Source organism: Haliotis rufescens, unplaced genomic scaffold (assembly GCF_023055435.1).
Source record: "Haliotis rufescens isolate VD_foot unplaced genomic scaffold, xgHalRufe1.0.p SCAF_81, whole genome shotgun sequence".
NCBI classification, from domain to species: Eukaryota; Metazoa; Mollusca; class Gastropoda; order Lepetellida; family Haliotidae; genus Haliotis; species Haliotis rufescens.
This window is the reverse complement of record NW_025964374.1, coordinates 1,272,392-1,333,339: the sequence shown is the minus strand read 5'-3', so window position 1 is coordinate 1,333,339 and position 60,948 is coordinate 1,272,392. Positions and strand designations below refer to the sequence as shown.

General features: G+C 43.5%; 1 protein-coding gene across 1 annotated transcript; it reads right to left on the bottom strand.

The window, feature by feature from the left end:
* Positions 1–8,938: 8,938 nt before the first annotated feature.
* Positions 8,939–34,281, bottom strand: LOC124142040 (kinesin-like protein KIF11-A). Its single transcript, XM_046510286.2, has 24 exons — positions 34,156–34,281; positions 32,493–32,720; positions 31,708–31,849; positions 29,900–30,019; positions 29,190–29,314; positions 28,642–28,732; positions 28,037–28,103; positions 27,602–27,680; positions 26,794–26,890; positions 25,633–25,817; positions 24,817–24,904; positions 23,971–24,180; positions 23,427–23,634; positions 22,861–23,033; positions 22,488–22,616; positions 21,407–21,652; positions 19,708–19,769; positions 19,218–19,317; positions 18,414–18,497; positions 17,360–17,455; positions 16,600–16,822; positions 15,560–15,738; positions 12,273–12,371; positions 8,939–11,829 (listed from the first exon to the last, which is right to left on the bottom strand). Exons 1-24 carry the CDS (start codon positions 34,218–34,220, stop codon positions 11,680–11,682), a joined length of 3,246 nt encoding a protein of 1,081 aa, XP_046366242.2. The 5' UTR covers positions 34,221–34,281; the 3' UTR covers positions 8,939–11,679.
* Positions 34,282–60,948: the final 26,667 nt, after the last annotated feature.

Below are 60,948 nucleotides of genomic sequence, written 5' to 3'. Positions count from 1 at the left end.
TATGGTTTTACGCCGCTTTTAGCAATATTCCAGCAATATCACGTCGGGGGACACCAGAAATGGGCTTCACACGTTGTACCCATGTCGGGAATCGAACCCGGGTGTTCGGCGTGACGAGCGAACGCTTTAACCACTAGGCTACCCCGCCGCCCCTCTTAAGATATTGCTACACTTGTAGCGACACACGTGCGGCGTTAAACGAAAAACAAACATTAATCGTCCATCTTTTTTTTGTAAAAAAATATATTAACTTTTGGCATAGGTGTTGTTGTAGTGGGGCCTAACGTGTATATGTTCCATATTTTGCGATGTTAGGAATTTTGAATGGGGACATGCTTTGGCTGAACTAGCAGAATCTTTTCAAAAACATTTATTGTTTTACCCGCTTTTCAAATTGATTTGTTTTATGACTGTTGTTGAACAGTCTTTTTCTTATCATGACTATTTCATGTTCGTGTGCGTTAAAAGAAGGAATTATGATGGGAAAAAAATTGTCAAACCATTCGTGACCAACTCGTGTTATTCCGGGACAAGCTTCTTGCAGGTTACGGAAAGGGGCGAGTGGTGACGAATGTTGTCAAACGTGTCATTGCAGTAAAGACAAAAATGCGGATCCATCTTGTTTTACTTGCCTGCAAAAGAAACACACTATTAGGAGATAAATATTTCGTTTTGTAAGATTTGCGTGATGTTATGCTGAATGGATGTACAGATCAGAGAAATACCTACTTTTATGTTACAATGCTTATTAAAACAGTTTATAAAAAGGATGGTAAAACTTGTGGAAAGAGTACGACCAATGCATGGGGAGATTACACCGCGGGTAAACCTACTGTTGTGGTAAGTGTACACCTTATACTCGAGGGTATAAGTATCTTTCAACGAAACGTATGTAAACCTACACCTCTTTAAAAGAAGATTTTAAGTTAAGGGATTAATGTTTAACGATGCTATGTTTATCATTAATCATAACAAATAATTGCACACAATAATCATCTGCTATTACTACCAAATAATTTTAGCTGAAGTTGGAACTCAAGCTTTTCCATGTGTCTCTCTTTATATCTTTGAATTTACAGCATTGAAAAGGTTTTGACAGAAATGCTTACAACTCCAGAAACACAAGAAAAATGCTACACTGAAACGATGCTTGCAAATGTAGCTCTCGCGGAGGAAAACGTTCACTTCCCTTGTGCATGGAAAGACCGCCTGCCGTACACGATCAATAGGGTGGTTGGGTCCGCTATCTATAAATAGATGTGCTTATTATGCGTACAGAGGTGAGGGCTTGGGGTGCGGGTGATACATAAGCGGGGAATGAAGGGAAGCGACACAAAGTAATTTCATCATGGTTGAAAACACTCCTCAACCTAATTGTATTCTTAAAGGGGCACTGATCTAACGCAATTCCCCGGAATGGTTGTTGCCTTTGTTATTGTTTTTTTTTCCCGTGAGTACCCGGATGACAGCAAATAACCCGTACAGGGGCAATAACATCGTCGCAGAGTGGGGGTATTTTTATCGCTGCTACTCCTTCTCACGGATACAGAAAGTTTTTTTAACGGGTCAATGAGTGCATTTTATATACGGTACCTTACGTGGATGTACTTTATTACGTTGTATTCACATAGATTATAAACGGTACCTTACGTGGATGAATGTACTTTAACACGTTTAATTCACATAGATTATAAACGGTACCTTACGTGGATGCACTTTATTACGTTGTATTCACATAGATTATAAACGGTACCTTACGTGGATGAATGTACTTTAACACGTTTAATTCACATAGATTATAAACGGTACCTTACGTGGATGCACTTTATTACGTTGTATTCACATAGATTATAAACGGTACCTTACGTGGATGAATGTACTTTAACACGTTTAATTCACATAGCTTATAAACGGTACCTTACGTGGATGCACTTTATTACGTTGTATTCACATAGATTATAAACGGTACCTTACGTGGATGAATGTACTTTAACACGTTTAATTCACATAGATTATAAACGGTACCTTACGTGGATGCACTTTATTACGTTGTATTCACATAGATTATAAACGGTACCTTACGTGGATGAATGTACTTTAACACGTTTAATTCACATAGCTTATAAACGGTACCTTACGTGGATGCACTTTATAACGTTGTATTCACATAGATTATAAACGGTACCTTACGTGGATGAATGTACTTTAACACGTTTAATTCACATAGATTATAAACGGTACCTTACGTGGATGCACTTTATTACGTTGTATTCACATAGATTATAAACGGTACCTTACGTGGATGAATGTACTTTAATACGTTTTATCGCGTAGATTACAAATGAAACCACTCTCTCACAAGTCAACCTCTTGATCCCCTTATAGAACATCCCAGTGGGAGACATCGTTTAACAAGATCGAAGCAGTTACAAGGTTAGCGCCCAAGTCATGTTTTAAAAAAGCTTTACATTTACAGAACAAAATAGCTTGATCTTTTTTAGTTACATCGATAATTATGCCATGAAACATGAAAACTATTTAACATATAAGCGCATTATTTTTTGTTTACAATACTTGTTGTACGCTTCCACGCGCTAACAAAGATTATATAAGTGAGGTGAAATGGAGTCTCCATGCGTATTTGTACGCAAAGATCTCAAAATTAATTGGGTGGTAACGATTTATTTTGCGCGTTTAGCGTATCACTGGGGTATACCGTTCAAACAAATATCATCCAAGAGATGTACATCCCTGCCCAATCCTACCTGTTCATTACAAGGGCAGCGAATTTTCACTCCTGTACCAAGTTCTACATATATACATGGAATTTTTCGCAGTATTAGACTTCAGTATGCATTACAACACACAATATTAGCAGTTCAAGAAGCAACACTACACACCTAGATTATCGGTAAGCGTTCACCGGCAAAACTTGTTCCGTTGTGGACAGAGTTTGATACGTGGAGTGGACGCGTTCAATGGTTTGTTTAGGGTGATGGTCTTTCAGCGCCAATAATTAAAACCGTTAAATATTGAAGCTTCATACTTCGTAAAAACATTCTTTAATGAATTATGTAAAAGTCTTATAGACTTTGAATGCTAAAAGCCACGGTTTGTATAACATGGCGAATAATCTAATTCATTCTATAGCTTCTCAGACATACTTTTCTTCCGACTAATCTGACGGCTATCAATAGTATTGCCAGTAAGGGCTGATAGTCCACGACAAAGCTTTTTTAGGTCTTTGCTTTTACAGCATTGAAAAGGTTTTGACCTAAATGCTTAGAACTCGAGAAATGTAGGAAAATGCCGCTCTGAAACGATATTTTCAAACTTACTTCTCGCAGAGAAAAGCGTTCACTTCCATTGTGGTAAGCCCGTCTGCGGTACAACGGTAGGGTTAACAACCCCAAAATATTTTTCCTTTCCCCTTCTTTTTTTTTTCCATGTGGTCACGTAATATTACATATTTTATAAAGAATTTTATTTTATCATAAATTTTCAAACTTCTATTTTTCGGTATGTACTATGATAATAATACTTAGATTGATTGAGTATGTATATTCGCGGAGCGATTAAGTGTGTTAGTGAACGAGGTTTTACGCCGCTTTTAGCAATATTCCAGCAATATCACGGCGGGGTACACCAGAAATGGGCTTCAAACATTGTACCCATGTGGGGAATCGAACCCGGGTTTTCGGCGTGACGAAATCGGTTAATCTTCGTTAATCTGTTCCGAGTGAATGTATTGCGTATTGTGTAGGTCCCGAGTCCTTATCGCCGGAAATATCTCGAGACTTTTGCGAGGGACTTACAACATTTGATCAGATAATCCGAAATTCCGAGTTTCGAGTATAGGTCATTCTAAACTGAGGGGCAAAAGAAAGTATACCGAGTTTGTTTTTTATGTAATTGAAAATTGAAAGAACTGTTAGTAGATTCGATTATGTCCATTTAACTATGCACGAACAACAGTCTGTAAAAAAGTATTCTGTGAGTGGGTACTTTTTGTGAAAAAACATATTTGTTCAATGGAGACTGGGGTGAGAGATCAATTTGCAACCACCACACCCCTACCATGTTTGAAATATTTGTGCCGAAAAAACGCAAATTTATTGATTTTCAAAGATAAGAACTCTAAGATATCCACCACCAGCTGTGAATAATGTGAATATTTGTTTTGAATTTTTTTTAAAGTTTTAAAGCTCCACCACAGCGTGACACAGCTGCACCTGGGGCGGTGGGGTAGCCTAGTGGTTAAAGCGTTCGCTCATCACGCCGAAGACCCTGGTTCGATTCCCCACATGGGTACAATGCCGTAAGCCCGTTTCTGGTGATATTGCTGGAATATTATTAAAAGCGACGTAAACCTCACTCATCACAGCAGCATATTGATAATGATTAGGGACGGAAATTTACTAAGACAATCATTCCTGTAATTTTGGATATTTTTAATTAGTGCAAAATCAGTTCAGACGACCAGTCCAAAATTGAGGTTGATGGTCATTCAAACAACTGTTGTAAGCATACATCCAGCCTTATTGCCTCAACAGATATTCCAGAAACTGTCAGCTGCATTTAGCCTCAAGGAATGAAATACTGCGTTATAAATGTTGCCACAACACACGTTTCCTGACATTGATCAAGACAATTGAGTATTGCCTATATCAAACACGGATGTAATCTGACATCTGGAAGCCGAGACGGACATCCGCGTATAAGTGGGAATTTCGGTCAATGTGATTAATCATAAATATCCCCCCTGTTCTGCCCGGATCCGCAGATGGTCGCGTACAAGATTATTGCACTTATATATACACGTGCATGCACGTGTGTGTGGCAGCTTGCACTAGTCCGGACTTATGCCGATTTATAGTGCTAGCACATTGAGATACCATGCCGCAGTTTAAAATGAATACCCCACTCAGACACAGTATACTGACTCCGAGCCGACAAGTCCTTGTTTTAGCCCCTTAATGCCGAGCGCCAGACAGGGTAACAACAAGTACCATCTTTTAACGTCTTTTGGTATGTGGCGGCGGGGATCGAACCCCGGACCTTCCGCTCTCCGGGCGGACGCTCTACCACTAGACCACGGAGGCGGTCAACGCCGTTTTGAACAATATTTCAGCTACATTAGCTATATTGGGAGGAAACCCCAAGTGATGCAGGTCTTAGACGTTACTGAATTTATACACTGGCAAGCCCGGGTATTGTGCTGTAAAGCCTAGAAACATAATCAGCGCGAATATGGGATTTGAACCCTCGTTCTAATGGCACGCGTAATGGGCCCAACACTGTAAAGCGGATAACTGCGTTTTAGACGCCTGGGCCTACCCTGGATTCGATCCAAGACTCCTCGGTATGTCAACACAGAATTCATGTCCTCGGGGTGCATTAAAAGCGTTGAAAGTCTACATTCTTTGCACATGAAGCTGAAGTATATATAAGGTGAGGTGAGGTGAAATTGGGTTTAACGTCGCGTCCAAGATAATTGCACTTATATAGCGACGTGGAAGTATATATAAAGAATATCACCAGGTGTCTTAATATCACATATATCATCACGAGTCAAGCCTCGGAGGTTTATCGACGAGTGTTGAGATAGTTGATACCAAAAGACACTGGGGTGAGATTCTATTTATCATCCAACGTCATTCTTCCAACTTTTTCAGCTTTTAAATACGGTGGCCCATAAGGGACATGGAGTCCGTTTTACAATATTTTGATATTTCACTTACTTTTATCGTAACCTTTTGCAAACTAACACAGTTTGTTATCATGTATGAAAACAACAGAAAACATGGTAAATGTACTTTCAAGTACCCATTGAATCGCTGAAACGTGAAGCGAAAATGTCAAAAACTAAAATGGAAATGTCAAAAACAAAAACGAAAATGTCAAAGACAAAAACGAAAATGTCAAAAACTAAAATAATAATACAGAAAACTATTTTCAACGCGGTGGAAATAGTTTTCTGTATTTTCATTTTCAATAGTCCAACTGGCAAGTAAGAAGTGCTTCAAATCGATCAATACATTCAGAATGTCTTGCAGGCAAGCATTGCAGTCAAAGGGAGATAATTTCAAATTCGTTCCCTGAATGAAGCTGTGCGGTTCCAGCATGGGTTAGAAAGGTGAAACTTTGTGGGAATGATAACATTTGTTTGTTGTTGGCTGCATGTAGTGCTAGCCCCCGTGAAATACCATGCTACAGTTTAACAAGGAAACCCCGCTCAGACACATTGCACTGGTTCCGAGCACACCGATCATTGTTGTATTCCTATGTGTGTGTTTGTTGTTTAACGCCGAACTAAGCAATATTCCAACTATATGACGGCGGTCTGTAAATAATCGAGTCTGGACCAGGCTATCCAGTGATTGACATCATGGGTATCGATCTACGCATTTGGGATACGATAACATGCATCAACCAAGTCGATTATTCGTAGATTCAATTTTAAACTGCATCGCGATCGGTAATCAGATATGGGTGTGGTAGAATGTATTGAAAAATATGTGTTCTCGGAATCTGTAGTATAATTTTGTTTGTTTGTTTGTTGTTTAACGCCGCACTCAGCAATATTCCAGCTATATGACGGCGGTCTGTAAATAATCGAGTCTAGACCAGACAATCCAGTGATTGACATCATGCGCACCAATCCACGCAATTGGGATTGATGACATGCATCGACCAAGTCAGCGAGCCCGACCACCTGATTTCGTAAGTCGCCTCGTAAGACAAGCATAGTTGCCTTTTACGGCAAGCATGGGTTGCTGAAGACCTATTCTACCCTGCATCATCACGGGTTTAAAATTACAAGACATGACATGTTGAGACAGGTTAGAATACGTCCCAGCACTGTGTTGTTGTTGTTGGTGGTGGTGGTGGTGGTAATTGGCGAATGCGGACCGGGTGTGTACAGAGCTCCAGAAAAGCTGCGTATCTGCGTGAAATGCGCATCAGAAATGCAGAAATACGCAGTAAAATCAAATCCAAGCGTATCAAATACGCAACGAACATTACAGATACGCTACAAAAATAATACTTGTTCGTATCATCAAAATATTGTGAAGTAACCCTGCGTATTCGATTAGCAAATCAGCAACTTATTTTGAAATTATAAACGGGCATTCCGTCAACCTTGCCAAACTCCACGACGACAGTTACATCATGATCATTTGCCATCCCACTTTCTTGTGGAAGTATCGTGGTATTTTTGAGTCCTATAAAGCTCTCGAACCCAAACGACAGCAGTTTGCAGGGACTTGATGAATAGTGTTTTTAAATATTTAACCTAAATACCCACATGTGTAAAACTAGTGGGTAACAGAAATTTGAATACCCAGATAGAATTACTGATACCCAATGATTTTAAAATGCATGGGTAAAATACCCACAACACCAAAAGCTTATCTGGAGCTATGTGTGTATACTTCGCGATTTGACCAATGGATTTTTATCGTGCGCCGAAGGCTTAGTTCGTTGCACGTTTTCGGTTACTGGTGTGTGCCTGGTCAAGAATCCATTGTTTACAGGCTGCAGTATTGGTGACTGCGGCGTTTAACAACATTCTTTCACGTTTTTCTACCAAGGAAGTCAAAACTATTCAGAGTTATTTTAGTAGGTCCATGTGGTTCTGAGACAGGTTCCTGGGGATGTGTGTTATGTTATAAATGTACGCTCATCTATGCTAGGCATATTTACAGACCTTGCGTCATTGACCTACTGCACAGTTGGACAATAGTCTCTTGCTTCCTGTTACAGATACGGCAGTTCCGTGACCATAGTCAACGTAGTGTCCCTTCTCCTGATGGAAATCTACGCCTTTCAACAGCCACAGGATCTCCACACGAATAGTTGGATGTGGACACGTGGAGAATAACACTGATACAAGCAACGGGATGGGGCAGCGTGACATTAAAACAATCCGTTTTGCTGTTCCATTCATACATGCTAGTTCCACGATAAAATGTAAAGGTTCTCTTCAGTCTGAGTGTGTATGGTTTTACACAGCTTTTAGGTGAGGTGAGGTGAAATTGGGTTTAACGTCGCGTGCATGCACGTGTATGTGTGTGTATGGCTGCTTGTACAGGTCCGGACTGATGCCGATTTATAGTGCTAGCTCACTGAGATACCATGACGCAGTTTAACATGAATACCCCACTCAGACACAGTATACTGACTCCGAGCCGACCAGTCCTTGTTTTAGCCCCTTAATGCCGAGCGCCAGACAGGGTAACAACAAATACCATCTTTAAACGTATTTTGGTATGACGCGGCCGGGGATCGAAACCCCGGACCTTCCGCTCTCCGGGCGGACGCTCTACCACTAGACCACAGAGGCGGTCACAGCTTTTAGCAATATCCTAGCGAGATCACGTGGGGGGACACCACAAATGGGCTTCACACATTGTACCCATGTGAGGAACCAGAGGGGTCTTCCCCGAGGTGTGGAGGCTTTAACCACTAGGTTCTGGTGTATGAATTGTACCTTTCACACTGCTGTCAGGCTCCATGTAGCAGTCTTGTTAGAAACTGGACATTAAAACCATACTTTACTTTATAATTACAAAAACATGTCTCAATACCAACAGGGCAATGACATCTACCTTCACAGCAAATGTGATGCCATGTCTCTGTTTTAGTGAGTGCTTTTAGCAATATCACAGCAATATCACTTAAAATAACTTATCATGCTCAGTCTTTCAATTTCTGAATTCTCTAGTAACAATAAATACCATTCATATAATTCCCATTGTTTAAACAGAGCCACCTTTCAAACAACTGCCAATTTGGCCTATCCACTTGTAGGCATTTTGCAATCTCTTAAAAGATGCTGAAACAGTTTCGCTGAAATAGAACCGTATTAATCACCTCCACCATATCTCTGGTGCTCTCAAAAGCATTATAACAGGCAATAAACAAGAAAAACAAATAGAATATATATGTTGTTTAATAAGATTCATCATAACAAATTAGTTCATTTTGACATGACATTACTGAAAATGATCTCAGGTCAGCTTTATACTATTCCTTAGTGTGATAAATTAACAATATGAGTACCGTAAATGCTTCCAGCATTTATGCAGCGTATCACAACGAGACCGACCGAGCCTGGCTTGATGTGTCCTAGAGATAATTTCAATATTAATGTTGTGCCATCATTATCAAGGTCATCACCTTTTGATGAATCATGTTCTTTGGCAAGGTCATTTTAATACACACATTTGGTTTTATACAAACATGGACACATTGTTTGGTAATCTGCTACTCTGATGCAGCAGTCCGTCTATATTTAGATCACCTGCTCCACTAAATATGTAAGCATGTCAGAACAAGTCTCTATCATGGTGTGTCAATCAAGGGACACAACTCTTGTCTGTTAGGCTCAAACCCAGACAGTATAGATAGGATCAAACGCTGCTGCTTTTATCCTTTAGTTTCAGCCTTACGTTTAAATTAAGTACCTTAGGTTAAAAATAAATAGTCTTGGTTCCCAGGCATCGCCTGCATCATCACTTTTTGTTTTTATTTCCATTTTAAGAATAATAATAAATCTTTAAATATTCTGCGTCTCGAAGAACACACAACCCCAGCAGTGAAATACTTCAATGCTTAGGAACAACAAAATTCGCCAAAATTATTGTAAACAAAATTTGGTAACATTCTAGTTTGAACAACAAAAAAACACTGCCCGCTCGCACAATATTTTTAAAAGCCATTGCCTGAGAACCAATTCTTTAATTTTTTTCAGCCTAACTGGTCTCTGACTTAACCATTTCATGTTGTTTATGTACATTTCCCATTCAACACTCCCATACAAATTAATCACTTTGACTTTACATTGATCATGCAATTAGCCAAAAGTTAAGAATAGAGACACAAATCACATTTACTTAAAATTCTACATGATAGCATAAAAAAACAAGCTTATAATAAAAATGTCTTAATACAAATAAATTGAATTAAAAGAGTAAACTGAGCTTACATCTAAAATATAGTAAACAAAATGGATAATATTTGATGACCAGTAAATCCATCGACGGAATTTGACCTACATCTGCACACCAAGTTGACACAAGGTCGGCATGAAACTTAAGTATGGCCATATTCAAGACAACCAGTTCAAGCTGTCTCCTTTATTTTAATACATTTTCATAATTATCTATTACATGCATCAACAGATTAATAAAGAACTGGAACAGGGTGCCATTGTACAAGGCGATCTTAGCACTAAGGTGATCGTAACTCCCATACCTTAACCACTTACGACAGTCGTAGGGCTAAGGCTGTTTTGTACAACGGCACCCAGGTCTTAACTAACCCTGCTTCCAGCCGACTACGATGAGCAATGGTGATATTTACAGGACCTTATAGGAGACATATAAATAATGGCAATGCATGCACGATATGCTTTATACAATATGATACAGAGTAATAGAGCTGAAGTAGGAAGGGATAGGAAGACAGGAGTTGAACAGATAGGTATTGGAGTGAGTGAGTGAGTGAGTATGGTTTTACGCCGCTTTTAGCAATATTCCAGCAATATCACGGCGGGGGACACGATAGGTATTGGACAAAGCATAGCTAATACTTCACAGGCTTGTATACACTTCCTTGCTCCATGTGGAGGAGGAAAATAGTGTGTACCAGCAGGGATGTATTGATGACAAAGTAGTCCTGTGTCCATTCCACATAGCGATCTTAGCGGTATGACTATCGTAAGACTATGTTAAGGTATGAGAGTTTTGATTGATGCTGCGCTAAGACCGCTTTTAGGAATGGAACCCAGGGCCCTGTTTCACAAAGCAATCGTAACTCTATGATTGTCGTAATTCTATGTTAAAGTATAGGAATTGTGATAGTCGTAGCTCTAAGACCACTTTTAGGAATGGAACCCGGGGCCCTGTTTCACAAAGCAATCGTAACTCTATGATTGTCGTAATTCTATGTTAAAGTATAGGAATTGTGATAGTAGTAGCGCTAAGACCACTTTTAGGAATGGAACCCGGGGCCCTGTTTCACAAAGCAATCGTAACTCTATGATTGTCGTAATTCTATGTTAAAGTATAGGAATTGTGATAATCGTAGCGCTAAGACCACTTTTAAGAATGGAACGGGGCCCTGTTTCACAAAGCAATCGTAACTCTATAATTGTCGTTATTCTATGTTAAAGTATAGGAATTGTGATAATCGTAGCGCTAAGACCACTTTTAAGAATGGAACCCGGGGCCCTGTTTCACAAAGCAATCGTAACTCTAGGACTGTCGTAATTCTATGTTAAAGTATAGGAATTGTGATAATCGTAGCGCTAAGATCGCTTTGTGCAGTTGGGCCCTGGCATCACAATCTTAACAGAATACCTCAGAAAAGACATCAGGAAAGATTCAAAGTTCTTTTGATGTGGATGCAATCTTAGGCCAAGAGTTTTGTGACTGTGGATGTCATCGTGTTTCAACATTTTGTGCAGTCATGTCAAATGAGGCTTGAAAACAGAAACCTTCACGGTCTGACCAATGTTGTCCCTGGTGGGGTGTATGCTGTAGTTCAGGGTCATAACTCCACCATGTGCACATCACTTGCTGATAAGACTTGATAAGACTTGAATCGCATGTAAAGATAGCTAGAAGATGCATAAACGTTCTTAAACAATGAGACGACAGAAGATGTTTGTGTTTATGAGGTGGGAGTGTTGCCCTGCCTCAGGGGTAGCTTGGTCTTGTTCTGGGGGGTGAGGGTTTTGTTGGGGGTCCGTGTTGTGATGTTCTTCTTCACTCTGGACGAGCTCGGTGGCTTCATTCGCTGCTTGTTTTCTTTGTTCGAAACCTAGAAAGATAATGTATTGTGAACATTATGGGTCATAAATTGTTTTAATATTTCAACTTAAAAAACAAGTGTGTTTAGAAAAAGAAAGTTCAATCAAAAAAATAAATATAATGAAGACATTTTAAGGACAAAGGTCACTAAATAGCCTTCCACTTACCAAACAGTAAGTTCATATAAATTTGTGATTTTGTGATCATCCTAAAGTTCGCCGCATGTTTCGTTTTTATTTTCATTTAAAAACAAAACAAAAAAATCCTTGTATATTCCAAGGCCAAATATTATATTTTTTTAAGCCATAATAATCCACAGACTCGTGAAATATCAGATTTGCTGCCTGTAATATGGCAGTAATTTCATAACGTGTAAGTGAACATCTCAACCAACATGCTAGTATAAAACACTGTCCTGCAAGTTCTCCACATAGCAGCCTCATGTCTACATACCCGACTCTTGTCACTGAGCGTGGAGATGCCGGATGTGTTGGAGTTGGTGGAGAGGTCGCTGCCGGCATCACTCAGGCTGTCAGATATGTCCTTCACATCCTGAAAGACAGGTGCTTATTTCACAACACATTCACACAGGTAACATGGATCCAAATGACCAAAGATGCTCCTTTTCAAACAAATCAGTGAAATAGTGATATAATCATTTCTATATCTCTATTCAGAGTCTAATAAAAAGTTTTTGATGAAAAATGTTTTTTTCTTGCCCCCAAAAACACCACAGTTTTTTTCAAAGTGAAGTAATAAGGCAATATTTAGGGCTGGCTATCGATATAGATTATACAGACATGAGAACAGCATAATTTGTTTTTGGAGGAACATTGCCAATCTAGGGGGGTTTGTAGTCATGCCCCCCACATGAAAATTTTAAAAGCAAGGATTAAAATATGTGCAATTTACATCATTCTAAGAGGAAAAAATTCCCAGAATTCCGGGAATCTGAGGTAAATTCTCATGTCTAGATTATACAGATCGATAATCGCTAAATAACGATCAATTACCGATAAATATCGGAGAAGTAACTTTAAGCAAATGTGAAAGAAAGTCCCAAAAGAAATCAACATATTTCACTCCACTGGTGAGCAGTGAGACATACAGTCAAGTCCCGTTAATCCGACACTGTTGGTTGCATATGATTATGTCGGATTAACGAGTATGACGGATAAACGAAATTAGGTATTATCAACGTTCGTGATCGAAAATTGGACAACTACACGATAGATAACGATTCAAACATGTTGTAATAAAAAAAGGAAAAAGGAAATATTCATATTGTTGTGTTACATTGTTCGCGGAATATGTTTTCTAATCATGCAACCTCTAAAGTTTAACACAAAACACAAAGTTTATCTCTGCAGCCGTTTAAATATGCAGCTACTCGCTGACTCGTCTCGCATCAAAACACAGGGCTATGTACTCGCGGGCAGATGACCATGGAGTACGCTGATCACCGTGTCGGATTAACGAGACTGATTAATGAGTGATTTCAGCAAATCGTTGCAATTTAGGTGTGTTGGAGTCGGAGTGCGAGACTGTCGGATTAACGGGTCTAAACAGCACTGATTTAATCGATTCCCATCATTTGTGTTGGATAAAGCCGATTGTCGGATTAACGAGTGTCGGATAAACGAGACTTGACTGTATATGCCTGGATATCTTTGTGAACATTTGAGATACATGTATAACAAAAACAGTTGCTTTCTCTCTTCGACAATTGACAATAACAAGTCTGTTTCAGGGAATCGGAACTTTATTTAATCACAATAGTTTATGTAAGTTATTATCGATGACCATGATGACAACAATTCAATATCAATAACCATATCAATAATATTTCTCCCCATCGTCGATAATTTCGATTATCGATCTTTTTAGCTGGCCCTAATGATATTTATGTGCAATATCAATGTGTGAGTCTGTGAGCAGGTCACAAACACACCCGACACTGACAAATCACAAATGTGATGTTAATTCAGGCTCATGACAATAATGGAGTAGAAGATTAACTTGTCGCTCATGGCCTCAAGTGAGGCAGCATCTGGTGGATAGTGAACACTAAGTGAACTTGACCCACCCAGTCAAAATGAAGAATGCATGGATTTCAGAGACAATCAGATATTAGCTTTCTTGGAAATTTGGGTTTTATCAAAAGAAAACCATGAAATGTTCTCCGGATTGTTCAACATTTTTGGTCCAGATGCAATGGTGATCAGAAACGACAGGTGTAAAGTATTCTAAACATACTGCAAATCGTGAAATAAATGCGTCTCCAAAAAATTGCGACCGCTGGCCCCTAGCCCAAAATGCGACACAAAATGCATGCGACACCCCCCCCCCCCCCTGCCCTCTCAAGCATCAGTGGATTTATATCTTAAGAAAATGTCCTCTGTCTGGTTTACAAATAGCACCGCTTATTAGAGCTGAGTAGAGTAGTTCTGCTAAAACAAAACATGCGCGCTGGCTTGTGTCGGCCTTTGACGCAGTCGCAAAGAACAAAGACACCGGGTTGCGTGGGTGGCGTCTGCCTGGCCTTGCAGGTGTGATCAGTGATGACCTAAGCGAGTAGAACGCTTGTCTTGACCCCAGCAGTGACAATTCACAGGATGTAATTAGTGTTTGAATGACATTGTTTATATACTTGTTACAAGTGCTGTTCAATAAACAGTGATGTGGAATACATAGTTGTTTGTTTTCAGCGTATGTCTAAGTTGGTATTCCAGTTATCCAAAATGTCTTATTGTTGATATAAATGCGATGTTTAATTGTGCGAGCAAAGACCACTCACAATTTTCGCATTGAATTCACACTCGCGTTAATTTCAAGATTTACAGCAGTACAGCCATTATTTCTCTCTATTCGGGTATTGACATTCGAGTGAAATTAGGCTCAGAATGCTTGTTGTCCGAGGATATTAACAAGCCTCCACACTACATGGTATCTTAGATAGTTCACCTGATAATGTGTCTGTCAGATCTTGATAGAGTGAGGTGAGGTGAGGTGAGGTGAGGTGAGGTGAGGTGAGGTGAGGTGAGGTGAGGTGAGGTTTAACATCGCGTTCAAGATTATTGCACTTATATAGTGACATGCATGCGTCTGCTTGTACTAATCCGGTTGGTTGGTTGGTTTGTTGTTTAACACCGCACTCAGCAATATTCCAGCTATATGACGGCAGTCTGTACATAATCGAGTCTGGACCAGACAATCCAGTGATCGATGTCCTGATCATCAATCCACGCAATTGGGATCGATAACATGCGTCAAGTCAGCGAGCCTGACCACCCGATCCCGTTAGTCGCCTTTTACGACAAGCATAATCACCTTTTATGGCAAGCATGGGTTGCTGAAGACCTATTCCACCCCGGCTCTTCACTTCCAGATTAAAGGCAGTTTTATTGACGTATCCCACTGAGATACCATGCCGCAGAGTGACATGGATATCCCACTGAGACAAAGTCGTCTGAGTCCTTGTTTTAATCCCCTTAATGCCAAGCGCCAGACAGGGTAACAGCAAGTAGTATCTTGTAACTTCTTTCTGTATGATACGGCTAGGGACTGAACCATCGATATACCACTAACCAGACAGATGGTCTACCCACTGGAACAAGGAGGCGGTCAACAGAAAGAAATATCAAGTGGGAGTAACACCTCTGATTTGATTGACATAGTAATATCTGTAAATCTTTGACATCATGACGTCAAGACAAGAGTCCACGCCGCTGATGACCTACCTCAGGTTCTGGTGAGCTGATCATCTTGTCATCCTCGGCTGCTGCAAGGGCATCGGACAGACTGACCGCGAGGGGGTCAGGTTGTTGATTGTCTCGGAACTCTTTGAGCAAGGCATCATGGGGGTCAGTCTTACTAAGGGCCCGGGGGTAGCTGAAGTCTCGCCTCTGGGGGGTTTGACCTGAGGGAAAAATAACACGATGTCGTCAAAGTGAGTGGCTCTTCACACAATGGTGATGGAAGTGTCAAGCAAACTAATTCAAGGGAGGCAACTCCGTCAGACATGCATTTGAGGAAATGTTAATACGTACTAAGACCATTCAAAACGTGTTTCCATTCAGTTATTTCAGCACCACTTAAAAATGCCGGTTCGTTCAATATTTTGGACCAATAAGGGTAAATTTTACTGGTACATGGCCTATTTTACCAGTAAATTACTGGCAATTACCGGTCAACAGGAAGACTGAAATAATTCCCTCATGTATTTACAGGAACATAAATTATATTGTCATATAGCTGTTAACATGTCAAATGAATCATATTGCTATGTTATAACAGTCATCAAGCACAAGCTATTAAACGGTCTTGAATTTTCACATAATGTTTACTGATCATGCTGATACCATCATATGGGGCAACACCTGCCAAGTTCATTTCTTTCAATATCAATATTAGTGTATTCAATCCAATACCTGTACATAATTTCAATTATTGAAAACATTTGTTTGTTTATTGTTTAATGCCGCACCCAGCAATTTTCCAGCTATATGACGGCGGTCTGTTAATAATCCAGTCTGGACCAGACAATCCAGTGATTGACATCATGAGCATTGCTCCACACAATTGGGATACGATGACATGCATCAACCAAGTCAGCGAGCCTGAACACTCGATCCCGTTAGTTGCCTCTTACGACATAGTATTGACAACAGCTTCTTCTTCGACAGACAATCATCCAAGTCACAAAGCTTGACCATATGATCCATTAAAGTCGCCTCTCACGACCAGCATACGTTGCTGGGAGCAACAGGGAAGCACTCACCTGTAGGAATGTCTTTGTGGATCTCCTCCGCGAGGAACTTGTTCACATCACCCAGCCTGGCCTGCAGCTCATCCGTGTGGGTCTGACTGAACGTCGTCGTCCCTGTGTGTTGCTCGTCCACACACGTCCTCTGCTGACCTAGCTCGGACACTTCTCTCTCTAGATTCTCCCCGACACATGTAGACACCCGACTTGTCACCTCCGTCACTGCTGCAGCCAGGGACTGAAACAGATACATGGCAGTCAGCATTTCCGTGCTGGTATAGAAATTAACCCTGAAGGTCAGCCAACCCAAATAGTGATTACTTACAGGAAAAACTAAACAGCCTGATTAGCTGATACCCAATGATTTTAAAATGCATGGGTAAAACACCCACAACACCAAAAGCTTATCTGGAGCTATGTTGGGCTAGTGCTAAAAAAAAGATTTCCCTGCCAAATCTATCAAGTGATGAAAACAGCTTATCACAGCTATCACTGTTATATTTAATATTTGATGGACCCTGTTTGTTTCTTTGTTCTTTAACGCCACTCAGCAATATTCCAGCTATATCACAGTCTGTACATCATCGTGTCTGGACCAGACAATCCAGTGTTTGACATCATGAGCATCGATCTACACACCTGGGATACGATGACATGCAAGTAAGCGAGTCTGGCACCCAATCCCGTTCGTGGCCCCTTGCAACAAGCATGGGTTGCTGAGGACCAATTTTAACCCAGATCTTCACGGGGTCTGCACCCTGTGGTGACGCCTTACCTGTGTGTTGTTGAGATGTTGTTTCAGGTTCTCCTGCTGTGTTGTTCTGTGCTTGTCTAGCGTTGCAGTTGTCTCACCGCTGTGGTTTTCCCAGGCCTAAACGCAACAGCAAACAATGTAATCCCTTGTTTTATAGCCGCACTATAGAAATCTTTTGTTTAATTTCCTTCCTTGTTTTGTTTGGCTTCTATCCACTTATAAAGCTACAAACAAGATGAGTGAGTATGGTTTAACGCCGCTTTTAGCAATATTCCAGCAATACCACGGCGGGGGACACCAGAAATGGGCTTCACACATTGTACCCATGTCGGGAATCGAACCCGGGTCTTCGGCGTGACGAGCGAACGCTTTAACCACTAGGTTACCCGACCGCCCGGCTTCAAATAAGATGGATAGCAACGATGCTTGTATCGATCAGCTGTAATACATAATGAAGCAGAGACTATTTTCTTGTTATATTTCAGATTTGACAGTGGTGTATATCAATGAAATATATTTCAATTCAAAATCAAACAGGCCACATATGAGTTATGCCTTACCATGCTTACAGCAATTATCCTCACAGCAAAAGTGAAAAGTTAGAAACTGAGGTAAATACCTAAAGTGTGGATTTGGCACTACCATAGAATGCAGAGACTTATTTTTCTACGGATAGTTATATTGAATCATTCACAATCGAAAAAGACCAATCTATGAGCAAGTTAAATACTATTTGAGTAGGACTGCAAACAACCCTAACCACCATGTCCACATGTTATAACACAGTAACTAACAGCCTTCGAAATTCGTGCTAGTCTGCTGGGCTGAGACTACTAAACTGTGCTGAGGACAAGTAAAAACCTAACGATGGTCGTCCTCGTTAACTAGCAGCATTTGATGGCTATAATTCTGAACCAGTTCTGAATGCTTCAGTTTTGCAGCAAACTGGAGTAGAATACAACTGATAGAATTGTAACTATAGTAAACATTTTTCTCTCATTCAAGCAGGACTAGCTACAAACCCTGAGGAAGGTTTCCTAGTCTAAAAATCTAATGTCTCTAAGACTGGACTGACCTGACATCTCTGCTTCAGGTTGTCTGTAATATCTGTCTGTAGTTTCTCGGCTTTCTTTTCATTTTCTTCTAGGTTAGAACACATCTGCAAACAGCATGAAGTCAGTTGCACCAGTGAGACATTTAACGGTGAGGACATGAAAACTTGTCACAGCCATTATTCAAGTTAAAGCTCCCAAGTTTCAGCCAATTGACAATATCAATATAATGAATGGCATAATATTTTTGTAGTCCAGTGTCCAAATAAAAGAAACAATAAATAGGTTGTGCAGGGCTTGTTATACAGAATGAGTCTTTATGACATTCCTTTAGCAGGAACATTAATGTATATATGACAGTTAGCAACTATATCACAAAGGCCTGTCAGAAATCACAGCAGTAATTTTGTGTGTGTGTGTGTGTGCCTTGCAATATTTCAGCTATATGACAGTTGTCTGTAAAAATAATTGTGTCTGGACAAGAGAACCCAGTGATTGATATCATGAGCATCGATTCCATATTGCCAAACAAGTCGACCCAATCTCCATTACGTCGCCTCTTACAACACTCTTGCTGAGGACCAACTGCAACCTGGTATCTCCAAGGGGGGGGGGGGGAGAGAGAGAAAATGATTGCAGCATGGTCAATAACTAGTTTCAATTACAAGGGGATGATTTTTTTACAAAATTTGTCATACAATCTTCTTCAGCCTGGCGAATTTGGTTCAAACTATCATAATAATTCCCCCCAATTGTAATCGTTGTCATCTCTGTAACAAGGCGTAGTGGGGTGTACAAATGTTGATTTTCAAATTGTGTAGGCTGACCTTGTCAATCTGTTCCCATGTTGACTTCTCACAGCTGAGCAGCTGACTCTGTAGATTGTCTGCACTGGCGGAGGAGGCTGTGGTGGCCCCATCTACAGCACTGCAACACACACATGCATTAAATATAACACACAGACAAAAGAGCCACTAGGCAGAACAAGGGAGACAACTCTAATACACCTCAGCTGTGCAAAGTGACATTTGCCATTTGTAGTTGGGCCATTGTTTACAGTGTTAAATATCAATGCCCCAAACCAAAGAGGGATCTTTCAAATGTATATTGTCGTCATGTCTGACCAGGCCCCGTTCCACAATGCTATCTTAGCATAAGTATTTTTGTCATAAGTCTATGTTAAGGAATGGGAGTTATGATCATTTAACACTAAGATGGCATTGTGGAATGGGGGCAAGGCATCTGAAAAAAACACTATATAACAGCATTATAGATGTGTGGGTAAGGCAGCCATGTCAAGTGTCAACATGGACCTACCTCTGTACACTGGTGGACAACTCAGTCACATCTTCCTGTCTGCATCCCAACGCCTCTGTCACCTGCGGATGATAAACAATATTACAATACACTTTGACTTTAGACCCTGCTTCATCAACAAAATCTTGAAAAGTATTTAATAAGCCTTCAAGTAAGAGGCATAGTAGCACTCATTAAAATAACTCAAGTCTTACTAGCCCCAGATAAAACTGTTGAAGTTCTTCAGTCTTACAGATTTGTGGCCATGGCAGATCAGTACATTTCAGCGAGCCCGGCAGCTATGCAGCACACAGCTCTTACACCAGTTCAACAATACCAGACCTATCAAAGTAAGACCACATGTCTAGAACTCTGGGTGTTGACTAAACAAGACCATGTCGAGAACCTAGGGTGTTGACCTGACAAGACCATGTTGAGAACCTAGGGTGTTGACCTGACAAGACCATGTCGAGAACCCAGGGTGTTGACCATGTCGAGAACCTAGGGTGTTGACCATGTCAAGAACCTAGGGTGTTGACCTGACAAGACCATGTTGAGAACCTAGGGTGTTGACATGACAAGACCATGTCGAGAACCTAGGGTGTTGACCATGTCGAGAACCTAGGGTGTTGACCTGACAAGACCATGTCGAGAACCTAGGGTGTTGACATGACAAGACCATGTCGAGAACCTAGGGTGTTGACCTGACAAGACCATGTCGAGAACCTAGGGTGTTGACATGACAAGACCATGTCGAGAACCTAGGGTGTTGACCTGACAAGACCATGTCGAGAACCTAGGGTGTTGACCATGTCGAGAACCTAGGGTGTTGACATGACAAGACCATGTCGAGAACCTAGGGTGTTGACATGACAAGACCATGTCGAGAACCTAGGGTGTTGACCTGACAAGACCATGTCGAGAACCTAGGGTGTTGACCATGTCGAGAACCTAGGGTGTTGACCTGACAAGACCATGTTGAGAACCTAGGGTGTTGACCTGACAAGACCATGTCAAGAACCTAGGGTGTTGACCATGTCGAGAACCTAGGGTGTTGACCAGACAAGACCATGTCGAGAACCTAGGGTGTTGACCATGTCGAGAACCTAGGGTGTTGACCATGTCGAGAACCTAGGGTGTTGACCTGACAAGACCATGTCGAGAACCCTGAGTGTTGACCTGACAAGCAAGACTACATTGAAAACCCTGAGTGTTGACCTGACAAGCAAGACTACATTGAAAACCCTGAGTGTTGACCTGACAAGACCATGTCGAGAACCTAGGGTGTTGACCATGTCGAGAACCTAGGATGTTGACCACATCGAGAACCCTGTGTGTTGACCTGACAAGCAAGACCATATTTCAAAAACCATGGGTGTTGACCTGACAAGCAAGACCTCATCGAGAACCCGTTGTGTTGACCTGAGAAGCAAGACCACATCGAGAACCTAGGATGTTGACCTGACAAGCAAGACCATGTTGAGAACCTTGTGTGTTGACCTGACAAGCAAGACCACATTTCAAAAACCATGGGTGTTGACCTGAAAAGCAAGACCTCGTCGAGAACCCGTTGTGTTGACCTGACAAGCAAGACCACATCGAAGAACACTGAGTGTTGACCTGACAAGCAAGACCACATTTCAAGAACCATGGGTATTTGTTGTGTGTCAGGTCAGTCACATATAACCACAGGTCAGTCACATATAACTACTGGTCCTACCTGTGTGTTGTACTGGGCAACGTGTGTGTGCTTGTTGTGTATGAGGTCAGTCAGCTCCTTCAGTTTCTTCTCTATGTCATGCTGTAGAGTGTCGTGAGAGGCCACATTATGGTGAGATTGTGTTTGGAGTGCCACAATCTTCTCTTGCTGGCTCTTCTCATAACTCCTCACAGTGTCTGTGATGGCACTCAGGTCTGTGTGGAGCTTCTGTGTGTGAGCCTTGATCAGCTCAGCCTGACTCTCTCGCTGTAAGAACAGTTTACAGTAAATAAAAAAACAGTACAATATTTGGAAATAAGAAGCACAAAAAGTGGAATATATTGTAAGAAAACAATATAATCTCAAATACTATGGTTCTTATTGCACTGTTTCAAAATCAGGTAAACATAAAAGTCAAAGGATCCTGTCATAAAAGTTTGATAAAATACTTTGATAAAACAACTGAGGGAGTCGGTAGAAGTATTAAAACCTAAAAGACCTCAGGACCCCTCTCGAAAACAGATCGGATCGAATGCTTGCATTAATAGTCTACATATACCCAGCGGTAGAAACTAACCGTTTCAGTCCACTAGCCCTTATAATGATAACATATAGCAAAACCTTTAAAAATGGAAAATGTCTACTAGTCCTTCAGATACCTTTACTATTGGGCAGTTTGGCAAGGACTACAGGACTAGTGCCAATTTCTAACCCTGTATACCACAGTCACCTATCACAGGCGGATCCAGAGATGGGGATCCAGACAGACAGACAGACAGACAGAGTAAAATTAGGCAGTAAAATTATCTGAGAGAGGATTTTGATATTTTGAACCCTTCCCTTTTAAAAATGGTGGATCCACCCTTGCCTTTTTTGAACACTGACTTGAAAGAGTAACAAACTGCATTAGGTTTTAACATAAAAAATGTATCTAAGGTCTGACCATAGTTTACTTTATCCTTAACAGTGTTGACAGAAAAGCCTTGAACTCGCTTAGATTCACCTTAACTGCAAACTAACCCATAACATTGTTACACTCTTCCGCATATTGAAGATTTTATTAATAGTGGTGCAATGTATAAGAAAAGCGGGCGACACTGACCTGTTGCTGCACAAACTCGGCCAGTGAGCTGAGAGATGAGCTGAGTTGTTTCATGTCGTTCTGCAGCTCGGTGAGTGAGGACACAACCACAGTCTGCGCCAGAGAACCCAGAGCTGACACCTCTGCTGTCTGCCAGGAGAAAGAGGGCGGGTGAGCTCAACCAGAAACATTATCAAAGTCATCACCATAATTATAGAAAATATATGAATAAATATCTGTGACATCTCTTGCATTCTGATTCTTGTATGATATTTGCCTCTCTCACATTATTGGTAAGTATGGAGAAAATGTCTTACACACTTTCGTTCAAAAAGCATTTCAGTGACACGTGTGCCTTAATCATAAACCAATGACCGATAAACTGAAGACCTACCTTGGAGGACTGTACTGCCTCCTGGATGTGGGAGAGGGTACTGAGGCTGTCCTCGTGACCCTGCTGAGTATGGGCGTCGACTGTCTTCACATGTGTACCCAGTAGGGACACCAGACCGGTCATTTGGGACGTCAAACTGTCTGCCTGGGATTTGCCTCGGCTCAACATCGTTTCTGGAAAGAAATTATTGAAGCTTTTTGATAATAAAGTCAGCCATTGCATAAAAAAAAAAATGGGTAATGGTGACATGCTGCTTACAAAATTGGTAAACGCGGGTAAATAATTAAGTTTGGACCAGACAGTGAGCAACAATCCACACCAATGGGGTAAGATGACACGCTTTCAACAAAGTCACCGACCACCCAAACTATTAACTTGCCTCTTACAACCAGCACAGGTTGCTAGAGACCAGTTCTAACCCGGAATCCCCAAAGGTTCTCAATTTAGGTGCCTCTTACGACAAGCAATGGTGTGCAAGGAACACATTCTATCCCAGGTCAACACGGGTCACAACAAGAAGGAAACCTAACACTGTGTAGGTGACTAGGTGACTGTCCTGTACACACCTATGTTGCTGAGTGCCCTGGCCTTGAAGGAGTCCTGCTGGGAGAGGAAGGTGTTTACAGAGTTGCGCATGTTGCTGATGTCGTTACAGAACCGATCCTGGAAGGTCAGCTGACTCTCCTCGTTGTGGGCTTCCACTGCCCGCTTCCTGTCCAGCTTGGCATGTAGACCGCTCACGTCGGACGTCGACGACTCGGCCGTGGTCAGCAGCTGAATATGCACAAACATCAGACTTCAGTGTGACATGGGTTACCATGGTTACATTCTGCTAAAAGTAAAATTGCACCTGAGCTTAGGCAAAACCCAAAATATACTTGGTGCCTATGGAATTAATGAGGTAACAAGTCAGAAAGTTTAACAGTTTCTCATTAATGATTTTGTTAGAAAGTCATCAATCAACTTCATGCTTTCAGCAGACATTTAAAAATTTAACACATCATCAAATTTCAACCTGTACCACTCCAAATATTTGACAGTGATTATAATCCCCCCCCACCACCACCACCGCTCTCTCCACCTGACAGCCCCCACTTCAATCAGGCCTACCTGTGTGGCCTCAGTGTACAGATTGTCTTCTGTCTTCACGTGCTCTCCCACCAGGAACTGCTGCTCGTCACGGTCCTGCGTCGTGTGTTTCAGGGTCACCTGCGTCTCCTGCAGTGTTGTTGTCGTCTCCTCCAGGTTCTTGGTTGTCACAGTCAGCTGCTCCGATGTCTCCTCCAACTCCTTCTTCGTGTCCGTGAACAGCTCCGACAACTACATTCATTTATATGAAGTCTTTAATGATACTGTTGATCTAACAAAAAGATTATGATTTTGTTGTACATTTACCCTAATTTTTCATAAACAATTATACTTATCTCTTCTTAAACACAATTACATCCAAATGTATGCACTATTGCTTGAGTGAATATGTTCTACTCCCACTTATTATATATAATATTCCAGCATTGTCACAATGGTCAATATTTAATGAGCCTGGCCAAGGTTAACAAATGGCGGACGGCCGACAACAAATGCTTAACCACTAGGCTACACACAACCGTAACTGGCTTGCAACAGTTGACAGGGTCAAGTTTCTTGGGCTTCGGTCAGGCCCCACACTGAAATACATGTGACATGAGGTGTCTCCTTAGGCAATTGCCTTGGTTTGAAATACACCTGTTAAAACAGCAGTGAATGGGTACCCGGTAGGATGAGATGGTAATATGACCATTAACCTTCTAGCACATCATTGGCAGCATGGGTTGCATACTCTGAGCTGAGAATGAAATTCAAGCACTAATCTATTGACTGGGGTGATAACAGTGTGCTTCGAGCATGATATCCAGCATGGAAAAGCGCAACACAAAGTGACTATTGTCATAATATATAGCCTAAGCCTGTACATACCGTCGTCATCTCCTCTGTGAGAGCTGTGATTTTCTCTTCAAACTCCTGGATAGCGTCTTCCTGCTGACTGATTTTGTTCTGCATAGCACTGAAATACACATACTTAGCCATGAAGCACAAAGAAACAGATTTCAAAAAGAAAAATATCAAACCAATGTTCATCATAACATCATGTCGAAACTTTCTTTATCAAATTGATTCTAATGACTGGAGCATGATGATAGTGCTATTGTTGAACATACAGATTTCGAGACAACAGGGTCTCATTTCACAAAGACAGTTGTAAGTCTATTAAAAGTATGCGAGTTACGATCACCTTAGCACTATCATGGCTTTGTGGAACGGACCTCGGAATCAGAATGGAATTTGAAGGTCACTGATAACATTCCAAGGTTCATAGAGATATGGAACACTAACATTCAAGGCCTTTTCAATGCTTTCAACTGTCAATTTTCAAGGTTTTTAAAGTTGCATTACTAGCCTGAGTCGGTCAATATCTTTTTAAACCCAGCATACTCTATCATGTCTATAGCAGTTCTAAAATGCAGTATGAATATCACAAATTTTCCAACAGGATTTATTTTCACAACCAATGAATATTATAGTCTGTCATGAATTTTTCATGGTGTTTGACCCACAAATCTATGTCACTCTGAACAAATTCAAGGCTTGACACTAAAAATCTTTTCAAGAGGGACCTTAAAATTCAAGACCTTTTGAAGCCCGTATGAACCCTGTATTCTGACAGTGAGTGCTTGTTTAACTGTTACAGCTTCATCAACAGGTCTGTATAACATTCCTCAACCTCAAACTCACACATAGTTTTCTTCGGCCAGGTAGATTCCGTTCTTCTCTCGGACTGCCTGGAGATCCCGACGCAGACGCTCGATCTCCTCGTTATACTCCTTGAGGAGAGCCTTCTTGGTCAGTTTCTGGTTGACCTCCGGTCTGTTGGTGATGTTCTTGGCACGATGAGCATAGTCCAGGGTACTCAATGTTTCCTGCAATAGAACACAAATCACACTAAATAACTAGGTCCTGATAAAAGTAAGTGAGTATGGTTTAACGCCGCTTTTAGCAATATTCCAGCAATATCACGGTGGGGGACACCAGAAATGGGCTTTACACATTGTACCTATGTTGGGAATCGAACCTGGGTCTTCAGCGTGATGAGCGAACGCTTTTAACCACTAGGCTACCCGACCACTCCGGTCCTGGCAATGAATCAACCAAGTGTAATCAATCTTTGCCCAGACAAACATATGGTCAATGGGATGAGCTTCAGTCCTAGTTTGAAAACCTGCATACAGAAACCCTTATCATGAATACAGTTCTATTTTGTGTGATTAAACCCTGCTTCATAAAATAACACTGGAGGTGAACATTTTAGGATCCTTTCCTCTTTGATGATGACAGCCAACAATTAATTCAGCCTGGACCAGACAGCCCAGTGGTCGATATTATGAGCATCAGTTCACGCAACAAGGTATGATGACACGCTATCAACAAAGACGAGTCTGACACCCTGTCCATTTGTTTGTTTGTTATTTAAAGCCATACTCAGCAATATTCCAGCTATATGACGGCGGTCTGTAAATAATTGAGTCTGGACCAGACAATCCAGTGATTGACATCATGAGCATCAATCAAATCAATTGGGATACGATGACATGCATGACATGCATGAAACAAGTCAGCGAGTTTCAGTTAGTCGCCACTGATGACTAGCACAGTTGCCTTTTAGGCAAAACATGGGTTGCTGAAGACCTATTCTACCCTGGATCTTCACGGATCCTATCCATTTGGTGACCTCACATGACAACCAAAGGTAGCTTGAGACCAATTCTCAAATGGAATCCCCATGGAGCTAATCTTCAAGTATCAAATCAGGTTTAACAGATATGAATGTGGCAATCTTTTCATTGGCCATCTTGTGAAGTTACATGTTATGATACTTTAACTAGCACCACTGCGTACCTCCAGGTTACAGGAGGCGGGGGAGATGGTGGCAATGATGGACGTCTTGGTGCGACCTCCTAGAGAGTCTTGTAGGAGACGGGTCAGCTTACTCTCTCTGCAAATAAAAACTCATAATTACAAAGTGGGCTATACTAAATTTCAAACACACTGATATACAAATATTCATTAAGATTTACTTCTCGCAGTTTTTAACTAAATATTCAGTGCATACTTTTCCTGTTGAAAAGAAGTTATACTGTAAAGCTCATATGACATATAGTTTTTCTTTTGGACAGGAGGCTACAAACTACATGACTAGCCAACTAAACTAACATTTCTCCCAGGAATGGAATACTGATTAATTATTCAATATAACTTATAAGCCATAGTGAACTGACTAGGACTTTCATTCTCACTAAAATCAGATCACATGTAATCAGGGAGTTCCGAATGCAAAAAACATAAGAGCTATTATATTGTTGTGGATATTTCATGCAGCCTGTCATTCTGAACACCATGGCATCTGCAATCAAAAGGGTTTACAGTTGCGGGCATCTTAATGTTCCATGGCAGTTTTATTCACTAAAGAAATAAATCTGAATCATTTTAGAAAGCTGACATCTGATAGGGTCAAGAACCCTTTATTAAGATTGGGCGGCCATAGTTCACTTAAGGTTTGTCTGACCTCAACCGATACAGGTGTCTTCAGATCTTCACGCAGAGAGGTAATGGATCAGAGTAAAAGATCAGATTTTAATGTAATTGCAATGTCAGAGTTATCTACACCTGGACCAGGCAGCCAGATGGTTGATCGTGCAGTACCTACCTGTAGGGTACATGAGGTGCATGTTCCACCAGTGCGGTGATGACACGTCCTAGCGTCAGCAGACTCTGGTTGATGTTACCTACCAAACAGAAGGAAGAACATTACAAGCTGGAGACACTTTTCACATCTCTACAGCCTTCAAAATTCCCTACTAAATTGAGGACCATTGAAAAATCCAGTGATGGCAGTCCTTGTTGTCTGGTAGCATTAGAAGGCTATAATTTTGAACCAGTTCTCAAGGCTTCAATATTGGGTACTTTTTGCAACGTAAAGAGTGAGTGAGTGAGTGAGTATGGTTTCACACTGCTTTTTGGCAATGTTCCAGCAATATTGCGGCGAGGGACAGCAGAAATGGGCTTCTGCAACTTAAAGATTGCATTTGCAGGCAGAAAAAAGATATTTAAAGTCTTAATAAGAAGTGTAATGATTACTTACCCGCTTCACGAGCACGCTTGTCAACTGCTCCCGATCGGCCAATGTTCTCACTTCCTGCTAAGTCAACCTGGCACAGAGTGTGTAATGTTCTTCAGAACCATTGCAACAAGACATGGAAGACCCCAATCTCTCTAACACAATGCTACAACCCTTGCAGAAACATCAGCAGCCGATTATCCTTTTATCATCAGTGTTTCACTTTTAACTGGAAAAGAGGTATTCCTGAGAACTAAGAGGTGGTAGTCCTTCAGTCATGAGACTCCACGTGTATTTGCAACAGCGCATAAAAGTTGAATAGAAGACTTGTGATATTGCTACTTGCTCCAACCCCAAAAGAACAAAAGTAATTTGACTTGATGTCTATTTTGAGAGCTGTGTAATTCAGACTGGACTCAAGTTTATCGAGACATGATTCAGGTGATAATTGAGGTGGTTTACGCATCACCTCATACTGTCACAGTGTGAGAAGGGAATATGGTGGTCAAGTACTTTGACAATGGTCAAGAATGCTTATTTAATTGCAGCAGTACCGATGTGGGATGATCTGTCATAGTATTCCTGCCCCCAAACTGTTGCCTACAATGACATTAACAAAATTTACTTACCAGGTACAGCTTCCCGGTCTTGAGAAGTTCTTCCCCGTCTACTGTGTTCTCCTTGATGTGGATCGTCACAGAGAAAACCGAGTGGGAGCGACTAGACAGAACATGTCAGATACACCTTGTATTACAACCAATTAAGGAGACAATTTTTATACAAGAACAAATATGACCTAATTCTATCAAACAATCTTGACAATGGTAAAGCCTGTCAAAGAGAAATTTCTCCTACAAAACAACTGTAAGTGACTGATCATAGGAAACACACAAGATGCATGTCCAGACAGATTACGACTTGTCATCCTTCTTGAGATGAAATGTGGATACACCACACTCAACAATATTCCACTTAAAAGACAGCAGTCTGTAAATAATCAAGTCTGGACCAGACATTCCAGTGATTGATATTGTGAGCAACAATCCATACCATCGGAGTACGGTGACATGCAATCAACCATTTAATAGAGCCCGTCCACCGATCCATTTGGTCGCCTCTTACAACAAGCATGGGTGGCCATTTCTAATCAGGAATGTGATGAAACACCACTACTTACCTGGATGTAGCATTCATCAGTGTTGCGGCAGTCTGGCGCCGGCGGGCTCCACGCTCCAAGATGGCATATACCTCATCCTTGCTGCGGACAACCACATCCTCTAGGCCAGAGATAATCACAGAACCCTGGGTACAACAAGTAACAATAAGCATGACAACTTATCATAAATCATAATCAATCATATACATCATAATCATATACATTAGAGCCGAGTATCTCCTGATATCTTGTGCTTCATACATTTCACAACTTTATTTCAGTTTGAGGACTAATTTCAAACCTAAATTATTCCAAACTGAAGACTTAAATGCAGCATCCAGAATTATCACCACATCCTGATGTTCTCCCATGCTTACAGGTGGCGCTATTCCACATCCCTCATTCGGGGAGGTAACTCCATCAGTTCCTGTTCTATTTATAGCATATCAAAATCTCACAAACTGACGATTCAACTTCAAGTATTGTCTATACCTACTTATTGATGACACCTTGCATATTAAACTACTGATGAGTCGTTGCAGCCCTTATATATATATCATATGGTCAGTTTAAGGTCAGTGATTTCAGTGGACAGTTTAAACACATACTGGACCTCAAATGTCTCCAAGTACACGATATGTACATGTACAGCATCACTGATGCAGAATTTCACAAAAGCAATTGGGTATCAAATTGATGCATATTCATAAAAGGCATCTATGTAAGCATACCTTTTTTGTGCTGTCCTCGTAGATGCGGAGCCGCAGTGGATCCTCAGAGGATCCCAACAGGTCAAACAGCTCCTCATTGTACAGCTCTAGGAAGGACACTCGCACTGAGAATTCAACTTCCTGGAAAATAGCATGAGTGAGTGAGTTAGTATTTAACGTCACATCGGCAATATTTCAGCCATATCGTGACAAGTCCTGGAAAATAGGGATATTGCATGGAGTCCAGAGCTCCAGATAAGCTGCGTATCTGCGTAAAATACGCATCAGAAATGCAGAAATACGCAGTAAAATAAAATCCAAGCGTATCAAATATGCAACGAACATTACAGATACGCTACAAAAATAAAACTTGTGCATATCATCAAAATATTGTGAAGTAACCCTGCGTATTCGATTCGCAAATCAGAAACTTATTTTGAAATTATAAACGGGCATTCCGTCAACCCTGTCAAACTCCACGATGATAGTTACATCATGATCATTTGCCATCACACTTTCTTGTGGAAGTATCGTGGTATTTTTGAGTCCTACAAAGCTCTCGAACCCACAAGACACCAGTTTGCAGGGACTAGATGAATAGTGTTTTTAAATATTTTACTTAAACATTTAAATACCCACATGTGTAAAAACTAGTGGGTAACAGAAATTTGAATACCCAGATAGAATTACTGATACCCAATGATTTTAAAATGCATGCGTAAAATACCCACAACACCAAAAGCTTATCTGGAGCTCTGGAGTCATTTAGGTTTACAAACAGAACAAGAGTCACCATAAGATGACAAATCCCCCGACCCTACCATAAGATGACAAATCCCCCTGACCCTACCATAAGATGACAAATCCCCCCGACCCTACCATAAGATGACAAATCCCCCCGACCCTACCATAAGATGACAAATCCCCCCGACCCTACCATAAGATGACAAATCCCCCTGACCCTACCATAAGATGACAAATCCCCCTGACCCTACCATAAGATGACAAATCCCCCCGACCCTACCATAAGATGACAAATCCCACCGACCCTACCATAAGATGACAAATCCCCCCGACCCTACCATAAGATGACAAATCCCCCTGACCCTACCATAAGATGACAAATCCCCCTGACCCTACCATAAGATGACAAATCCCCCTGACCCTACCATAAGATGACAAATCCCCCTGACCCTACAATTGCAAAAGACACCAACGCAGCCCCTGGCTAACACATGTACCAAGTTAGGATGAAAAATCGTTCACAAGTTTCAAGTTAAGCTCCGGAAACAAAATATGGACATACGGACAGAGCAGATGATGACTATATACCATCGCATCATATGCCAGGAGATATAAATGCTTCACAATTTGAACTTATTGATTTTGTTGTTGAATCTGTTTGATTTGTATCAGTATCACAGTGATTTTTATGTGTATGAGCATGTTTGCCAATACAGTCTCAAAATCAAAATCATCGAGAGTCAAGCATACAACTGTATGGATATTATATAAAGTGAAGGTGAAATCTCACATTTATGGTGCCGACACTCCAGCTCAACACACAAACAGTATACCGTGCCCCCATAACACCGAACCTGTTTCTTTGTTGTTTAACGTCACACTCAGCAATGTTCCAGCTACGTGACAGCGGCTTGTAAATAATCAAGTCGGGAATAGACATTCCAATGATGGATATTGTGAGCAGCGATCCACGTCGTCGGGGTATGAGGACAGGCAATCAACCAAGCCTGACCACACGGTCCATTTGGTGGTCTCTCATGACAAGCTAAGATGCTTCAGCGGACTCCCCCCTGGGAATTGCCTACCTGATTCTGCAGCTTCTCAAATATATGATACATGGTTCTGGGGATGACTCCAGCCAGAGGGTCGTCCTCCCAGGAGATGGTCGGGTCCTCGCTGCGGTCACCTTCCATCGTAAAGGTCTTACCTGTGCCTGTCTGGCCATATCTGCAAATAAGATGCATTTTGATAAGCTGATATTTTCAGACACTGATGATAGTCTAGATGTTGGGTTGTCACAATTCACCAATGTATTGAGCACTGTTAAGTTAGACCTATGATATGAGGTGAGGTGAAATGGGTTTTAACGTGATGTCCAAGATCATAACACTTATACAGCGATGTGCATGCATGTGTGTGTGTCGCTGTTTGTAAGAGTCCGGACTGATGCCGATTTATAGTGCTGGCACACTGAGATACCATGCCACAGTTTAACACGAATACCCCACTCAGACACAGTATACTGACTCCGAGCCCACCAGACCTTGTTTTAGTCCCTTAATCATGTTAATGCCGAGTGCCAGACTGGGTAACAACAAACACCATTTTTAACGTCTTTTGGTATGACGCAGCCGGGGATCAAACGCTGGATCTTCCGCACTCCACTAGCCCACAGAGCGGTCACCTATGATATGGATTGGCTGGTCAAATTTTCAGGATTCACCAGAAGCAGCTGTTCTATGGAGGTGCCGTCATATATCGCCGCAGAGAGGAATCGTTTCAGAGATAAAGATCAGATATATTGATATATCTTTATAATATCCAGTATACAATCGTAGCAAATCTTCGAATGATACAAAGATATACTGACGCAAAGACTGTACAGTTGTATCCCAGGAGGACCTCGTCAATGATGGGCGTGACAATGCTATGGTAGACATCCAGCTGCTTGCAGTGTGGGGGGAACACATGGTCGAAGGTGAAGGTCTTTGTGTGGGTGCTCACTCCTAGTCTTTCTTTGACTGTCACTTCTTTCTTATCTCCATTTGTATCCACTACTGCATACGACCCCTGCTTCTTCTCTATCCCATTGATTGGTCTGAAACAGGATAAAAGTCATGCTTTCAGCTTCTGTTGAGGTAATGAATGTTAGTGTAAGTTGTCATAAATGATTAAAAAGCAGGGTTTACCTTGACCTACAAAAGTAGTACCGGTAATTAATTTTAAGGGTCCTTGCAGGTAATATGAGCATAATGTAAGTCAGGAAATGGTGTAGTGTAGATTACATTTAGGTCTACATAATTACTTCAGAGCCTGGAATGAATCAATGATCATGTGGACAGTGGTCAAAATTGATGGATGAAATAACAAGACACCCATAACAGCCCAGCGTTTAATGCGCTGTAGGTACAATGAATATTATTGTGCATCCTTCGGGACACAGTATATTTTTTTCTGTGACCATTCTCTAAAACTGTGCATTATGGACGCATATTTGTCGTGTAAATCCTTTAATACAGGTAATTGAAAAATCAGCACATTAGCAGATGGGCACAGCAATTTACTCTGTATGTACATGAAACACTGTCACCCGCAATTCTACCTAAATTGTCTGATAAGAGTTAAAACATTTTTTTCAATGACATTAGTCTTAAGTGTACATGGTGTCTGTCACTTCAGTATGGTTCCCATCTAACATTATAACAATTCGCACTCCAAGTTCTAACTTCTATTTAGATTTAGAGATTTTAAAAAGGCACACAGTTTGAGGTTAGCATCATTATCATTCTTAGAAGGAAATAATTGTAGGAATCTATTAATAAATGATAGGAGTTAATAAGGTTAACCTAATATGTAAATATTCGAACAAGACTGTTTCAGTGACAACTTGGACTACCAAAAAACCTAAATCAAGTTTATGCGACTATTTATATTCTTTAGCCCAGGATATGCATGTAACCTGTGCTTTGGCATCCTATACATCATGCAATACATCGTGCAATAGGCGCTTCATATAGAGCTGATAGAGAAAAGTGAACAGCTTTGGAAATTGGCACCCGTCCTAGGGTCCTTGACAAACTGCCCAATATTAGGCATCATAAGTACTAGTAGAAATTTGCTCTTTTTTTAATGGTTTTGCTATGTTTGTGTAAGGACTAGTCGACTTAAATTGTTTGTTACTAACGCTGGTGGAGGAACAATATTTCTGAAACGAATTATCACATAACATCATAGACGGTATAATTTATGCCTGGCCAAATCGTTACCAGATTCATCGGAAAGACATTTTACCACCGACTTGCATACTCGACATGTTAAAAAACAAATCCACACTTTCTGCCCCCTTTACCTCACGTGTAAGAGTCCCCAATAGCACAGACAGAGCGATACTGTTCAAATAGGAAGTCCAAGGAAATGGTTTTAGCAGTTCCAAGATCTTTTGTCATCTCATCGGCTCATCATTGATATGTCAGAAAAAAACAGCCTAAAAGTTAACGATCGAATGCTTCAATTAAATTTTAAATCTTACATACCGACATCGAACAGCAACTTGAATATTTTGATTCTTTTCCTTTTCGGGTTTCTTGTAAAGAGGCATTTTGCCGGTGGTTTGTTTTCTTTGGAGCTACCTGCTTGTTCGAATTTTGTGACTTTTTCGAAGCAGCCAATCAGATGAGTCAACATTTACCAAACCGCCCATGAAAGCTTGCATGTGATTGGTCACATTTTCAAAATATCAAAGGGGAGTAACTCTAAGTTCCGCACGTAAACTGGCAGAATACTGTTGTTGCGTACAGACAGTAACCCAGTCTTCTTAACTTTCAACTTCATGTTTATCGACTGAAACGTTTTTGTCTCAAAATATTCTTTTTATACTCAAACAATGTTCTTCATAGAACGAAGCTAACAACAATCAATTACAGATGATAGCACGAAAAACATTGTGGGGCAATAAATTATTAGGGGTGATATTTATCAAAGCTCACGTAAAATCTCTTTTAAGTTTCACAATTCACAATTATGATTTGCATTGCAACGAAATAAAGCACACAAAAAAGTTTGGTGCTTTATGTACATGCCATGACACCGTCGTAAAATGAGAAGGTTAAAAATATGGGTTGAGGGAGTCTAGCCAAGATAAAATACACATGGGCCTACACTGTTTTTGGGGAAGGGCGATGCCATTTGAATGTCAAAATATTGATCATGATGTTTCAGTGACAAAGGGAAGACGCTCACAGGAAGGGCCGAGATATAACAGGCAGGCAATTTGGGATGGTCACATATTTTCGCTTAGTAGGCTGAGTACCAAATCTGTAAAATGTGTACTGGGATTGTTTGCGGGTTATCTCCCTTTGTCCACCAAACACGACGTTAAAGCATATCATCATGCAATGGTTTGCTTTTTCATTGATTTTGTTTGTTTGTTTTGTTAAACGCTGCACTCAGCAATATTCCAGCTATATGACGGCGGTCTGTAAAGAATCGCGTCTGGACCAGACAATCCAGTGATTGGATTCGAACCACTGATCTTCTGATCTGAGGCCGGACGCCATGTCCACATGACTAAAGAATTAAGCCCCGTCAGCACGCCGACAAGGTAAGGATGTCATCTTTGGGATGACTCCATGCCCTTCCCCACTGACAAGGTAAGGATGTCATCTGTGGGACGACCCAATGCCCTGCTACACTGACAAAGGTAAGGATGTCAACTGTGGGATGACACCATGCCCTGCTACACTGACAAGGTAATGATGTCATCTGTGGGACGACACCATGCCCTGCTACACTGACAAGGTAAGGATGTCATCGGTGGGACGACTCCATGCCCCGATACACTGACAAGGTAAGGATGTCATCTGTGGGACGACCCCATGTCCTGATACACTGACAAGTTAAGGATGTCATCTGTGGGACGACACCACGCCCTGCTACACTGACAAGGTAAGAATGTCATCTGTGGGACGACCCCATGTCCTGATACACTGACAAGTTAAGGATGTCATCTGTGGGACGACACCACGCCCTGCTACACTGACAAGGTAAGAATGTCATCTGTGGGACGACACCACGCCCTGCTACACTGACAAGGTAAGGATGTCATCTGTAGGACGACTCCACGCCCTGCTACACTGACAAGGTAAGAATGTCATCTGTGGGATGACTCCCCGCCCTGCTACACTGACAAAGTAAGAATGTCATCTGTGGGACGACACCACGCCCTGCTACACTGACAAGGTAAGGATGTCATCTGTAGGACGACTCCACGCCCTGCTACACTGACAAGGTAAGGATGTCATCTGTAGGACGACTCCACGCCCTGCTACACTGACAAGGTAAGGATGTCATCTGTAGGACGACTCCACGCCCTGCTACACTGACAAGGTAAGGATGTCATCTGTAGGACGACTCCACGCCCTGCTACGCTGACAAGGTAAGGATGTCATCTGTGGGAAGACACCACGCCCTGCTACACTGACAAGGTAAGGATGTCATCTATGGGATGACTCCACACCCTGCTACACTGACAAGGTAAGAATGTCATCTGTGGGATGACTCCACACCCTGCTACGCTGACAAGGTAAGGATGTCATCTGTGGGACGACTCCATGCCCTGCTACACTGACAAGGTAAGGATGTCATCTGTGGGATGACACCACGCCCTGCTACGCTGACAGGGTAAGGATGTCATCTGTGGGATGACACCACGCCCTGCTACACTGACAAGGTAAGGATGTCGTCTATGGGACGGCTCCCCGCCCTGCTACACTGACAAGGTAAGAATGTCATCTGTGGGATGACTCCCCGCCCTGCTACACTGACAAGGTAAGGATGTCAGCTGTGGGATGATTCCCCGCCCTGCTACACTGACAAGGTAAGGATGTCATCTGTGGGACGACTCAATGCCCTGATACACTGACAGGGTAAGGATGTCATCTGTGGGATGACTCCACACCCTGCTACACTGACAAGGTAAGAATGTCATCTGTGGGATGACTCCACACCCTGCTACGCTGACAAGGTAAGGATGTCATCTGTGGGACGACTCCATGCCCTGCTACACTGACAAGGTAAGGATGTCATCTGTGGGATGACTCGGCACCCTGCTACACTGACAAGGTAAGGATGTCATCTGTGGGACGACTCCCCGCCCTGCTACACTGACAAGGTAAGGATGTCATCTGTGGGATGACTCCCCGGCCTGCTACACTGACAAGGTAAGGATGTCATCTGTGGGACGACTCCATGCCCTGCTACACTGACAAGGTAAGGATGTCATCTGTGGGATGACTCCCCGCCCTGCTACACTGACAAAGTAAGGATGTCATCTGTGGGATGACTCCCCGCCCTGCTACACTGACAAGGTAAGGATGTCATCTGTAGGACGACTCCACGCCCTGCTACACTGACAAGGTAAGGATGTCATCTGTAGGACGACTCCACGCCCTGCTACACTGACAAGGTAAGGATGTCATCTGTAGGACGACTCCACGCCCTGCTACACTGACAAGGTAAGGATGTCATCTGTAGGACGACTCCACGCCCTGCTACGCTGACAAGGTAAGGATGTCATCTGTGGGAGGACACCACGCCCTGCTACACTGACAAGGTAAGGATGTCATCTATGGGATGACTCCACACCCTGCTACACTGACAAGGTAAGAATATCATCTGTGGGATGACTCCACACCCTGCTACGCTGACAAGGTAAGGATGTCATCTGTGGGACGACTCCATGCCCTGCTACACTGACAAGGTAAGGATGTCATCTGTGGGATGACACCACGCCCTGCTACACTGACAAGGTAAGGATGTCGTCTATGGGACGACTCCCCGCCCTGCTACACTGACAAGGTAAGAATGTCATCTGTGGGATGACTCCCCGCCCTGCTACACTGACAAGGTAAGGATGTCATCTGTGGGATGATTCCCCGCCCTGCTACACTGACAAGGTAAGGATGTCATCTGTGGGACGACTCAATGCCCTGATACACTGACAGGGTAAGGATGTCATCTGTGGGATGACTCCACACCCTGCTACACTGACAAGGTAAGAATGTCATCTGTGGGATGACTCCACACCCTGCTACGCTGACAAGGTAAGGATGTCATCTGTGGGACGACTCCATGCCCTGCTACACTGACAAGGTAAGGATGTCATCTGTGGGATGACTCGGCACCCTGCTACACTGACAAGGTAAGGATGTCATCTGTGGGACGACTCCCCGCCCTGCTACACTGACAAGGTAAGGATGTCATCTGTGGGATGACTCCCCGCCCTGCTACACTGACAAGGTAAGGATGTCATCTGTGGGACGACTCCATGCCCTGCTACACTGACAAGGTAAGGATGTCATCTGTGGGATGACTCCCCGCCCTGCTACACTGACAAAGTAAGGATGTCATCTGTGGGATGACTCCCCGCCCTGCTACACTGACAAGGTAAGGATGTCATCTGTGGGATGACTCCCCGCCCTGCTACACTGACAAGGTAAGGATGTCATCTGTGGGATGACTCCCCGCCCTGCTACACTGACAAGGTAAGGATGTCATCTGTGGGATGACTCCCCGCCCTGCTACACTGACAAGGTAAGGATGTCATCTGTGGGATGACTCCCCGCCCTGCTACACTGACAAGGCAAGGATGTCATCTGTGGGATGACTCCCCGCCCTGCTACACTGACAAGGTAAGGATGTCATCTGTGGGATGACTCGGCACCCTGCTACACTGACAAGGTAAGGATGTCATCTGTGGGACGACTCCACGCCCTGCTACACTGACAAGGTAAGGATGTCATCTGTGGGACGACCCCATGCCCTGCTACACTGACAAGGTAAGGATGTCATCTGTTGGACGACTCCCCGGCCTGCTACACTGACAAGGTAAGGATGTCATCTGTAGGACGACTCCACACCCTGCTACGCTGACAAGGTAAAGATGTCATCTGTGGGACGACCCCATGCCCTGCTACACTGACAAGGTAAGGGTGTCATCTGTGGGACGACTCCACGCCCTGCTACACTGACAAGGTAAGAATGTCATCTGTGGGACGACTCCACGCCCTGCTACACTGACAAGGTAAGGATGTCATCTTTTCACATGCATGGCTAAACCACTGGTTTTATTCCTGAAGACGTGTGTTTTGGGTAGCTTTTGCCAACACTTTTTAATCTTTCACTTTTCATTGTTTTAAAAAGTCGTTGTCCATTTTCCCAGTTGCATAATATCATCCAATCAGCGTTACATAGGCATAAACAACATGCTCTTCAACTGTTAACTCATTGTGACCATGCTCAGACCTATTGAAGCTTTTTTGCATGTCCATGTTTGACACCCTATATACCTAGGCTACACAGCAACGGTCTCGTCCATGTCTGATCAGGAATGTTTGCGTTATTTTAATATGTTTCAATAGTGACAAACCACATCCATATATCCTGAACCGCAAAAGAAACGTCACCCCAAGTAACATTGCATAAAAAGATGTCATTTAAATATCTGGGTAATTTTTGTCAAAGTTTCTAAAATTTAACATTACCTTGTCCGGAAAAATGAAATGTGATGATAAAAAAACAAAGCAGATGATAATAAAACCGATCGCCCAAACGCATCACAGCAATGGCCATGGTAACCCGATGCACGTGAGTTCCGTGCAAATTGAAATGCACATGCGTTGCCCCATTTCTTGCACCATTAAAATCCACCCAGATCGGATAACATTCATTCGTTATTTAATTGCTACCACATGTCAAGATTGACATAAAATCAGCGACACCAAGCCCTTGGACGATTGCAAGCTGGACAAACCGCCCGGCAAGTTGGCAATGCATTTCAAGTCCACGTAAGGGCCATATACAGGCTCCAGCAACGGTACCAGACCACCAACACTACAGATGACCGACCACGTAGTGGATGACAAAGGGTCACCACCCGACGTCAGGATCGTCAGATTGTGCGACAGCATCTTTGTTACTGCTGCGGAAACTGCTCGACAGACCATGGGGACACACCAGGGACACATTAGTGCGGGCACCGTGCGTCGACGATTGACGAGCAGACACCTCCACTGTCACAGGCCACACCAAGGACCCATTCTGACACCACATCATCGCCGGGATCGTCTTCTGTGGGCAACACAGCACCAGCATTGGTGCCACCAGAAGTGGAGAAGAGTCCTCTTCTCAGACGAGAGCCGTTACTGTATCTCAACAGCAGATGGCAGAGAGAGTCTGTCGACTCCGTGGGGAACGTTATTCGGTTGCTTGTGTTATTGAGAGAGACTGGTGGGGTGATCCGAGTATCATGCTGTGGGATGGAATTGGTCTTGCACAGAGGGTCGGCCCTGTGGTCTTCCAGAACATCGGTCCAGGGAGAGGCAATGGTGTCACAGCAGCACGGTACATTGATCAAGTCTTAAGACCAAACGCCATACCTCATTTGGCACGTCGGCGCAACCACGAGTTTCTGCATGATAACGCCCGTGCCCACACTACGAGAGCAACAAGAGATTTCCTCCAGCAGAATGGCATCAGAACCATGCAGTGGCCTGCCCCAAGTCCCGATTTAAATCCCACTGAGCACCTGTTGGACGAGATTCAAAGACGGCTGAATGACGTCCGACCAAGGCCGAACTACGTCAGGCGATCCTCAGAGTGTGGGTTGAAGTGCCTATGGCCTTCATCAAACGCCTCATCCATTCCTTGTATCGACATTGCACGGCAGTCATCAATGCATATGGCGGACACACGATATTCTGACTTGTGATGCCATTTTCTCAGAGACTAGTGTTGTGTTTCACTTTAAGAACATTTGATACTTTAATTTCAACCTTGATGATCAGTTTTGCTAAGTTTCATCTATTTAATATGTCTCAAATTATGTTTACAGTGTTTGGACAAATAAGGTTTCACATATATCTATCCATGGTGCGTTTCTTTTGCGGTTCAGTATAGTACAAAACGATTTTAGAAGTGGTTGTTCAGTTATAAACCGGATTCTATGTGACGTGGCATGTATATCAACATGGATAGATTTCGTATACAGCTATTGTGAACTGATGACATTGCCTATGTAAATCCTCCGAATGCAGAATTTAAAACCAACAACCAATCTACATATTTAGTTCTTAAATAGCCGAGATTCGCTGTGCAGAGTTGCGTCCCTTAGGCACGCCAGAAACCTATGATTGTTGGTTCGAATCCCGGTTCGCCCCGATTATGTTTCTAGGTTTGTCAGCACCATACCCGTGCTCGTGGGTTTCACCGAAGTGGTAAACGTCTGAGACCTGAATCACTTCTGGCTTTCCTCCCACATTAAGCTGATACGCCGTGATATGACTGGAATACAGTTAAAAGCGGCGTTAAACCCTCCTCACTCACTCACTAGTTCCTAAAAAATCATATAGTTATCACACAGTTCCAAATTCAATTTAGGGCGGTTAAATCTACAGATAGCCCAGCTATACATTGAAAACGCGATATGTTGATCTAAATAAATGGATATTTGAGAGGGGAAATAATGTTGTTGTTTTCATTTGTGAAATAATGATTACAAATAGCACTTTCTAATTATTGTTCAGTCACGACAACATTACGTCATTGAACAATAGCGTGACGTCATTACACGGTGGAGTAGTGTTGTAATGTCGTTGGCTAAGGAGAAATTATTTTATTTCAACTATAACGAAATATTTGGTGAAACTTGTCAGATGAAACACATGACTCATCCGTACAGCACCTCGAGTGAATAGCGACTCTGTCGGGCCAATCGATGAAACAAACACAGGATAATTGAATTAGCTTCTTGGACGATTAGGCAGCCTAGGGGGTAAAGCGTTCGCTCGTCACGCCGACGATCCGGGTTCGGCTCCCCACATGGGTGCAATGTGCGCCCAAGCCGTTATATTAGGCTGGAATATTGAAACAACAACGGCCATAAAGCAATACTCAGTCAAATAGCGTTTTTATACCCATATGTGTTAAACTTGTTTAGAATTAATAGAACATAGTACGAACAAGTACGAACAAGAACGAACAAGTACGAACAAGTACGAACATAGTACGAACAAGAACGAACAGGTACGGGCAAGCACGAATAGTGTGTTGGTGATTATCGAGTATACATGTATTTTCCTTGGCTGAATCCCCTTTAGGTCACACCGCCCAGGTCGCTCCAATGTCGGGGTGTCCACCTTGACCAGATATGTCTCGCCACTTCCAATAATAAGTAAACTATGTTCAATGTCCACAAACCAAGCAATCGGCTCAATTTTATGCCACCTCACAGATTGTACGCAGTTTGACCTTTGGGAGAGACTCTCCAGAACACAGCCAAACCAGACAGTCGAAGATTCAAGGATACTTTAACACGATAGACCACCCAATATGTACCTGAGCACACACAACCACGTACTTATGTCCTATTTGAGCAGGAAATTCCATTGATACAAATCAAGTCTTAAGATCGAGAAACATTGTCCTCCTGCACCCTAGCTTCATGGTAATATATGCTTATGTAGATTCGCCAATTAGAACACAGGGAATCAGCCGTGCCATACGGTTCAGGGTATGGTATGGCCAGGTTGTGTTGTCATAAGGGAAATGATATGTGAAAGTAAACCTCATTGACTATACCGAGAGCAAACAGACGGAAGACTTGATATTGAGCTTTTTCCTTTGCCAGTCAGAGGCCCTTATTCAAGACTTAAAGTAAATAATCGCCTTGTTATACTTCCCGTATGTGAGGGGGCTGTTCTACTGAAGTGGTTCCCCTATGACTTCATCATGCAGGAAACTAAGCTATACGATTAAGTGGACCTACTCGCTCACGTAGTTATACCCATATGGGAATGCTGTTAAAAATAATATACGATATCTTAGTGGGCCCGGAAACTTGGAAATCATACGTTTGTTCAACGGCTGTATAAAACCAGCAAAAAATACCAGATAGAATTAAAAATTCCTAATGCATCACGGGTGCTATTAGTCTGTTATATTATTTTCCCTTCTGGCCCAGCCCCTATGGTAATGGTATGGTTTAAAATGAAGCAAGTCTAGATTTTCCATGGGATCCGGTTTTGAATTTCCCATCTCGCCCGGCTCATATATGTTCAGTTTAAATGTAGTTGTTTGTTTATATGAACATTATATCTTTTCAGAGACTATGTGTCATTCTAGGGTGTTATAGTTAGGTTTTGTTAATATGGCCGGTAGAAAATGTATAGTGACTCGTAAAACGGTTCCCGAAACGTGTATATCCGATGTATCCACACACTCCTTATGTTATAAATATTAAATAACTGTGTTCGTGATAAGAACAATATTTACTTAGACTATATGTTAAAGGTCACGTCGATTTAGCCCCCCTCTTGCGTCAGTGTAATACATGTTATTTAGTATTTGTTTTAGAAAATATAGTTTAAGATATTTCATATCGATGTAATAGATAAACCTTTTAACGTCGTATTTGCATGATACTCCTCAGCTGACAAAATCTAATGAATGGTGATGACCGCTTCAGAGTTGGTCACGTGGGCAGGTTTATTACCCATATCGCTGTGCAGAGTTGCGTCCCTTGGGCACGCCAGAAACCTATGATTGTGGGTTCGAATCCCGGTTCGCTCCGATTATGTTTCTAAGTTTGTCAGCACCATACCCGTGCTCGTGGGTTTCACCGAAATGGTAGACATCTGAGACCTGCATCACTTCGGGCTTTCTTCCTACATTAAGCTGACACGCCGTGATATAACTGGAATACTGTTAAAATCGGCGTTAAACCCAACTCACTCACTCACTATTACCCATAGAAGTAGAAATAACCAAGTTCATAAACATCGTCTACATGCGCACTCGTGCAAATATCACAAAACGGGAACCAGTGTATTGTTTACGTCATCCGGACGGCATTGTTGATGTCATTCGAATTTTATCGTGACGTAAGGCCGAAATGACGCCACGCTATTTAAAAAACCTCGTGTAAGAATTCCCCCTCGGGAAATACAAGAATTCAGACACTCGGTTCGAAAAATCAGTATGACACACATGCTTGTATAATAATCTCTATATACAAAACCAACCTCCGTGATCGACCTAGGCTGTTTTGACGTTCAGCTTTCACAAGTTGATTACCGTGTTGATTAGCCCTTCATTCTTATACACATAACCCTGAAACCCCGACTGGCTAATGGATTTCAATATATATAATAAAGTATAATGGCACAAGTATATACATGTATATACATGTACGTTGCATTGTAAGAATTAAAAGTTGAAATCTGTTAACGTCCATCACGTCTTCACTGATATCGCAGTTTCTAGGCGACACTTAAAGATATCACTTTCCCCTGGTTATAAACTTCCAGTGTATGTCATTCACTGGGACCTTTGAATCATGGTTTTCCTGAATTTCTTCTGGTACGCGGGAGGGATTCGGGGTCTATTTAGAGGGTATCCGGTACTCATCAGTGTGGTACGCGGGAGGGATTCGGGGTCTATTTAGAGGGTATCCGGTACTCATCCGTGTGGTACGCGGGAGGGATCCGGGGTCTATTTAGAGGGTATCCGGTACTCATCCGTGTGGTACGCGGGACGCAAAATAAAATCGTATTTGACACGCAGATTCAACATTAAAAAATAAAAATGTGTATGCAAAAATGTCCTTATAGATCTTTTAAATTTCAAACCGCACCCCTTTACCTTATAGGAACGTGTTTTAAAGCTTTTCTTTCTGCGTTTGAATTCTGACACGAGACTTGTGTTAAGTGGTATTCGGGATTCAGGGATGAGCAATGAGATTCGGGGGGATGTGCAAAAAAAGTAATGTTAAAAACAGAACGCACATGTTCCTTTATGTTGTCATCCTCGATTATCCATCAGTTACTATTATGATTACTATCATCTAAGGGGTTATAACACACTGAGGGGGCACGGGTGGCCCAGTCGTCTAAGGCGCCGCGATTCGCTGTGCAAAGTTGCGTCCCTTGGGCACGCCAGAAACCTATGATTGTGGGTTCGAATCCCTGTTCGCCCCAATTATGTTTCTAGGTTTGTCAGCACCATACCCGTGCTCGTGGGTTTCACCGAAGTGGTAAACGTCTGAGACCTGCATCACTTCGAGCTTTCCTCCCACATTAAGCTGACACGAACTGGAATATTGTTAAAAGCGGCGTTAAACCCAACTCACTCACTTTAACACACTGGATTATCGAATATGTTGAGGTGTTTACAGAATGTGCTTTTACGTCTTAAGATACTATTTCATTGGACCAGTGGAATAAATACCTTGTTAAGACCTTGTATCACGCGTGACGTTGGTTAAATCTAAGAAAGCATTTTTTAAAATTCTTTGCTGTTTCTTGAAACATACACGTCTTAAACAAGGCGGTGGTAGCTAAGTGGTTGAAGCGTCCGCTCGCCACCCTAAAGGCCAAGGTTCGATTCCCACATGAGTACACTGTAAAAAATGTTCTTATTTTCCTAAACCTGAACCTAAACACGTTCCTTGTCCCATAATTTCGAAGCGTTTAGTGTCTAAACATGTTTAGGATTGATTTTAAGAGCTAAACGTGTTAGGGTCTAAATGTGGGAAAGACATGTTTAGATCATGGCGATGTTGTGTATAGGTGGTGTTTAGGCTGTGCCACGATAACACATTTCATGTGTTTAGATCCTAATCGTGTTTATATAAAACACACCAGATGTGTATTACGTTTAGGATTTAACCACATGCCTGATCATGTTTGACCCGTGAAGATCCGGGGTAGAAAAGGTCTCCAGCAACCCATGCTTGCCGTTAAAGGCGACCGTGCTTGTCGTAAGAGGCGACTAACGGGATCGGGTGGTCAGGCTCGTTGACTTGGTTGATGGATGTCATCGTATCCCAATTGCGTGGATCGATGCCCATGATATTAATCACTGGATTGTCTGGTCCAGACTCAATTACTTACAGACCGCCGTCATATAGCTGGAATGTTGCTGAGTGCGGCGTTAAACAACAAACCAACCAACCTAATCATGTTCAGATCTAAAGATGTATTAAATGTGTTTACATTCTAAACACATTCCTTTTACGCTGTACAATGTGTGAAACCATTTCTTGTGTCACCGGCCGTGATGCAGCTGGAATATTGCTAAAGAGGCGTAAAATAATACTCTCTCACTTACTGTTTTGTACGCAATTGGGATACCTTGGCGTGCATCAACCATGTCAGCGAACCTGACCACCCGGTCCGGTTAGTCGCCTCTTACGACAAGCATGGGACTCACTCACTTCAAGCAAGTAGAAGTCATATCGGAGTGCTTGTTTAGGCGGGGCGGTCGGGTAGCCTAGTGGTTAAAGCGTTCGCTCGTCACGCCGAAGACCCGGGTTCGAATCCCGACATGGGTACAATGTGTGAACCTCATTTCTGGTGTCCCCCGTCGTGATATTGCTGGAATATTGCTAAAAGCGGCGTAAAACCAAACCCAGTTACTCACTGTTTGTTTAGGCCTGATAGTGTCCGTATGGCCGGCCAGGGAGCTTTATGGAGTATGGTACCACAGCAGAGTAGAGGTGAGGTGGTGAGGTGGTGAGGTGAAAAGGTTTAACGTCGCGTCCAAGATTATTGCACTTATATAGCGACGTGCATGCACGTGTGTGGCTCCTTGTTCTATTCCAGACTGATGCCGATTTATAGTGCTAGCTCACTGAGATACCATGACGCAGTTTAACATGAATACCCCACTCAGACACAGTATACTGACTCCGAGCCGACCAGTCCTTGTTTTAGCCCCTTAATGCTGAGCGTCAGTCAGGGTCACAACAAGTACCATTTTTTTACGTCTTTTGGTATGACGCGGCCGGGGATCGAACCCCGGACCTTCCGCTCTCCGGGCGGACGCTCTACCACTAGACCACGGAGGCAGTCTCAGAGAAGAGGGGATTTCAGGTAAGTCGATCCTGCATTCTAAACTAATTAACCTCTTAGAGAAGACATACTCATATACTTAGAAATGTGTATAGCGTTACCAGCAACAGTGACTCACCGCGACATGGGACGGAGACTAGCGTTATTCATGCTGTGAATGATACTTAAAGGGGGCCTCCGCATTTCCAGTCCGGCTTTAGTCTTTGTAAATATAGTCCTCGCCACTTGAAATAGCATCATGAAATATAGCGATCATTGATCAAAGAAAATAGCTGCATGTAAGCTAATACTTTTACAGTGAAAACAAGCCATTCCGCCAATAAGGAATACCACTTACAGTAATGACAAGAATTGCAAAGTGCGCCTTTTAAGAAATATCCTATTCGCTAGCGATAAGCCTCATCATGAGTTTTGACCACAATCCGGGTAATCTTGGGCAGTCAGGGGCGGTCGGGTAGCCTAGTGGTTAAAGCGTTCGCTCGTCACGCCGAAGACCCGGGTTCGAATCCCGACATGGGTACAATGTGTGAAGCCCATTTCTGGTGTCCCCCGCCGTGATATTGCTGGAATATTTATATATAAACCATACTCACTCACTCACTCACCCACTCTTTCACTTGGGCAGTCAGGTGACTATATTTATGCTGTATTTAGCATATTTAATGTTGTTGGTTTGTTGTTTTACGCCGCACTCAACAATATTCCAGCTATATGACGGCGGTCTGAAAATAATCGAGTCTAGACCAGACAATCCAGTGATTAATATCATGATCATCGATTCACGCAATTGGGATCGATGACATGCATCAACCAAGTCAGACTGCCTGACCACCCGATCCCGTTAGTCGCCTCTTACGACAAGCATTGTCGCCTTTTACGGCAAGCATGGGTTGCTGAAGGCCTATTCTACCCCGGATCTTACGCAGCGTACGAACATTACCAGCACGAACTCAAAGAAAAACACGTGCGGGTGTAGTATTTAAAGCGCAATTGAAAAATGTCATTGCTTATTATAACCTCGCGCAGTCACCTGACTGTCGATTCTTACCCGGATTGAAACCACGTGATCAAAATTCAATGATGATGTTTATCGCTAAGAAAACTGACATTTCTTGAAAACCCACTTTGAAGTGTTTGTCATTGGTGTAAGTAATATTCCATATCGGCGGAATGGCTTGTTTTCGCTTTATAAGTATAAGCACACATGCAGCTATCTTCGTCAATTAATCATCACGACATATCGTGATACTATTTCAAGGGGCGAGGACGAACGCGCGAGGTGTTGAATTGAAACATCGTGTCTGCGTATTCAGGGCAATCATAAACTGCAACACTGATATGCAGCATAAACTGTTCGAGTGATATATCATAAACATCCAGACATCGTGAACTGTGGGGAGGGAGACATACAGAGAGGCGTTTAAACGAGCTGCATGAAATGTGCAAGGACCGCCAATTAGCCGAGCGGAGTGCCCCTTTAAGAACAACCTTGTCCAAGAGAATAACATTATTGATTATCAAACACACCTAACCGGCTTCTGAAGTTTGGTTGGTTGGTTTGTTGTTTAACGCTGCACTCAGCAATGTTCAAGCTATATGACAGCGGTCTGTAAATAATCGAGTCTGGACCAGACAATCCAGTGATTAACATCATGAGCATCGATCCACTCAATTGGGATCGATGACATGTATCAGCCAAGTCAGCGAGCCTTGACCACCCGATCCCGTTAGTCTCCTATAACGACAAGCATAGTAGCCTTTTACGGCAAGCATGGGTTGCTATTCTATTCTATTCTACCCCGGATCTTCACGGGTCGGCTTCTGAAGGAATATACATGAGACTTTCTCTTGGCCGATGTATGTACTACTGGAACTGCAGTGCCCAAGTTCTACATAATCTAGTTTAGAGTGTTTCCCTCTTGATTTCTGGGGTGGCTGGGTGTAAATGACTATGCCCAAAATGAATAGTACTGTTGAGTTGACAGTGGTGAAAAATGAATAGTTTGCTTTGTGGAATCCCCCAATGTTGTGATAATAGTGTAAATTAAAAGATTGTTTGTTGGTGCTTGGTAAATAAATATTTTGTTGAATATAGTGGGGAAAAAATAGATTGATCTAAATAACATCCCCCCCCCCCCCACCATCACCACCCCCCCTCCCACCTCCCCCCCCCCCCCCCCCCCCCCCCCCGTCTCTCAATACAAATCAAATAGACGCTCCCTTAGAAACCTCAGCCACATCGCGAATACTGCTTTGAAAGAGAGATGGTTACAGCGTTCGATCGTACTCTGTATGTGACATGACACCCATTCTTGCAGATACGTAAACCGCACTCACTCACTCACTCACCCACTCACCCATTCGCCCACCCACTCATACTCACTCACTCACTCACTCACTCATACCCACTCACTCACCCATTCGCCCACCCACCCACCCATACTCACTCACTCACTCACTCACTCAACGCCACTTAGGTCAGGGGATGAAATAATCCGTTGATTTGAACAGAAAAGCCGCATATTTTACCACGTTAAGTCTATGGACTTCTATTGGAGTAACAGGTTCCACTGTGCGCCGTTACCCTCCCTGTAGAGTTCACATTCCTTTCATCTGAACACTTGATAGTCTCTTCATCTTCCCCGTGTACAATCTGTCACTTAACCCTCAACGGTACGTCACAAGCCTGCTCATAACAACACCTCTTAATAAAACATGCATCGGGGGCAAGCATCTGTCAGTCCGCAAGTTAATATGAAACATCTCAGCATAATTTGGTCTGCAATTTTGACACGTAGCTGACACATGTGTCATCAACCATGACCCACATTCTTGAACATTTGTGTCTTTCTTTCAGTTACTCTTCATTTTCAAACACTTTGTAAGTGGTTAGATGAAAACATTTTGTTTGAAACATAATCTTTCAAAACAAGGCATCTAATTAGACGAGGAAACAGTTTGATGGATCGAATTTAAATTATTGAAACAAAATTGAAACTGTTAAAAAATTAATTTATGACGTAGGCAGATGACTCACAGATTAAAAATGTATGTGAAATTGTCTTTCAGTGAGTCAGGTGTTGTAGCTTGGTAGATATGAGGTATTCTGTGTGAGCCACGTGTATCAATAATAAAACACTGCTTTTACATCGTTTTAATTATATTCCGACTATATCACGACCACGAATTGGCACCACACATAGTTACCATGTGGGGAATCGAACCCAGGTGTTCAGCGCGACGCGCGAACGCTTTAACGACGATGCTACTCAAAACACACACAGACCAACACACCCTAAGCACACCCAAAGCACACCCAGCAGTACACCTAAAAGAAATTCGGAAACTGTAAACGATGTCATATTTTTTATCTCCATCACCCTGGCGAGATTATGGACAAACATTGTTTCTAATACTATTATGGTCAGTATTATCAGTGAGTGAGTGAACATGGTTTTACACCGCTTTTAGCAATATTCCAGCAATATCACGGCTGGGGACACCAGAAAAGGGCTTCACACATTGTTCCCATGTCGGGAATCGAGCCCGGGTCTTCGGCGTGACGAGCGAACGCTTTAACCACTAGGCTACCCGACCTCCCCTGGTTTATACATCAACATGCCTCAAAGACAGAGGAGGCTGATTGTGATTCAAGCATTTTCTCGTCGAGCCAAAGACCCGAGTTCGATTCCCAACAGTTGAAAAGCCCATTCTTGGTGTGACCCACCGATGTTGCTCGAATAGTGAAAAAAGACTCTCAAAGACAGAGACGTGGATGCTACTATTTGGCCCAAATGGCCGCATCAGAAGCACATACATCTAATATGTGTCCCATATTCGTGCTTGTAATTTAGGTAAACGACCACTGAATGTATGGTTCTAATCCTAGATTCGACCCGAATGACTTAGGTTCTAGTGAGTGAATGAGTGAGTTGGGTTTAACGCCGCTTTTAACAGTATTCCAGTTATACCACGGCGTGTAAGCTTAATGCAGGAGGAAAGCCCGAAGTGATGCATGTCTCAGACGTTTACCACTTCGGTGAAACCCACGAGCACGGGTATGGTGCTGACAAACCTAGAAACATAATCGGCGCGAACTGGGATTCGAACCCACAATCATAGGTTTCTGGCGTGCCCAAGGGACGTAACCCTGCACAGCGAATCGCGGCGCCTTAGACGACTGGGCCACCCGTGCCCCCGACTTAGGTTCTAGGTCTACCTGCTGATCTCTTATCGCGTTAAGCGACAACGACATGCGTCACTTTGGACTTATACATCTCCCATACCCTTGAAGATCCGGGTTTGAACTGATCTTCAGCAACCCAAGCTTGCCTTAAGAGGCGACTATGCTTGTTGTAAGAGGCGACTAACGGGATCGGGTGGTCAGGCTCTCTGACTTCGGTTGATGCATGTCATTGTATCCCAATTGTGTAGACCGATTCTGATGATGTCAATCACTGGACTGTCTGGTTCAGACTTGATTGTTTACAGACCGCCGTCATAAAGCTGGAATATGGCTGAGTGCGGCGTTAAACAACAAACAATACATCTCCCATAACACGCCTTGACATAACTGAAATACTGTTTAAAGATACTTTAAACCAAATTGTAAACCGAATAGGAATGTGTGTCACAATTCGATTGAATGAGAAATGGTTTAAATAGGATTCGAACCCTGTACCGTTCTAGATATGTGTCATATCCTAAATGTGAAATACATCACGGAATAGGCAGGGGGATATGAACTTGCATCTATAGATCTTGCGTTTGATAATTATAATATCTTCCCCGTGAGGATTCGGTAACAATTTGTCGTACGAGGCAACTTTATGGAGTGGGTAGTAAGGCTCGCCGAGTTTGTTGATAGCATACATAGCACACCCATGGCGTTGCTCATAATATCAACCACTGGCGAGTATTTACAGACCGTCGTCACATAGCTGGAGTCGCTCTGATTGCGGCGTTTAACAACAAGGACGCATAATATTCATCTGTTCAAGATACAATATGAATAACGTACTTTACATTCGTTTCATCTACTCGGTATATTTTTGCCAGTACAACATCAAAGAGACTTGTCATTGTATGATTAATTCATATTCCCCTTGTCGAAAATATTAGCTTTTATTCTGTGAACTGCAGGGATAAACAGATGAATCTAAAACTGAAATCCCCTTGTACGGTTTTTATTGTTTTTGAACTGACAAGCATAAAAGAGTAAGCATTGGAAAATCTTTCGTAACATTTATATTTATCTTGAAGTATCTGGAAACGATTGTCCAGACGCAGCCAAGTGTGGATGACTTTATGTCCGTGTATTTCGGAGATTTCGATTTTCGCACTTTTTGTAGAAAACACGTATTTTTATAAAAAAAAACAGGAAGGATGCAAACGAGAGGTATAAAGGTGATCACATGGATGGGAACGTGTCACATTTGAAAAAAGAATGCCCCAAGTATGCCCAGATAAACTGCAGAAGAAAGGGATTGAGCAATGGGTATGGCTACTCTCGCCGCGACGCAAGTCCGCATTGCACGAACCTTCGGTTTGCACGAATCTTCGGTTTGCAGACGGATGACAGTGGCTCGAGGTCTCCAGACGTACAAACAGACGAGACACGCGGGGGACAGGCCACGCGTCACAAACCCCCGTGGGGAGGGCCGCTATCTGCGTACATTTCATGTGCGCAGCCGGTTCCTGTCACTGAGGACATCGGCCATGACAGTGTAAGTCGTCGTAGAGGTCTCGTGCAGGTGAGGTATTGGCACCAAACTGCATTCAGGAAGTCCATCCCCTTGATGGAGGAGATATCATGGCACCAAACTGCATCCAGGAAGTCCATCCCCTTGATGGAGGAGATATCATGGCACCAAACTACATCCAGGAAGTCCATCCCCTTGATGGAGGAGATATCATGGCACCAAACTGCATCCAGGAAGTCCATCCCCTTGATGGAGGAGATATCATGGCACCAAACTACATCCAGGGAGTCCATCCCCTTGATGGAGGAGATATCATGGCACCAAACTAAATCCAGGGAGTCCATCCCCTTGATGGAGGAGATATCATGGCACCAAACTGCATTCAGGAAGTCCATCCCCTTGATGGAGGAGATATCATGGCACCAAACTACATCCAGGAAGTCCATCCCCTTGATGGAGGAGATATCATGGCACCAAACTGCAGCCAGGAAGTCCATCCTCTTGATGGAGGAGATAGCATGGCACCAAACTACATCCAGGGAGTCCATCCTCTTGATGGAGGAGATAGCATGGCACAAAACTGCATCCAGGAAGTCAATCCCTTTGGTGGAGGAGTTAGTATGGCACCAAACTGCACCCAGGAAGTCCATCCCCTTGATGGAGGAGATATCATGGCACCAAACTGCATCCAGGAAGTCTATCCCTTTGGTGGAATGGGGTCTGGTGCGATAGGAGGACACGTCTTGTTTTCATACAAGCCAGCTTGAACGCCCAGAGGCACACGAATGGTGTTCTTCGCTCTTTTGCGGTTCCATCCCTTCGCCAGCTGTCCGAGGGGGTTCTCCTTCAACAGGACAACGCCAGACCCCATACCACCAGACTGACACAAGACCTTCTGGCCAGAAGCAACATTCCTATTTTTCCTTGGCAACCCGTGAAGATCCGGGATAGAATAGGTCTTCAGCCACCCATGCTTGTCGTAAAAGGCGACTCACGGGATCGGGTGGTCAGGCTCGCTGACTTGGTTGATTCATGTCATCGTATCCCAATTGCGTCGATCGATGCTCATGCTGTCAATCACTAGATTGTCTGGTCCAGACTCAGATTTACATATCGCCGTAGTATAGCTGGAATATTGCAGCGTAAAACCTTTAAAGAAAACGAAGTACATGTAGTTAGAAATAATAACCATTACAAAATCAAAGCAACTGAAATTACACAATATGAATCTTTATCCCATTTCAGCCTGGCAATGTATGTTGTTTAAGATGAGTTATGGTCAGGATCTTCAAGGGTCGGCGGAGAGAGTCTCGTCATACGTTCCTACATAAAGTAGGTTCATCTCGAGTTAATCCTATCTACAATACTACGAGAACCAATCAGTAATCACGCTCTGTATCAACACCAATAAAGAATTAATTCGATGAAGCTTTGCAATTCTAGTAATCCAAATACGGACTAGTTTTCTTACCACGGAATGTGAGCCTTGCGTAACCGACTCCAGTTGGTTTCTTCCTAACCAAACCCATGGACATGTTTGGTTTTGCCTATCAAATATTTGATTTGTCAGTCGCGACCAAAGATTCAATATTCTCGTCTCACATCTAAAAACATTGATGCTTTTTCGAGTGTTGGTAGATGACTTACGACTGTCCTTTCAATCAAAGCACTCGGGGATTCTGGACAGTGGTTTCAACGGCTTCAGACAGCCTGGCCACCAGCTTGACCGAGGGTCAATACTGTCCATTGTGTCGCCGGCGAAGGAAACGGCCGTCGAGGAAGGCGAAGGAAGGTGTGCATTGTGTTAAATCGCCCTCTTCAGGCGGTATCGAGTCAATTGGATGAGAAGACGTGTTCGTGGTCAAAGTAGAAACGGTCAAGTATTATGATGGAACGGTGTCATATATGTGCTGATCAATCGTAGGCGTGCTCGCGGAAAAAGGGAGACATAAGCGATGTTTTCGTAACCATTCGCTTTTCTCCGTTAATGAAAGAAGTGTCATTTCCTATATACGCATGAGATGACATTTTGAGCTGAGGTGAAATTGGGTTTAACATCGCGTCCAAGATTATTACACTTATATTGCGACATGCATGCGTGCGTGCGTGTGCGTGTGCGTGTTTGTGTGTGCTTGTACTAGTCCGGACTAATGCCGATTTTATAGTGCTAGCCCACTGAGATACAACGCTGCAGTTTAACATGAATGTCCCACTCAGACACAGTATACTGACTCCGAGTCGACCAGTCCTTGTTTTATCCCTTTAATGCCGAGCGCCAGGCAGGGTAACAACAAGTACCATCGTTTAACGTCTTTTGGTATGACGCGATCGAGGATTGAACCCCGGACCTTCCGCTCTCCGGGAGGACGATCTGGCATCAATGACATGGTTCAGAGAGAGCTTTGAAATTATATGAAATGATATTTATTTACGTCGTATTCCATATATATATATATATATATATGACGACGGTCGAATATAATGGAACCATGACTTTAAATACCGATTGTAGAAGCCTATTCGTACCATTCTTCTAGGCACCCTATGCCCCTTTTACGCTCAAAGTGAGTGAGTGAGTTATGTTTAACGCCGCTTTTAACAGTATTCCAGTCATATGACGGCGTGTCAACTTAATGTAGGAGGAAAGCCCGAAGTGATGCAGGTCTCAGACGTTTACCACTTCGGTGAAACCCACGAGCACGGGTATGGTGCTGACAAACCTAGAATCATAATCGGGGTGAACCGGGATTCGAACCAACAATCATAGGTTTCTGGCGTGTCCAGGGGACACAACTCTGCACAGCGAATCGCGGCGCCTTAGACGACTGGGCCACCCGTGACCCCCCCGATTAAAGTGAGAGCGTTTACATTTTTGGTGAAACCCACAAGCACGATGATGGTGTTGATAGACCATTGGTCCAAACGTGGCTCAAAGTGGGATTCGAACCCATGACCAGAGCCGCTGCGCCCTCGCTTTGTATCGGTATGGTATTGAATGTCATCCGTACCATCTTCTTTAGGTCAGGAACTAGGTCAGTCTGTGAGGTCACACCTTGACACGGCACGGCAGTTTTGACGGTCCTACACTGGTGTCCGGATCTTTCGCTTGGTGTGGCTGCAGTGTGTCCCAGTCCGTAGCTGGAACGAACGGGAACCAGTCTACGGAATAGCTTACACAGGGACTCGGGTAGACTTGCACAAGTCTCTAAGGCAAAAATTATTAGTTTAAATCATAATTTCTAGATTATGAAATAATAAGAACAAGATGTCCCTTTTAGAGAGTGGCGTTCTTAAAATCTAGACTTGCCTATAAGAATATAATTACCAGACACTCGTGGACTTTTCATTCAGTACAGCCTTTAGGCAAGGCTAGGAAGCGGGGCATTACTGAACCTACATCAAATATTTACAGCCGAAAAAGTATCTAAAACATGACACTACCCAATATCATGATCTATGAAAGGCAACATAAAAACTAACAATTTAAATTTTAAAATAGATGTTTGGCATAGGTTCTCTACATGACTAAAGTTCTCAAAATGATTCCATGTACATTCGAGGCATATTTGGGCATCTACTTTAAACGTTTGCAGGGCCACATATGTTTATAGCATGGATATGGTTGTATCTATCACACGTTTATAAACAAAACCCGTATGTCAGCAATTGGAGCGGTATGTGTCGAAGAGATGACTGCTGATGTTTCTAATTCACATCCAATACGCCGACATAAAGTGGCCATTACATGGCAATATAAGCTTCTAGCTCATTTAACCTGTCTCCAAAACGAGGCTCTTAACTCATGCCAGCCATTTTGTCCCAGCGGGGGCCCCGTAGGGAGAGAGGTTCCGACAGCGTTGATTATGATTATCTCTGACCTGGCTGTAATAGAGCATTAGCACATCACACGGAATTGTGATTTGCTACCTCCATTCGGACCCCTGTTCGAAAACGTTTCATACAAAAGGGTGAAAGGGTTCGTTTTTTAAAGCAAGTATCTGATTTACTGGAGGTAAACTGACGCACAAAGCCACACATGTGGAGGGTATGTGGCGATATAAATCATGCAATACTGTTGGCAAGATCGTTTTTGCATTTATGACACACAGTTTATTAAGATGGCCTTTGATAAACTGTAGATGTCCTGACTCCTTGGAGCGGGACTGAACTAAGGAAGTGCCCCTCGCCAGGCGCTTGTGATCCCTTTGACTAGGGAGCAACCATTTGAATTTCGATGGAGGGGGAAGGGGGATCATTTTTGTTCAATTTCTTTTTTCCAACATAAACTTGTGCTTAATTGTTTTATATAACTCAATAACGAACTGTATTATTTGGACACGTGTCTGTAAACTAAGGACACTCATTTCCTACAAAGCGGGAATATGTTATAAAAATGATTTGGATTGAAAATGTTTGCAAAAATTCCCCCACCCCCTCCCTTGAAAATCCAATTGGGGCTCCCCTATCTGTAGACGTGTCGGCAGATACATTTTAATGGATTAGCTCACAAACATGTGTCATACTGTGAATTGATTTCAATCTTCCGGGGAAAATTATTGTAAGGCATGTTTATGTTTACGTAAGACATCAGAAGTGTTTCTATATGAAGAAGGTATCATGTTTTATACGCTTAATCTATTTTGGCAGCATCGCTTCTTAAGATTCAGCAGAAGCTCGCTAACACGAGAACGTGAGTATGATTTTACGCCGCATTTAGCAATACTCCAGCAATATTACGCCAGAAAACACCACAAATTGGCTTCACACATTGTACCCATGTGGGCAGTCGAACTCGGGTTGTCGACGTGCGGTAAACCGAAGCTGACCGAATATTTTGAGATCATCCATGCACACAAAAGCACATGTCATTCAACCTGATTTCTTAAGTAAGACAAGTAGCATGTCGGTAGTTTTCTATTGATTATTGGCCTTTTAAAATCCTTGATGACGTGTCCCCTTGGCACTTCATCAAGCGACAGAAAGGTACTCGATCTTCCTGTCTCCTCTGTCCCGCGTGTCGGTCTCCATGTCCAACCCATGCACAGTGTCCTCCTCCAACTTTCGTGACGGTATTCTGGCCTCTCCCTCCTGTCCTGTCGGTCTTCCCGTCAACCCCTCCTGTCCTGTCGGTCTTCCCGTCTCCTCTCGGCCTTGGTGTCACTCTTCCCGTCTCATCCCCACACCCCGTGTCGGTCTCCCCGTCAACCCCGCCTTTCCTGTCGGTCTTCCCTCGGGTGTAATTCATTCTTCCCGTCTCATCCCCACAGCCCGTGTCGGTCTCCCCGTCAACCCCGCCTTTCCTGTCGGTCTTCCCTCGGGTGTAATTCATTCTTCCCGTCTCATCCCCACAGCCCGTGTCGGTCTCCCCGTCAACCCCGCCTTTCCTGTCGGTCTTCCCTCGGGTGTAATTCATTCTTCTTGTCTCATCCCCACAGCCCGTGTCGGTCTCCCCGTCAACCCCGCCTTTCCTGTCGGTCTTCCCTCGGGTGTAATTCATTCTTCCTGTCTCATCCCCACAGCCCGTGTCGGTCTCCCCGTCAACCCCGCCTTTCCTGTCGGTCTTCCCTCGGGTGTAATTCATTCTTCCCGTCTCATCCCCACACCCCGTGTCGGTCTCCCCGTCAACCCCGCCTTTCCTGTCGGTCTTCCCTCGGGTGTAATTCATTCTTCCCGTCTCATCCCCACAGCCCGTGTCGGTCTCCCCGTCAACCCCACCTGTCCTGTCGGTCTTCCCTCGGGTGTAATTCATTCTTCCCGTCTCATCCCCACAGCCCGTGTCGGTCTCCCCGTCAACACCACCTGTCCTGTCGGTCTTCCCTCGGGTGTAATTCATTCTTCCCGTCTCATCCCCACAGCCCGTGTCGGTCTCCCCGTCAACCCCACCTTTCCTGTCGGTCTTCCCTCGGGTGTAATTCATTCTTCCCGTCTCATCCCCACACCCCGTGTCGGTCTCCCCGTCAACCCCGCCTTTCCTGTCGGTCTTCCCTCGGGTGTAATTCATTCTTCCCGTCTCATCCCCACAGCCCGTGTCGGTCTCCCCGTCAACCCCGCCTTTCCTGTCGGTCTTCCCTCGGGTGTAATGCATTCTTCCCGTCTCATCCCCACACCCCGTGTCGGTCTCCCCGTCAACACCACCTGTCCTGTCGGTCTTCCCTCGGGTGTAATTCATTCTTCCTGTCTCATCCCCACAGCCCGTGTCGGTCTCCCCGTCAACCCCGCCTTTCCTGTCGGTCTTCCCTCGGGTGTAATTCATTCTTCCCGTCTCATCCCCACAGCCCGTGTCGGTCTCCCCGTCAACCCCGCCTTTCCTGTCGGTCTTCCCTCGGGTGTAATTCATTCTTCCCGTCTCATCCCCACAACCCGTGTCAGTCTCCCCGTCAACCCCGCCTTTCCTGTCGGTCTTCCCTCGGGTGTAATTCATTCTTCCTGTCTCATCCCCACAGCCCGTGTCGGTCTCCCCGTCAACCCCGCCTTTCCTGTCGGTCTTCCCTCGGGTGTAATTCATTCTTCCTGTCTCATCCCCACAGCCCGTGTCGGTCTCCCCGTCAACACCACCTGTCCTGTCGGTCTTACCGTCTCCCCTCGGGTGTAATGTCACTCTTCCCATCTCATCCCCACACCCCGTGTCGGTCTCCCCGCCTACCCCACCTGTCCTGTCGGTCTTCTCATCTCCCCTCGGTTGTAATGTCCCTCTTCTCATCCCCCCCCCCCCCCTTCCCTGCCCTGTCGGTCTTCCCGTCTCCTCTCGGTCTTGGTCATGTCGGTCTCCCCGCCCACCCCGCCTGTCCTGTCGGTCTTCAAGTTTTATCCCCGTGTGGGTCAGTCTCCCCGCCTACCCCGCCTGTCCTGTCGGTCTTCAAGTTTTATCCCCGTGTGGGTCAGTCTCCCCGCCTGTCCTGTCGGTCTTCAAGTTTTATCCCCGTGTGGGTCGGTCTCCCCGCCTGTCCTGTCGGTCTTCAAGTTTTATCCCCGTGTGGGTCAGTCTCCCCGCCTACCCCGCCTGTCCTGTCGGTCTTCAAGTTTTATCCCCGAGTGAGTCGGTCTCCCCGCCTGTCCTGTCGGTCTTCAAGTTTTATCCCCGAGTGAGTCGGTCTCCCCGCCTGTCCTGTCGGTCTTCAAGTTTTATCCCCGTGTGGGTCAGTCTCCCCGCCTACCCCGCCTGTCCTGTCGGTCTTCAAGTTTTATCCCCGAGTGAGTCGGTCTCCCCGCCTGTCCTGTCGGTCTTCAAGTTTTATCCCCGTGTGGGTCGGTCTCCCCGCCTGTCCTGTCGGTCTTCAAGTTTTATCCCCGTGTGGGTCAGTCTCCCCGCCTACCCCGCCTGTCCTGTCGGTCTTCAAGTTTTATCCCCGTGTGAGTCGGTCTCCCCGCCTGTCCTGTCGGTCTTCAAGTTTTATCCCCGTGTGGGTCGGTCTCCCCGCCTGTCCTGTCGGTCTTCAAGTTTTATCCCCGTGTGGGTCAGTCTCCCCGCCTACCCCGCCTGTCCTGTCGGTCTTCAAGTTTTATCCCCGTGTGAGTCGGTCTCCCCGCCTGTCCTGTCGGTCTTCAAGTTTTATCCCCGTGTGGGTCAGTCTCCCCGCCTGTCCTGTCGGTCTTCAAGTTTTATCCCCGTGTGGGTCAGTCTCCCCGCCTACCCCGCCTGTCCTGTCGGTCTTCAAGTTTTATCCCCGTGTGGGTCGGTCTCCCCGTCCCCGGTGTCGGTCATCCCGTCGTGTACCGATGCAATTAGCATCAAATAACCAGTTAGAGGCATCTGGCAGTGTATGGGAGACGGATGGCACGCCATTAGATTATAGCTGTGTAAGAGACTGGTGTCTAATTGTACATCTGCAACACTACACAATCTAATCAAGTCATGCAGGTGTTGGATATCATTGATTCACAGCAGTGCCATCTGACCAAGTCACCCCTAGCCATTTCACGACTTTGTACTCGAATGTTAACTCAACTCATATTCGTAGTTTATAAGTGAGTGAGTGAGTATGGTGTTACGCCGCTTTTAGCAATATTTCAGCAATAACACGGCTTGACACATTGAGCCCATGTGGAAAATCGAACCCGGGACTTCGGCGTGACGAGCGAACGCTTGAACCACTAAGCTACCCAACGGCCACATCAGTTTAGAAAGGTTTACAGGGATCAATCAAAACATGTAAATACTCCCGCAACTTATATAGAGGTCATCACGCGAATGTTTATTCCAAATACATGATATTAACCCTACCCAAAATCCACAAGCGCGATAACTTCGTTATCATTTGATGTCATTCAAAATTTCTGTAGTCGAAAGAGGTATTCTCATCTCTCACAAACGGTTTTCCTGGAATGAGCACAATAATGTATTACGTCACAAGATCAGTGATAAATCCGACAGTGATAACAGACAATATAGCTTGGTATACAGTCGGCATACAGTTTACGTGTAGTAAGTATAAAGTTGGCAAAGGGGAATACGGTCGGAATACGGTCAGAATGCACTCGGAATACGCTTGGCATCAACACGGAATACGCTTGGCATAAACTCGGAATACGGTAGCCATACACTCGGAATACGCTTGGCATGCACTCGGAATACGGTCGGCACAAACTCGGAATACGCTTGGCATTCTCCCGGAAAACGGTCGGATATGGTTATATGGTCGTCCCAATTGCGTGGATCGATGCTCATGATATCAATCACTGGATTGTCCGGTCCAGAGTCGATTGTTTTACAGACCGCCCT

Bases quoted from the DNA above. Each gene is read 5' to 3' on its own strand.
- LOC124142040 (XM_046510286.2), bottom strand. From the start codon at position 34,220: ATGCCTCTTTACAAGAAACCCGAAAAGGAAAAGAATCAAAATATTCAA. The intron at 24,905-25,632 runs GTGAGTTTGAGG...TGTGTATTTCAG, and splicing joins CTGGCCGAAGAAAACTATGT to TGCTATGCAGAACAAAATCA. The intron at 23,635-23,970 runs GTAGGCCTGATT...GTGCATATTCAG, and splicing joins TGTACACTGAGGCCACACAG to CTGCTGACCACGGCCGAGTC.